Raw genomic sequence first — 72089 nt, forward strand, 5'->3', positions numbered from 1 at the left:
GCACTCCCTTTGTGAATTGGGGATACATTTGCACATCTCCAGTCCATGAGGACCTCCCCTTACTCTAAGGATGCTCTCATAATTATGGCTAAGGGTTTCCTTATTTCCCTTGCTACCTGCTTGAATATAACTGGATAGATTTCATCTGCCCAGATGCCTTTTTTATGTTTAAGTTTAACAATTTCTCCTCCAATTTGCTCTCAGTTATTACAAAAACACTTATCTCACGGTTAGAGTTTGATAAACTTCTGGCATTCCCCTCCTTGAATAACTCCTCATGTGTGAACGTAGATTCAAAATACTCATTGTTTATCAGCTACTTGAGCAGGATCATCAATAGTTGAACAATCTAAGTTAAGTGGACCAATTTGATTCATCCCCTTCCTTCTAGAGTTTACATAAGTATAGAATTCTTTGCATCCTTTGCCAAAGATTTCTCGTAATCTGCCTTTGCCTGCCTAACCTCCTTTGTGACTTGATTACAGACTAGCTTATATCTGCGTACACTTCTGTGTCGCTTGATAATTTATATGCATCCAATGCATTTTTCTTCTCTGCCGCAAGCCTCATTAATTCATCTGATATCCATTTATGCCCGACCCTTGAACAGTGTTTCTTAGTTGGTATGAAAAGTCTAGTAGCCTTAAAGATTAAGTCCCTGAAATCTTCCCATTTAGAATTCACGGTTGGTAACATCATCAGTTGATCCCACTGTATAGAATTTAAGAACTGTCTGAGACCACTGTAGTCACCTTAATGAAAACAAAAACCCTTCGCTTTACTCACGATGGTATTTACATATTTAACTAAATCCCATATCAGTACACCGTGATCACTGTCACCCAGTGGTTCCTTTATCTGCAAATTCTTAATGCATGAATAATCACTGCTGATAGAGATCAAGAGTATTACTCCCTCTGGTTGCCCCTCAAACATGTTCCTGTAGAAAACAATTCTCCAATCTACAAAAGTCTTGCTAGCATGCGAGTGACCAACCCACAAATTTCAGTCAATATCTGGAAAGTGAAAATCCCCCATTACAAGATATTTACTGGTGGATTTACTGGTCCACTCTACTTCTCTGCACAACTGTTTATTGTACAGAGAAATAGAGTGGACCAGTCACAACATTGTTTGGTGTGACTGGCCCGGTGTTTGTCACACCAGGCCTGACGTAGCCAAGTGGTCAGGAGCGCGAGTGCGGTAGCACATGCTCTTTGAGTGGACCGGCATTTGAGCCCGTGACTGCTAAGTATGATTAACAATTTGTATTGATTTATTGTAAACTCTACTGACCTGGTGGTCGTGCCGGAGTATAAACAAGAACGTTTTTTCTTTAACATTGCACTGTCCACCCATGTCAACTGGATGCACTTCCTTAGATTTTTGTGTTTCTTAACTAACAGCATAACCCATCCTCCCTTCCTACCCTTTCTGTACACATTGTACTTCCCAAATTCCAAATCTGCACTGCTTATATCTGTGTGACACCATGTCTCTGATATCCCAAAAATATCTGCCTTTGATGCCTTCATCAGCACTTCAAATTCATCAAATTTATTTACTGTTCTAGCATTGGTGTACATGCAAGTATATGTGCACTTGTTCTTACTCTTAGTTACCCTAACACAGCCCATGTATTTACTTGTTCAATGGTGCCTCTCAGCAGCTCTTGAAATCCCCAGCAACTTGCTCTCTAGGCTGCTGCTCATTACAATTGCAGTGCAAGGATCACTTTCGCCTTTGCATGTGGCTACCATTAATCTTTTAGTCTGTGAATCCCCCCAAACTAGCAGTTTTCTGACCCACCTAACACTGCCTCGAGAGCATCAGCAAATATCCTTGCACCCTTTCTATTTAAGTGTATCCCATCCCTGTAGAAGCAGTCCCTCCTGTTAGCAAGCACAGACATTGCTGAAAAAATTTTACCCCACGAGCCTTGCTCAATCTCTCCAGGGCCAAATTGATTGACAAGGCTCTCATCATATACTTCCTCTTATCATGTCTGAGCAGAATTGCAGACGCTTACAAATTTAACCCTAACTTGTGACATTTTTTTTTCAGTATTGACCTGTACTCGTTAATTAAATCTGCAGATTGGGTTACTGGTTATTGAATGCCATTAGTTCCAACCTGTAAAACAATATCACCTTTTGTGCCCTTAAAAGATATCTGCTCTACAATGTCATTGACTTTTGCCCCTGGCAGACATACCCTGGTCCCGTTTCACCTATCCTTTTTTGCATACTATATTTTCCGTCTCCCTGATAATAAAGTCATCAACAATAACTAATTCCTGTGGGACCAGTGCATTCTACCTTGGAGATTGCCATTGTGTTGCCTGATGCACAAGAAGTGAGCTCTGGTGTTGAGTTGGGCACCGGAGAGCTTGATGTGTCCCTCACATTAATTTCTTCAGTGGCATCTACCCTACACCTAAAACTCTTATTGACGCCCATCAGAATGCTCAGTTGGTGCCTAACGATAAGTTCCTGTCACACTAAAACCGGGTCATAATTTCTGATAATAAAATTAGAATTTAAACTGTATGTGTTTAGCGTCATACCTGATTTTTCAAATCAATTCTAAAATTTTCCACGTAGGTTTTTCCACATCAGGAGGCATGCCACCAACAGAAAAAGGTGTGTTTTTCTTTATTAACACTGAATAAAGCTATAGTCTTCACATATCTTCTGATATATTAAGTTACCCTTTTCTTAAAAGAAACTGTAGAAATAATATAAGTAGTAAAATGACCGTTTTTACAAAATATTAAATTGTAATACTATCTCCTTCATACGATAGAGATATCTCTTTTTCTCTCTCTTTCTCATACTATATTATCAGTCATATCAATCAAATCCACTTACAATGAATTGTTTTATATGTAAAAAAAAAAGTAAAAATTTTCCATTACAGTTGTTTTCAAAGAATATTCAGCTCGTCCGTGGTAATGATGAGATTTGTCTGGGCCCATCATAGTAATATTTGCCATCCACGTGGGGACATGTCCTGCACCCAAAAATTTACGATACTTAAAGCTGTTCATCAGTTTTAAAATTTGAATTCATTTCAAAATCAGTTTTAAATTAGTTTAAAAAATTCAAATATTTATAATTTTTTAAAATTCATATATATATATATATATATATATACACATTTCTAATTGTTCAAATGTTACCTATTATTGGTGGTTTTTACATATAGGCATTAGCGTTCGTACAATTCTGGTCATTAAGCTAGACTTATTTGACCTAAATAAGGCTAGCTTAATGACCAGAATTGTATGAACTGTAATGCCTATATGTAAAAACCACCAATAATAGGTAACATTCGAACAATTAGAAACGAATATGTACTGGCATGTATAATGTTCAATTGGCCAATATGGCAAAAACAATGGCATTAATGATGCACAAAAGGAGGATTAAAATACGAAAGAATACATACATCTAAACGTAATATTAATATATAAACCAGCATTATATATATATAATTGTACTTAAGCATCTATGGCAGCAACATCCTCCTCCTGCCTACTGTTTAGAAAGGTTGGAGTTTTGTTTCCATCACATAAAGAAAAAAAAAAAATAGCTTTTTAACCTTAACCTAACAGATAATTACTTTGTGTTAGGCTGAGGAGCAGGGTTTCACTGGTTATTTCTCCACTAGTGTAGACAGACAAGCCAGACTAGAATGAATACCACTTGTAGATATGAATAAACAGACTTGTAAGGTTATAAGGAAATAACAATAAGAGAATCTGTTTAAATCTGTATAAACCTAGGCAGTTTAATTGCACACTGGGCATTAGTTTATGAAAAGTTTCTTTTAATTTATAATTTTATCTAAACATTACTATTTCAAAGCAAATTCTCAGTGAAGGTCACAAAAAAAAGATACTATCCTACCAAAAGTCACAGATCATTCTTTTGACTGTAGAAAATCATGTGACTATGAAATATGCAATTATTTTGGCCTAAAAAGGTGATCAACAGTTAGTCAAGAATTCCTTTGAAACATACATGTTGAATGACAAGCACATGAAAAGTGTTATGAACATTTCAAAGTGGAATGGCAGTTGGATTTCACATGGGGAAAATGTCAATGCTCTTGCATTGACATTGCCAACTAACAGGAGCTGGTGTACATCATCTCACCATCAGATTCTCGTACAGAATCCTCAGCTGCAAGTAGCTGCATTCAAAGTGTAAGTGTTTCCACAACATAAAGAGAGCTGCATTTCCATTTCATAAAAGAGCTGCAGCCCACAACTCTGTGATAAAAAAAAAAAAAAAAAAAAAAATTTCCCCACTGACTGGAATGGTGAAAGGCACATCAAACCTGAACTGTGGAAATCAGTCCTGTAGAGTGAGGAGTCATACTGCACCATGGGTGCAACATTTAGAAGTGCTCATGGACTGCACAAGTAGTTCTCAGGGTGCTCAAACAGCTCTCTCTGGGAAGGGAGAGGAACTTCCAGGCTGCACCAGTGTGCACACAGCACACCAATAGCATTACTGAGAGAAATATATTAAATATTTTCATGTACTTTTCCTTACACAAAAATAAGCAATCTCATGACCATGAACATTTATGATGGTTCATATAAGTTATGAATTTTATTTAAATCATATATTAATATATCACCTTAAACCCAGCAGTGGTTATGTTCCTAATTCAATAAATATGATCGACAACTTTGTTGATCCCAACTACTTTGTTTTTTATTTATGTAAAAAGTTTTGATGTTTATGAATTCTGCTTAAAGTATACCAATGCTTGATCTTTTACTAATGGATAGCAATATGTATTTAAATGTGATTTTTTATTTTTTAATGAAAAATTTGAAAATTAAAAAAAAAAAAAAAAAAAATTTACATATTATTTTCAATGAAACAAAACTATAATATAATAATCAACACAAAACTGCATTTTGTACAAGAATTAAACATAAAAATGGGTATCTAATTTCTGTATCAAAAATGTCAGCCAAGCCAGCCAAATACTTGTTTCGGTTACAGAAATTTATTGTTTACATGACACTAAAAGCAAAAACAGCACGTTAAAGCAAAAACAGTAAATAATCACACAGGATCTAACAGATTCTTTGTATGTATAACTTCTAAAACTGCTCAAATAAAAGTTTAACTATATTTAGGAAGTTACTGAAAGTTTTAGCTATTATTATGGAAACAATGATAAACAGCAGTTATTTTTTTTAGAAGGACCTACCAGGTCTCTCATGAGCATTGCAGGATTAAATATCACCATTTATCATTGTTTTCATATAGGTTTAACCCTATTAACTTGTGAAAGTCAGCAACATGTGGGAGTCCACACAACATATGTCGGTGCCTCTGTAGCCAGGTGGGAAGGAGCAACAGTGCATAGCACACGCTTCTTGATTAGACCGGGGTTCGAGCCCGTTACCACCAAATACGGAAGATGCGGAAAGGTCAGGGAATGACCACCGCATATTCCCGGAACAATATGGCTTTAGTTGCTAATGCTCCTAAAAACCAAACAACAAACAAACAACATATGTCAGGGTACTGCCAATTTGACATGCTTGTACTACACACTCTGCAATATAATGGACATGTGGAGAATACTTACTACCCATGTAGTAAGTATCCTTTACATATGCCAAATGTAAAGCCGGGGGGAGGAGGTTTCATGGTCTGGGGGGGGGAATGTTTCTCATGGTATGGACCAGGATCACTGGTTGCAGTGCATGGAACCATGAATGCTGAATCATACACAAATGTTTTAGACAATTCTGTGTTCTACATTCTGGCAGTTTTCTGGAAGTGGCCCTTACACTTTCCAATGCAACAATGCTTCATGTCCCAAAGTATGTACTGTGAATGGGTGATTTGACTGGAACATTGCGGTGTGACCCCAGCCCAAGTGAATGCCTCTGGGTTGAAATGAAATGCAGAATTGGGCAGGGTCAAGACAGCCCACTTCATCAGTGGAGCTCACAAATGCTTTAAAGGAAGAAAGGAGCATAATAAAACATCTTCCATGATCCAGTGAAGCAGTCATTTTGGCCAAAGTTGGGCCAATATGCTATTAATTTTTTGGAATAAATACAAGTTTTGTTCACAACTGTGTGTCCTATGACTTTTGGTAGGATAGTGTATAAAATAAAGATACTACCACCATATTTTTAGATATGGAACTGAGCTGAACTGAACAGTAACCATCCAAACAGCCTATATGGCTGTTTGGATGGTTAATGATATATTTCTTCATTTATTATGAAAAGCGGAGAATGAAAAAAAAAAAAAAAAAACCCTCAGTCAAGTTTGGGGTTTAATATAGTTAAAGCAATTAAATGATCAAAAGATTTTAAAATCAAGGCTTGTTTTTTTACACAATTTATTATAAAGAATCATATATTTATATACGCATATTTTACACATTTTATTTACATATATCAGAAACCGATAAATTATTATCTGTCTTTTAACTGCATGACAAACATTTTGTTCCCACTTTTGCAGTTAATTTTTGTAACTGCAACAGTTCGACACTCAGGATGCCCTTCTGTACAACTGTGGAAGGCAATCTAAAAAAGAAATCAGAATTTCACTGGTTTAAGCAACTTCATAAAATAACTCTGCAAAGAAATGAATTTCCTCTGCTTTAGCTAAAATTATTTTAAATTCAGCTGAAGCAAGGATCACTTTTATTATAAAATACTACAGAACTAACTTGAAGTGTTGCTGCGAATTTATCAAGAAATTGCCACAACTTTTATTTATCTTTTTTAGGGGTTTTGCAAAAGAAATAAGTTTGTAATCTGTTAGCAAGCATACACAACTGTATTACACTATTAGACATGTAGAGGTCAGAGGAATCAGAGCTCCAAAATTTTAAGCATGGGCATTTATGAATCTGTGAATAACAGATTTTTCCCCCCTCTTCTGATCAATGATACTAAACAACTAAAACATGTAATAAAAGAAGGTTTGAATTCAGGTTTCCTGACTTGAATCATCCATCCTGCATGGCTGAAATTAGCCAGTGCACCTACTGGCTAAAGCAAGAAAATTTTTTACATTACTGAGAGCATTTTGGTCTCCAAGCACTTGGCTTGAGGATCAGTTAATATTAAGCCATAATTATACACTAATAACTGAAGTTACCAAAATAAAATTACCTAAAAAGAAAAAAAAAAAAGATATTTATGCTTATGCAGTCCATTTTCGGTAATTTTTTAAGCTCCTTCTGTAGAAAGTAGTTGTTCTGCATTACAATGAGCACTGTGGGCAAAGAACATGAAAAGCCAGCACTAAGGTCTGAATTTCGTATATATATGAAATACAAAGTTGTTGTTTCTAAGAAAACTTGGTCAATTAAATCATCTATATTTGATTTGAAATAAAAACGTTATAATAAAAAGGTCCTGATTGGTGATAGAGATAAATCCTATCCTTCTTCTTCAAACAGTAAAAGTTTAATTAGAAATTATATATTAAAATTGTAATTTTTAATTAATTATTTATGTTTTAAATAAGAGAACAGTACCATAAAACTTTTAAATGTTATTAAATTAAGTTATATGCATTTTTAAAAATGCAGGAAGGTACAACATAATATTTGTGATAGCTATGCAGTTTCTGAATGGGAAATACTTGGCAGTGGATACACTATGCTAATGCAGTGATACAGTTGTCAAATAACTTCTAGAAAGTCTGAAGTTAGATGAGATACAATTTAGGTTTGAAACATTGTATTAAGCCATTTAAATTACAGGAATTTATTGTTTAACATAATAGATGTATTCCTAAAAAGTGCTGAGTGAAGTGAAATTGTGTTAGACCATAATTTTCATATAAGATATTATGTAAAAAGTGGGGGTTGGCACCCAAACTAGAATAATAAATTTCAGGGTGCGCCACAGGATAGTCTTCAGCTTGTTGCACCATTAATCCTCTAGTAGGTGCACCAAAAAAAGTAATGCAGGCTATCACATTATGTGAAATATTAAACTTTTTATTCAAAGGAAAAAAAAAAAAATAAAAAAAAATTAAGAAATAGTGCACTTTATAATTCTGTAAAATAAACAAATAATATTTAGTAACAGCAGATCTTTTTATTCAAAGAAAAATAAAACCTTCCCAGCTATCTCATTTTCAATGTGGAGCATGAGCAATCAAAATCAAAATGAAACTTTAAAGGAAAATTATAAACAGGCATAAGTGTATCATATTTTTTCTACAAACAGGGATTCTCTTTAGATATTATTTAATATATCCCTACATAAAAACAATCAATTCCACAGTTTTAAATGGAAGACTATATTGAGCACCTATGCTGAGTGTGGATAGAGTAAGAAAAATATATCCTTGATTAGGCATATGGTTAATCTTGTCCATAAACAGCTTATCAGCTGCATGACAGTTATAATGGCTGCAAAAATGAAACTCTGCAATAATTCTTATTATGTGTGAGAAATGAAAACCAGAATGTCATGCAAATTGATAAAGATTATACATACTTCTTTATAATTATTCTTTAAGAAGAATATTTTATTTTTTTTAGTAGTGGCAAATTATGCAAGAAACCAAGCTTATAGAGAATCAGCCTCAGCCAAAAAAACAAAACAAAAACCCAACACTTTCCCATTTCACCTGTCCATTCCCTCTAACAATTTATCAAGCTCCTCCCTCAGGCTGAAGGCAAATTTCTGCACATCCAACCTTCAACCCTCCTCCAATTTGAATTTATGCCTCCTCATGTGTGTAGTATAAGCCAATAGAAGGATTCCATTAGCATGGAGTTCATTCAATCTGGTTCACATAAAAAAAAAAAAAAAAAAAAAATCAAGGTCTTAAACATCTCAATTAGATCTCCTCATAGGTGCCTAGTCCCCAAATGGTGAAATTTGCAAAACTGAAGCCTTTCCTAGTAAGAACACCCTTTTGCTACCCCTCACTGATCTTGTTGCTCTTCTCTGCACCTGTTCCAGCAGATCCATATCCTTCCTAAAATGAGGCTTCCAGACCTGTAGGCAGTACTAACTAGAATAATAAATTTCCTTATTAAATTTCCATTGCCTTATACAATGAAATAATCACTTCATTATTGCTGCTGGAAAAATTCCTGTATATCAATGACCAAACCACATGGACTGTCTTAGCAGCCTCATTACTGCTCAGAGAACTTCATATCTGACTGCACAATTACCCCCAGGTCTTTTTCATTCCATGCAGCTAGAATATTAATCTGGAATTACTGCTCCCCATATTTGTACCTTGCAATTGTCAACATTAAACTTCAACAGCCACTTCTCAGCCCATCTGCCTAATTTGTCTAGATCTTCTTTCAATGACATAACCTGATTACTGTAATTAACTACTCTGCTATCTTTCATATCATCAGTAAACTTAGACATTGTCTTCTCCCACTCAACCATCCCTTTATCCAAACCAGTAATTTGCCCTTAATGCTACACCCGTCCAATTTTTATAACAGTATCAAAAGCTTTCCTAAAATCCAAGTATACTTGTTTTTTTGGATCCTAAAAATTATTTTTTGCATCCAGTTCCTTTGTTACTGCATCACAGTATCCAATCAAATTGATCAGACAAGTTTGCCTCTTTACAAATTCGTGCTGTGACTGCAGCATAACTGCATTCCTGTCTAGATGGTACTGCATTACTTCTTTAACCAGTGACTCCATTATTTTCCCTGTAACAGAAGCTAAGCTGACAGGTCTGTAATTATTTATGTCACCTTTTGATTCCTCTTTGTGAATTATAGATACATTTGCAGAGGAACCTCTCCTGAATCTAAAGATCTCATATGTTCTATTTTTTGCTGTTTTGTGTTTTTGTTCTGCATTTTGCGTTTTATTTACATCAGTTACCAATTTATGAGTAATCTAAATATAATTTTTAGAAGCCTATGCAGCACAGATGCAATGTGAATAAGAAATTGACAAGTAATAGGAATTAAAGATTTGAAACTATTAAACAGAAACTGGTTTTTTGGGGGGGAGGGCAGGGGGTTTGGAAAAGAAAGGTTCGGTCAATTCATTCATTTTACACCAATGTTATTAAGGCCATGAGGAATCAATTTGTGTCTGGAAGGAAGAAACCCTGCAACTCTCTATTGCTGAGACTGACCGACTTGGCCACGATATGAAAAAAGTCCATAAAACTTAGTCCTGTCTATTCAGGAATCGAACCCAGACCTTTTCCATATTGTGTGAAAAAGTGTCCACAAAATTTTCAGGTCCTAGAAGAAAAAAAAAAAAAAAAAAGATGACACCACTGAAAACAAACACTGATTACTGCATCCTCCCTCATTTGGAGCAACCGTGCGTAGCACACGCTTCTTGATTAGACTCGGGGTTCGAGCCCATCACCACCAAATACGGAGGATGCGGAAAGGTCAGGGAATGACCACCGCATATCCTGGAGCAATATGGCCTTAGTTGCTAATGCTCCTAAAAAGAAAAAAAAAAAAAAAAAACTAAATAACAAATCCTCCCTCATTTACTACTGAAAAAAAATTGTGCATTTTGCAGGATGAATTCAATTTCATAAGAATTTTTGATGTCAAGATTCTAGCATTTTCTTTGTTTGCAATTATATTAAGTGGTAATGAGCCTCATCTCTGAACCACATTCACCTAGTAACAGCAGAATTCTGCTACACAAAGTATAAAAACTCAGTAGAGAAGTTAATTCTTCCTCATTTACTGCTGTTATCAAGTTTTTCTTGGTTTTTATAGTGAATCACGCTACACTATACCACTATATATTATATCTGTACGTAGCATGTATCCACCAGCTGATTTGAATGTTGTATGTACCAGAGAAACCTGGAATAACTCACGAGAGAAACACCCCACTTCCTCCACTGAGAATGGCTAATTCCTCCGGCTTGTGGCAAAACAACTACTGTCACAGAGGATGTCATCATCGAGGTTTATAACTGAATCTTGTAGAGATATAAATGCATATCTTCTCAGATTATATTAAAATTCAAGATTTGTTTAAGCCGGGAGAGAAATTTGTAAAATAGAAGAACTTAGACTTCTAAGAAGCATATTAGATAAGTTCAACATTATTTTCATTACTCATCAACCTTTTCCAACTGACTATCTCCTCCTGTTGCCTTCACATTTTTGATTAATTCAAAATTTTTTACTAACTTGTTTTTCACCGACCTATCATGTTTTACAGTGTTAAAATGCATAATAACTACACTTATACAACAGTGACTGTCTGATAAAACGTTTTAACGATGCATGTGTTCCCATAATTTATTAGGACCATTTTAATTATTACTATGGCCAAGGTTATTTAATTGCCCCCCCCCCCCCACACACACACACAACACTGACATATAAAGTCAGTGTTGACATTATAACAATAAAGGAGTAATTTACTTTAAAACCATTGTATTTTCTGTGAGGACCATATTAAAAAGCAAACACTGCCAAATTTTTAGCAAATTTTGCAAATTAAGTAAAAATAAATCAATATATTGAACTCATTTGATAAAATAACATACAAACAAACTTTTCAAATGTAATCAAAAATTAACCTGGAGATCTGGCATGATTTTTATTATTTCTTCTGAACAGTCTCCAATGGTAGAGGCTATGCTTAAGTGAAATGAAGGATTCTGAAACAGTGAATCAAAATAAAAGTACATTTAAACACAAGAAAATGTTATATGAGTTATTTTAATCTTCATCAAACAATTTAACTAAATTTTATCCTTTACATTAATATTATATACTGATGACACACCTCCTACAGTGGTTTTAGGGTGTGGCTAACCATATGTGTGCTTTAGTAATTCATGTATGCTGAACTTAAAACTGATAACCATTTTTCTCTAACACATACACATTTTGAAAAATATCACACTCCTTTTTTTTTCTTCAGAAATGATACTGGATTTTTTATTAATAAAATTAGCAATCACTGGCTACTGACTTTTCTAGTATGATAATGAAAAGAACCTTCCAGAAGTTAAGAATGCACACTGCCAAGACAGCATTATAAATAAGTGGCCAGCAGATTGCTAAAATTAATCTTTCTTTGTATTGTTTTAGCCCATACAGAATAATCCAAGTAAAATTGACTTTATATGTTTTGTAGTGCCGTGTGGTATCAAGAGGAATTGACATACAGGAATTTTGCTAGCAGGGATAAAGATGTGATTATCCCCTTGTATAAAACAAAGGTAAGGCCATTACATTGTGTACTGCATATAGGTCTGGAGGCCTCATTTTAGGAACGATGTAGAGCTGTTGGAATGAGTACTGAGAATGGCAACGAGATTGGTGAGTGAAACAAAGGGTTGCTTTTATCAAGAAAGGCTTAAGTTTTGCAAATTGCAGTGTTTGGAGACTAGGCACCTGCAAGGTAATCCGATTGAGGTGTATAAGGCCTTCAATGGTTTAAGCAAGCTCAATGCTGAGAGGATTCTTCTCTCTTGCTCAGATTACGCACCTGAGAGGGAAAAATTCAAATCAAGGAAGGATAGTTGTAGAATAGATGTGCAGAAATCTGCCTTTAGCCAGCAAATGGTTGATTACTGGAACAAACTCCCATCCGTTGTGGAAGTAGACAACTTAAATAAATTCAAGGCAGAAGCAGATAAACTTTTGGAGTGAATGGATGGGTGAAATGGGAAGTTTTTTTTTTTTTTTTTTTTGGCTGATGCTGTATAAGCTTGCTTTCTTGCATCATATTCCTCCGCTAATGCTGATGCTAAGTGGCTACATAAACCTGAAATATTTTGCTTCATCTATGGTAGCTTGTCATAAAAAAAAGAAGGAAAAACATTATAAAATTTATTAAAAAAGTTGTACAATAGATGTGCTTTCTTTTTTTTTTTTTTTATGTGAACCCCAAACATGAGAGGTATTAGAACCTATAGTACTTAGTACCGTGCTTGGGTTGGAGATTGAGAAGACGAAAGAAGATATTTGTTGACATTGGACTTGAACTTCTGTAGATTGTAATTTTCAGGAAATACGTATGAAGGAAGGTTGTTCCAGAAAACGGCAGTTGAATGAATAAATGAGGAAGATGAAAAGTTGTTTCTGTGGGTTTGAAGTTGGACAGTAAATGGATGTTGGCTGGTGGCGGCACGTGTTCGGACTGTTTTGAAAGAGAGCGCGGGAATTATACAAGCCAATTCAGAAGAACAGTGCCCATGGAAGTATCTGTAGAAGAGGCATGCAGCAGAAACAGTGCGTCTATGAGAAAGCGAGTGGAGAGACTCTGTTAGAGATGAATCATTAATTAACCTAACTGCCCTCTTCTGAATGGAATCAAGAAGCCTGAGAAAGGTTTTGGGGGCACCACCCCAGATGTGGGAACAATATTCCATGGCAGGGTGAATTTGTGATTTATACAGAGTGAGCAGCTGTTTGGAAGAAAAGTAACACCGAGAGCGAAAGAGAAAACCAAGTTTTTAGATGCAGAGGAAGCAATATTTGTAATGTGCTTGTGCCAAGAAGATTAGAAGTCAGGGTAATTCCCAAAAGAGATATATCATTTTGCCTAGAAATCGGAGTGTCACTAAAGATAAGCATAGGAGCAGAAGAATCCTTTTTGCAAGATATAAGACAAGACTGAGTTTTAGAAGGGTTGAAATCAACTAAGTTGTCTTTGCCCCACTGGAGAATTACCTGAAGATCGGCATTTAAGGAATTGGTAGCAGATTTTCGAGAAGTTGAAGCTGATTGAGCAGGACAAGGTTTCTCAAAATGGAAAGTTGAATGCAATGTGCTATCATTGTCAAAACTATGGACAGGATTTCCAGTCAATGGAAGAAGGTCATTGATATTCAAGAGGAAAAGAGTGGGGGAAAGAACTGAACCTTGGGGGGGACACCGGCATTAGTGGAGAAGTTAGAAGACAGAGAGCCATCTACCATCAACCTCAGTGAGCGATCAGAGAGAAAACTGGATAACCAATTACTAAAAACAGTTGGCAAACCATAAGATGGAAGCTTGTTTGGAAGACTTTTATGTCAAACACGATCAAAAGCCTTTGAGATGTCAAGAGCAACTACTTGTGTTTCACCGAACCTTTCCATTGAATTAGTCCATAAATGGGTAACATAAGCCAGAATATCACCAGTGGATCGACACTGACGGAATCCATACTGGCGATCGTTGATCAGACGGAAGGTTTCTAAGTAGTTTAAGAGTTGGTGGTTAATTGATTTCTCCATTACTTTAGAAAGAGTAGAAGTAATTGCAATGGGACGATAATTGGATGGGAGGGATTTGTCACTCTTTTTTAGGAACTGGCTGGATATGAGCAAATTTCCAAGCAGAAGGAAAAACACCTTTGGAATAAGAAAGTGAAAAAAGGCGGCAAAGAATAGGAGTAAGTTCAGGAGCACAGGTTTTGAGAACAAGTGGAGAAATACCATCAGGACCTGGAGCTTTCTTAGCCTCAAGATTCATCAAAATCTTTCTGATATCCTTTTGACAGAAGACCACAGGAGGCACTGAATGGAGTGTGTTGGGAATGGTGGCAGGTGTTTTACCAAGATCATTAACACATGAGTTGGAAGAAAAATGGGATGCTAGCAAGTCAGTTTTATCCTTGGCTGAAGTGACAACAGAACCATCTGGTTTGGACAGAGGTGGGAGCAGAGATGGGCAAAAGTTGTGGCCAATAGCTTTGGCAAGAGACTAGAATGCTCGGCTACCATTAGGGCAAGAAGCAAGTTTTCTACTCTTAGCCTGTTCAAACTCTAGTTTGGACTGATTAATAACTGCTTTATATTTGTTGCGAGCTTTGGTGTAGGCAGAAAATGAAACTGAAGAATTAGAAACAAGCCAATTACGATATGCAACATTCTTCTCTCGGACAGCCTTAGCACATTTATTGGAAAACCAAGGTTTAGATAAAGGACAAGATTTTAAAGTGGAGTGTGGGATAAAGGATTCCATTCCTGCAAGAATAATTTCACTGACACGATCTGAGCAAACGTTGACATCAGAAGTTTTGAAACAGTAATCCGTCCAAGGAAAAGAAGTCTCGCAGGTCATCCCATTTTGCATTCTTGTAATGCCAAACAACACGAGGTTGGGAATAGCCATGAGATAAAGGCTCCATTGGAGAAGAGACAACACCAAGTTGTGATCTGAGGTGCCTAAAGGGCCACTCACTTCGACCGTGTACTTAGAAGGGTTGTTTGTGAGAAAAAGATCAAGCGTATTGGCTGTATGATTAGGATTGTCCGGTATTCTTGTAGGTAAATGAACATTAGTAATTGCAAAAGCCTCAGCATCTCGACCTGCTGGGTCGGTGGGACTAGAAAACGGAAGCCGGCTGGAGTTGTGAACATTAAAATCACCAAGAAAAATTACCTCACCGTTAGGAAAGTTGGACTGGAGAAAGTCAAGTTGCAAAGAGAGGAAGTCAAAGAGCTTCGAGTGATTAGTGGAGTTGGGAGAACGGTAGATATAACAGATGAATTTGACATAATGAGGTAGAGAGATTTTAAGCCAGAGAAGATCAAAGAGAGGAGATTCCAAATTGCCAAGCCTCTGACAGGGAATATCAGAACAGACATATGCACAAGTACCAGCTTTGAGGCGAAAGGAAATCGTACAGCGAATAATTTGGGCATCTGAGATGAGCAGTAGTTGAATCAACCGATAACTGAGATTCTGTCAGAAAAAGTACATGAGGTTTGGCAGACTGCAAGTGGAAATGGACATCGTTGAGATTAGAATTGAGACCACGTATATTTGTGAAATGTATTAGGAAGTCCTTGGGAGGTTTAGATCTTTTCGCAGATAAGCTTGCTCTATTAGTTTGACAATTCATGGTGTATTCAATAGTAAGATAAAGTGGGTGGGACATGCTGTATGAAGTAATGAAATTTTTGGATATGGCGTACATGTAGTAAGAATATACCCAGATCCTTTACATAATGTGGCCTTGACAATGCTCCCTGCATACACACTACTCGGACTCCCTCCAGTCACTATCTGGCAGAGTAGAGGGAGCAAGATTATACACTAGCTGATCCGGAAGCCTCCTAGAGAGTTACCAATAGGTTCGTTCCGGTGTACTAACTGGTGGCTGGCCTGCGAACACTGTTTTAGAGCTGTACCCTCGAAATGTAAGGAATATTGGATCTCACCACGACGTTCATCATAACCTCAAAAGTCATCAATCATACTGCATGATGGAAGAGATAGGGAAGGGTTGACCGGAACTTAGCTCTAGAGACTAAACATGGGTTCCACCACTTCAAGCTTCCAATAAGCAAAGTGGTGGTATTTCACCGGTTGATGAGAGTCATCTACCACCTAGTACTGCCTGGTAACATAGAGGGGCGACGTTTCTCCATGTGGTGTGGGCGCCCCACCTCAACCCCTGCTTATGTTGGTTCACACCTGGGTGGTCACCCACCATGTACTTGTGCATGGAGGTTATACCCAGGATTACTAATATGAGATCTAGCAATGATCCATGGCTATGAGAAGCAGTTTTTGAATAGCAAAAGTCCATTCTTTAAAACAATAGTACCAATTTTTGCCTGCCCCCCAATGCAGAAAAATAAGGTCCCTTGCTATGAACATCAAATGACTGGGATAGATGAATCATAACGAGAGGCATGGCATGAATCTGTTTGCAGTTTGTATAATACACTATCTGAATATATTACCATATGTATTTTCACATGGAGCATAACTCTAGGTACTATTTCATCTTAAGAAAATCTGTAAAGAAAATAAAAAGATCATTTAAATGTGACAGATGTTCTCGTGTCCCCCCCCACCATCCAAGAATGATAAACTTTTCTCATCACTCCACATTCCTCAAAATTCCTTGATAGCATTAGTAGTGGCATATGATGCAAGAAAGCAAGCTTATACAGCATCAGGCAAAAAGAACACAATTCCCATATCACCTATCCATTCCTCCAAAAGTTTGTCCAGTTCTTCCTTGAATTTATCCAAGCGATCAACCAGCACAACGACAGATGGAAGTTTGTTCCAGCAATCAACCACTAGCCAGCCAAAGGCAAACTTCCACACATCCACTCCGCAAGCACTACTACTTATATTGTTTTTTAAGGTCCCAAGACGGAATAAACCCAGATATAACCTTCCCTCTGCTTGATTTTTAGCTTTGGGAAAGGAATGATACAGGCTAAATTTTAGAAAACACGAATTGTGCAGTTTTTTTTTCACTTCGCAGAAATCATTCCTAGTGCAGGTGACATTTATTTCATATTTAATTCAAACCTTTGGGGGGGGGTAACAGGCTGCTCTATTTACAACTCATATCTAGCTATTTATCTTTGCCTTTGGACACACTCTTCAACCTTTTCTTTTTTAAATTCAACATTATTTGTTTACTTTCCTTGCTGGTGCAGTAATTAGTGTCTTTTGTGTGTATGCATATTCATTATGATATCAATAAATTTTATTAATGACATAATTATAAATATTTATCATGTTTGTACAGTAATCCTTAAGATATTTTTAGTTTAATTCAATAAAATCTTTTTAAATTTTTAATTTTTTTAAGCAAACAAAAAAGTTGAAGGTGCCAAAAATAAAGAAAGGAAAGTGTAGTATAGTAAGTGTGTAGGTTTTCAATTTAATACAAACCACTGCTTCATAAAACCAGTTAGTTTAACTTCGGTTCCAAGGAAAATAATGGAGTCACACATTAAAGAAGTAATGCAGGATCATCTAGACAAGACTTCATTTATAAAGGGGGAAATCTTGTCTGGCCAATTTGAGTGGATACCCTTATGTGGTCACAAAGGAACTAGATGCAAAAAATAATTTTGATAACATATACTTGATTTCAGGAAAGATTTTGATACTGTTGCACATAAAACTGCTGTACAAATTGGAGCAGCATGGCACTGGGGCAAGTTGCTGCTATGGATAAAGGGATGGTTGAGTGGGAGAAGACAAGAGTGCTAATCGATAGACACTGCTCTTTGTGGGCTAATATCATTAGTGGAGTCTCCCGGGGTTCGGTGTTGGGCCCATTGTTGTTTTCTATATTTATCAATGATACTGATGAAGGTATATCAGGCTTAATGTCCAAGTTTGCAGATGATACAAAGGTTGGCAGGGTTGTTAATGATGGTATGCTACTGCAACAGGACCTAGAAAAGTTAGGCAGATGGATTGAGAAGTGGCAACTGAAATTTAACATCGACAAATGTGAAGTACTGCATATGGGTAGCAGTAATCCCAGAGTAACGTACCAACTGCATGGTACAACACTTAGGATAGTAGAGAATGAAAAAATCTGGGGATAACTGTGCAGTCAGAGATGAAGTTTTCTGAGCAGTGCAGACAGGACAGGTCAGGGATAGGGTTTTGTCAACGATATACAGGAAATTTGCTACGAGGGATAAGGAGGTAATTATCCCTTTGTATAAGGCAATGGTCAGACCACAGCTTGAGTACTGCATACAGGTCTGGAGGATTATTTTAAGAAGGGTGTAGAACTGCTGGAACATGTACAAAAAAGGGCAATGAGATTGGTAAGGGGAATGAAGGGGTGCTCTTACCAAGAAAGACCAATTCTGCAAACTGCATTTGGAGACTAGACACCTGCATGGTGATCTGACTGAGACATTTAAAGCTTTGAATGGTTTGAGCAAGTTTAATGCTGATGGGAATCTTCCTCTTGCTTAGATTACACACTTGAGGGGGCATAAACTCAAACAGAGTAAAGAAGGTTGCAGAATAGATGTGTGGAAATTTGCTTTTAGCCAGCAAGTCGTTGATTGCTGAAACGAACTTCTATCCATCATTGTGGAAGTTGATAGGTTAGCATTAGTAGAGTCATATGATGCAAGAAAGCAAGCTTATGAAGCATAACCCAAAAAAAAAATAAATTCATTTCACACATCCATTCCCTCTAAAGGTTAAATAAATTCAAGTAAGAACTAAACAAACTTTTGGAGAGAATGGATAGATGAAATGGGAAGCATTTTTCATTTGTTTTTGGCTAATGCTGTATAAGCTTGCTTTCTTGCATCATATTCCACTACTAATGCTAATGACCACTGTGAAAAAAATCAATGTTACATACTAAAATATTCATGGAAAAATAGCCTCCAAAAATGGAGTCCTACTGTTCTCTTTGGGGCCAGTCCCTTTGAAAGTATTATAATAGTAATTTACTGTATATGTGACTTTAACTTTGTTGTATAATAAATGTTTTGTTTTATTCAATTCTGTGTCTGCCTCATTTGCTCATGAGATATTCACAATTTATGCCAAATATACACATGTATCTGGAAAATTTCCCTTGGCCCTCGAACTTTCTGATCACAGTGAAAATTATAACAAGCAGTCAAGCTGCACTGTGGACTTAGTGCTTTGAGTGAAATCATTGTCACAAAAGTTGATGGCGCCTCCGTAGCCAGGTGGGAAGGAGCAACGGTGCGTTAGCACACGCTTCTTGATTAGACCGGGGTTCAAGCCCGTCACCACCAAATATGGAGGATGCGGAAAGGTCAGGGAATGACCACCGCATATCCCGGAGCAATATGGCCTTAGTTGCTAATGCTCCTAAAAAAAACCAAATAACAATAATAATAACAACAACAAAAGTTGATCACAGTGAAAATTATAACAAGCAGTCAAGCTGCACTGCGGACTTAGTGCTTTGAGTGAAATGATTGTCACAAAAGTTGACAACAACTGCTGAAAGAACAATACTAAGGTATTGTGCACCTAACATTGTGCGCAGAATTTTGAACAATATTTGGGGTTCTAATGAAACAATTTTGGAGCTAATGTGTCAGGCAGGATGTAGATTTTGACATTCCTAGAGTTAGTAGTCATCAGCACATGGCATTCATAGTTCCTTTCCTCTGAAATAATTTATTTTTCAAATATTCTTTATTCTACATTTACAGGTTTCAAAATGACTTCAAAACTGAAGTAAAACAGGATTAGTATTGTGCATGTGCATTTTTTTATTATTATTATAATATATATTTAATATACAGGTGTCTCAAAAATATTGGTACAAACATTTAGGGGAGGTAGGTAACATCTAAAGGAATGTGAATCGCATAGGAACCCATAACCGGAAACGTCATGGGAAAGTAGAATCAGAGGCACAAGACAGTAATTAGTGGCAAACATTTATTTGATATAATATTAACAATGGAGTACGAGATGGATGCATTTCATGATGTTACAACAGATGCTCGAAGGTCCCACCATGAGACGCGATGCATGCGTGACACAGAGGCAGCATGAATCGGCAGACACGGTCAAACACACCTGGAGTTTCTTTGACAGTAGCGGCAGCGCAGACGAGTCTTGCCTAGAGATCCATTTCCGTCTCCACAGGTGGGTCATACACGATAGATTTGAGGGCCCCCCCCACAGAAAGAAATCAAGGCTTCATAAATCAGGTGAGCGTGGGGGCCACGCAACGGGTCTATCATGGCCAATCCATCGACGCCCAAAATGCCTGTTCAAATGGTCATGAACACACCTTCCATAATGGGCAGCGCCCCGTCATGTTGAAACCAAACGTTGCGTCTCACATTTGCTGGAACATCGTCAAGTAACCCTGGTAGAACTTGTTCAAGAACCGATATTTAGCGGAGTTCGTGCAGGATGGTAACAGGTATGGGCCAACTAAGCAGTCACCGACCATACCTGCCCACACATTTATTACGAAGCGATGTTGTGCCGCATGGGGGTGCACACCGTGTCGGTTGTCGTGAGCCCACATGAGCATTGCGCTGATTGAATAAACCTTCCCGAGTGAAATAATAGTCTCATCTATATCTCATCCTGAGTGAAATAATAGTCTCATCTGTGAAAAAAAAACATAGGCTGGAAAATTCAAGTCTTGAACACTTTCTTGGAGAAACCACTGCGCAAAAGCCACATGTGCACGATGATCTTGGGGGAGCAGTAACTGAACCCTTTGGAGATGAAAGGGGTGTAAGGAATCGTGGTGCCAGACACGCTGTACGCTGCAACGAGACACTCCTAAGGCAGAGGCAACGGCACGTGTGCTGGTAGTAGGATTATTCTGGATGGCATTCAACACACTTTCTCCCATGGCGGGAGTTTGTGTCGAACTTGGTCTGCCCGCACTACTCCTGTTACCTCTAAATGACCCATAATCGCACAAATTTTGATGCACACGTGCAAGCAAATGGTGGTCTGGTACATGTCTGTCTGGGAAGCGTTCTCCATAAATTCGTTGAGTGGCTCGTCCATTGCCCTCTGCTAATCCACACACTAGGTGCATGTCTGCCAGCTCACAGTTCGTATATCAATGCATGCTCTTCATGCAGCGACTACTGCTTGAATGAGGAAACCAGAAATTTTCCCCCCTTGCGAAGTGATGAACAGTGCCGTGTACCAACTTACGGTGACGTTTCCGGTTATGGGTTCCTATGCGATTCACATTCCTTTAGATCAGGGGTGGGCAACAGCCGGCCCGCGACGATGTTGAATCCGGCCCTCTCGGTAAATGCATAAATATAGAAAATCCATACCTGACTACACTCGCCGTAAACGTTCGGCTTAATTCGGTTCAATCGGGAATCGCGGCCAGTACAACAGTAACCAAGTGATTCTACGCAGCGTCAAAGAGTTATTTCCTAATTATTATTGTAGCATCGATCGAACAAAGTTCCTTTGGGTTTGACTTCTTATTGAAGAAAATAATATTGGTGCGAGATATTTTATGTTTTATGCCTTTTCTAATTATTACAATTTTTAATTTAATATAATTTATAGCCCATAAAATGAGCCAATTAAAAAAAAAGAAAAATTGATGCCGAATGCAACATTTTCAATGATAATTGGACATTCAGATATTTTTTTTTTAAAAATACATTAATAATTTGGTAATTCAAGTAATATAATGTTTTTTAGGTTCTGATTTTTTTTATTAAATCGTTCAATCTATTCCGGCCTGCATCATGATGCGAAAATTTCATTCGGCCCGCATCATGATACGAAAATTTCATTCGGCCCGCTGACAAAAAAAGTTGCCCACCCCTGCTTTAGATGTTACCTACCTCCCCTAAATGTTTGTACCAATATTTTTGAGAGACTCTGTATTTTTAACAAGTCTGTAAATGAAAGATGTTAGTGCTCTGGTAAAAATTGTGACATAGGCAACCATACTGATACAAGAGTTGTAAAAAACTAAAGGTCTGTGCATATAATGCCCATTTCAAAATAGTTGTGTGGATGCAGAAACAACCAGTAATAGAGAAGCTTTAATGATATTAAGAGTAGGAGACCGGCAGAATTACTTAACAAGTACAGGTCACTGTTGAACAAAAGCCGAGAATTAGGGTTGAATTTGAAAGTGTCTGCAATTCTGCCCAGACACGATAGGAGGGAGTATATGATGAGAGCCTTGTCGATCAATTCGGCCCTGGAAAGATTGTGCAGGCTCAAGGGGTAGAATTTTTTTCAGCCTGGACTGTACTTGTTAACAGGAGAGATTGCTTCTACAGGGATGGGATACACTTAAATAGAAAGGGTGCAAGAATATTTGCTGATGGTTGAGCAGATGGGCTGAGAGGTGGCAAATGAAGTTTAACATTGACAAATGTAAAGTACTACACATGGGAAACAGCAACCCCAGAGCAACGTATCAACTCTGTGGTACTACGCTGACAGTGGTAGAGAATGAAAGGGACTTGGGGGTGGTTGTGCAGGCAGATATGAAGTTCTCTGAGCAGTGCAGACGGGCTGCAAGAGTAGCTCATGGAGTATTGTCAATGATATACAGGAATTTTTCCAGCAGGGATAAGGAGGTGATTATTCCATTGTATAAGGCAATGGTCAGGCCACACCTAGAGTACTGTATACAGGTCTGGAGGCCTCATTTCAAGAAGGATGTAGAGCTGCTGGAACGAGTACAGAGAAGGGCAACAAGATTAGTGAATGGAACAAAGGGGTGCTCTTACGAAGAAAGGCTTAAGTTTTGCAAATTACAGTGTCTGGAGACTAGGCACCAGCGAGGTGATCTGATAGAGGTGTATAAAGCCTTGAATGGTTTGAGCATGCTCAATGCTGATGGGATTCTTCCTCTAGCTCAGAATAATCACCTGAGAGGGAATAAATTCAAATTGAGGAAAGACAGATGTAGGATAGACGTGCGGAAATTTGCCTTTAGCCAGCGGGTGGTTGGTTGGTGGAACAGACTTCCATCCCTTGTAGTGGAGGTTGATAGCCTAAATAAGTTTAAGGCTCAGCTGGACAGGTATTTTGAACGAACAGAGGGGTGAAGTGGAAGTGGGTTTTTTTTTTTTTTTTGGCTGATGCTGCATAAGCTTGCTTTCTTGCATCAAATGCCTCTACTAATGCTAATGCTAAAGCAGACAGAAAGTTCGAAGTTGATGAAACTGTAAACAAACTTGTTTTTGAAAGATAAACTCCAGTAGTAATTTCCACATGCAAGGCTTTCAGAGGATCTAAACATAGCAAGCATCCAGAAGTTCATGAATGTGTATTTTCTCTTTTGCAAGAAAAAAGAAATGGTGTTAAGCCTATTAGTTAAGAAATTATTCGGTTAGTAGCATTAAAAACTGCCAACCATTTGGGTTTACCTCATAATGAGTTCATTGTAAATTGGCTGATGTGGAAGATTTATGCAGTGCAGTGGTCTTGAACTTTGATAAAAATATTAGCAGAAAGGTCAACAGCAGATTCCTTCAAAAAGTTCATTCCCTAACAAACAGCACCACGTTAACACATTCTGTAAGAAGCATAACAAGGTAAGTGATTAAATTTTTTTTTTCATTTCCTGACCATATAATTTGGGGGATGTGTCTTATGTTGAGCAAATATGGTATGTACAGTTCTGTTCACAAAATATAAAGATTTTAAATTCTCTTTGCATGGATGTTAATGGCATATCTCAAACAAATTGTATTCAACACATTAAATTATGCTCAGTTTTAAGACATAATTTACCTTGTGGAAGGTAGGCAGCTTGAATTCATTTAGGCATTCATCAACTTGCGATATAATTTTCAAAAGATTTTCAATTCCTACATGGACTTTTAAACCTAAAAATGTTCTGGGGATAAAAATAATAATTTACTCTGTAAGTGTTAAATTTGAAGTTTCTTAAGAAATCATTACAAAATTAAGAATACAATTTTTGTGTATTTTTGAAATTTATTGAATTATTTTAAATATTTATAAATTTTAGTTTATGAAACTAAAAGCATGACTAATAAAACTGACCATCTGACACAAGATTCACACAGACAAAGTCCAACATACCGTACAAGTGTTTGATCCTCAATATTCACTTATTCTATTAAACATTAATCTAAAATTTGGTTTCAAGTACTACTATTATATTATAATATGAAAATAAAGCTAAGACAAAAATATAAAAAAATGTAAATTCAATTTAGTGTTGGTATTAGAATCACTAAATGATGCAAGGAAGCAAACTCTCAGCATCTTCCAAAAAATAAAAATAAAGATCGTTTTATGTGATTTTCAGAACATACAATGAGCAAACATTGGTTTTTAAGCTTATGAATGTAAATGGGGCACCATAATTTCTTTATTCATGAGCATAAATGGTGTGTCATGATATATATTATTTCATTCAAGGTCCCTTAATCTCACAATTAAACCAACACTTGATTTTTGGAACAAATTAAAGCTATATATTTTAATGTTAAAATTAAAGCATCCACTTGTAAAAATAAAATGGAGACAAGTGAAAAATTAAGCACTCCAGCATAAATAGAATAAAATCTGTTTTAATTTCTTAAAGGAATCACACATAATTCTCAGACATTTCATAGTACTTCCTGTACCACGAAATGTCTGAGACTCTTCAATAGCTATAAAGACAGTAAAACAGGGAATGGTTAATAATAGTATTAGTATCAATAACAGCTATATAGCAAGGAAGCCACAAGCTTTTGCTGCAACAAACAAAAAAAAAAAAAAAAAAAAAAAGAATGAAAGAATAAATAAAAGAACAAAAATAATAATGAATTAAATCAAAATAATAATAAAAATATAAAGATAAAAAAAAATATATAAAAAGTAGAGAAGAAAAGAGACTAATTACGCACTTCTCTCCTCACATAGGTAACTATCCAGTTGTCCTTTGAATTTCTTCAAGCTGTCAGCCTCAACTACCTACAGAAATAACTTGTTTCAGTAATCAGCAACTTGGTGGGTAAAAGAAAAATTCTGCAATCATGTCTCTTCTCTTCCCCGTAATTTGAATTTATGGCTCCTCAATTCAGAATCCTTTATAATAGTGAAAATTTGGCCTTCATTCATTTTACAACTCCATATCTGCCTAGGTCATAACTTCCAGATCCCCTTTCTTTCTCTACTGTTTTTTATTCCACCCTACCATATGTATTGTTATTTTGGAGTTGCTATTTGCATTTTGCTACACAGCTACCACTTTTCTGATCACCCTCCTTGACACATGTTCCTCTGTAATTAATTTATACACTACATTCTAACTTTAATCATTTAACCATTTTTAACTAACAAATTAAGATATTTGTTAATATCTTAATTTGTTAGTTAAAAACAAACAAATTAAGATATTTTAATTAATACTTGGGGGATTCTACCCCCTTCTCCCCAACCCCCGTGCACACTCTTCTATGCAACCTTTTCTTTTACCTGCATTTGCATCGGTCACTTAGGAAAAGGCCTGGTAAAATTTCAGATCTTGGATACCACTCCATACTTCAACTAAAAGTCAGGAAGAAGGCAGTGATTGGCAGGTGCCACTCACTGTTTAGCCCACCCCCTTTCCTCCTAGGTTGACATGCCTAGGGAATTTATCCTTCCACTTGCAGCTGTTTTAAAATCGGAAACTCATTTTCCGATTTTAAAACAGTGGGATGGGGGGATAAACACCCTACCTAAGCTAAGCATCCCCCTCCTCGATGACACAAAACAATCAGAAACAAAATGCATTCACAATAATCATCCAATCATAGAACTCGACCGCACAATCACTCTATTCTATGACCACGCCCACTGCACGGAGACAAGTGGTACCCAAATAATAGATTTTAGCCAATGGCCTTTTGCTTCGGGATCCATAATGCATGAGGCATATTGTTGCATCCAAAAGAGCAGGACTAAAATATTTACAAACTATACAAATATTTAATAATTTACAAAATACTAAAGTACAGGAGACTCTCAATTTTCTGGGATAGATAGTAAAAAAAAATTCCCAGATAATCGATTTCCCAGTTAATCCGAAAATACAGTAATTCCCCGACATATGTAAGAGATACGTTCCAGGACTTCTTACGTAAGTCGAATTTTAAGTAACTCGGGAATGACTAATAAAATATTGCTACTATATCCCTGATATGCCAAAATTACAAAAACCACATAATATCCTCAGAAGAATGAAGAAAAATAGTTATATATTTTTAATTAGTTCAAATAAAAACTTTATGTGGGGATGGCGGTGAAATAGCTGGAGTGGCACATAAGAAAAGAAAATGTAAAAGGAACAAAAAAATGCTTGTTATTGTACTGTAAAAACTGATTTGTATTTCGTAGCTTTGGTTATTATAGTTGACTTCATTGGTGCCGACTGCTTCTTGTATTCTGTCTTTCTCCTTTATTGTATTCACCGTTGCCACTAACAAATCTGAATTCCGTGTGATACTTGTTGATGTTCGGCCATTTTCGTACATCCTTTTTATTTACTTTTTTTCTGATCCAACTCGATCGCTTTCCTTTTCTTGATGGATTTACTTGTACCACTGTCACTTATTCTCTTATTCAGCACCACGATAACAGTCAAAATTAAATTTTCTGAAAAGAACTTCACAGGGTTAAGGCAAAAACTCACTATTATCATGCCACGCGAGCTCACATTTTACTAAGGCACATTTCCGGAGGTCACTGCCATAAAACAATTTGCACTTTCTTGGTTACTGGGCTTTTCTGTTAGTGCATCTAATTATAAACAGGTAGTAAGCTCAATCTTATTGCATTTGTGATAATACCAATAGCTGGAATTCTGTGGGTTTTTACGTTATTATGGTGAAATGTGTTTCCCCTTCACTGCAATCTTCAGTCATATAAAAAATATATAAATAACGTAATGTAAGTCCGAAGCTACATAAGTCGGGGACTTACTGTATCAAAAAATGTTTAGCAACCTACATAAAAAAAGTATGCCGATAGAATATAAATGAAAAACTACTTGCGTGTCCAATACGCGAGTAGTGTGTATTGGACATGCATTTAATTTTTTACGATGTTGATTTTAAATCTAATAGCTTCCCTTTATGGTTTGTCACCAATGTTATAATGGTTCTTTAGACATTTAATTAACAGATGCACCATTTTCAAACTTTTGAATAATTTGAAGTTTTTGTTTAATTGAAAGCACAACTCTTGCCTTTAAAAAAAAAATAGTTACTATAAAAAAAAAATTCCGACATTCCTGACATAAATAACAAAACAAAATTTGTCCCTTTGCAGTGTGACAGAACACAACAATTGATGCGCTAAAAAACTAAACATTTGGTCTCTCCTTTCTTTTTTCTATTTGAGCAGTGGGTTATTTAGACAGCGAGGGTTGCAAGATAATAGGTACACTAATCTCCCAATGGCGACTTATAACGCTGCCTCTTGTCACTTATTTACGACTTGCAAAACATCTGTTTATACCTATTACTTGAATTTTATGATTTCTGGTTGAATTTTTTTTTAAATTTGGAGTCTTGAAGTGTCCTGGTTAATCCAATCCGGGTAAATCGAGAGTCTGCTGTATTTATAAATATACAATATTCATTAATATACAAAAAAACGTTACAATGTTAGACAGTGAAGCACATGCACGAGGTTGGTGAAAGCTATGGAGGAAGTTGTCAATAATTAATTGCATTTGTAGTGATGTAATTGCCTCGGCCTCTTCTCCCATTGGCTAGAATAAATATCACTAGGAGGAAAAATTTTTTAATGTATAGAGAGATTAATAGAACTGTTAATTACTGGGTAAATAATAAAAGAATTAGCAAATACTTCTATAAATATTACAAGAAACCTTCTTTTTAACCACAAGGTTTGATGCAGGGGTGGGCAACCTTTATAAATGGCAGCCAAATAAAATGTCTGTGAGGTACACGTGGGCTAAATTTTTTTTTAGCTTTCCAAGAATTTTAGAATGAAAATGGTGTATAATGAAAAAAATCATCATAAACAAGTTTGCTATTTACTGTAATATTTATCCATACACATAGATATAATTAATTTTATTAATAAGAAAAACGAAATACAAATTCAAGATAAAATTATAAAAATACAATTATAGTAACAAAACACAAACCCAGCAGCAAAAATTGCAATATGTTGTTTATATATATTTTGAAAACTATCGCGGGTTGGAGGTTGCCCACCCCTAGTTTAATGCATTTGGAAGGATGAAATTAAAAGTAAAGTAAGTATTAAAAGCAAAGATAAAATTAAAGGCAATCAAAAGAAACTTTGAACCTTTGAAAAGGATGCTCACTTTTTTTTTGAAGGTCTATGACTGTTAAAAATTAAAAATAAAGAGATGAAGGGGAATCAAGAGTACAAACAATGGACTTTCATGGACTAACCTTAGGATTAATCCTTTCAACCAACCAAATACAACTCAATTTTCACTTCCTGCTTTTTTTTGGTCTAACTGAGGATGATTAGCTCTCAGTTGCTCAAAAAATCAGGAAATAAGAAAACTGAGTTGTATTTATAGAGAAGTTTATGTCTCATGACTCCCCTATTCTCTGCACAATGGAAACTTTTATGTGATTTAGTTTCTTGATTTTCACAAATTTCAATATCTGCTGATTGCAGTTGGAGCAAATTTAATTGTGGTATTGCCAATATAATGTGCACTGCCGCTTTGTTGGTGGTGAATTAAGAATATTGCATTATTGCCATCACCTTGGATGTCATAATTAAAAGAATCTTTATAATTACTGAACAAGGAACCTAGTTTATTATAAGGGGGGAAAAAGTGCTCAGTCCCCAAAAAGATTTAGTATTAGTAGTGGTAAGTGATGCAAGGAAGCAAGCTTATTCAGCATCAGCCAAAACATCTATCCACCTCATCTGTCCAATTATTTTAACATGTTTGCAGCCTCTGATGCATATTTGTCAAACAGCACCAGAGTGCTATGCTGTTATGCATAAAAGCATTCAAAAAGGCACAAGTGGTGGTGTAATGCATATAGGCAGTCATTCTTAAGCAGTCAATAAATGAGTGCTGCAAAAGTAAAGGCACACGAAATTAACTACTCGATTCTTTTGACACACTGATTGAATTCTGGGCTATTTGCAGCAATACTTGATTTTTGTTTATAGATGTGGTACACAGTTTTACTTGTTCTTTGCTTGTGTTGAAGTTAATTTATATACATGAAATAAACTTTTTACAAAAAAAATTTACAAATTTTTAAAATGCTGAAGAGCAACACTAAAGTTGCTTAAATGTGTACATAAGAAAGTGGCATCACTGAACATAAACTTCTATTAATACAAGTCAATTCTCATTTCCTGACTTCTGTCCCACTGGAGGATGATTCACAAAAGTCTATCATTATGACTCTTGGTTCCACCACTTTAACTATAATAAAGTCATTAAAGTAGAGTCATTAAATGGGAGAATAAATTAAAACATAATGTCAAATGACTTTATTATGATCAACTTATTTATGTTAATTCTATTTATTATGATTTAGTTTTCAATCATAATAAACAACAATTGCGATATTAATCATTTCAATCATAATAAATATAAAAATTATGATTTAGTTTTCAAACATAATCAATCAAACAAATCTGCACATTCATGTTTGGTTTAGACCTGTTGACTGGCTAGGTCAACATTCAAATTTGAATTTCACTTGTTACATTTGTTATTTAAGCTACAGAGGGCAGCGACAATACCATATTATAATGTTAAATTTAGTTTGTTCGTGACTTTATTTCTATATTCAGATTATATAAGGACATCCAACGATGACTGAAATATGATCCCCTTTTTACAATTCAAAAGTGCAGATGTTCCCCTGAAGAAGTGGAGCTTGTAAATTCAGGATAGTGACTTTACCAAAGGAATTATTTCCACACTCATTCTACCTACTGCCACCAGAGCGTGATACTGATGTTCCTAATAAGTTATCCATTTTCCCTTATTTCTTACTTTTCTTAACTGGACTTGACTTAATTAAACTGTTACATTTGATTAATTTAGAAAAAGGGAGAAAAATTAATAAAACTTATTTCTAATTTGTAGTTTAAAGAAGAAGACACAATGAGCTCACTCAGCATCATTGGGGTACGAGGTTACTACCAAGTTGGTCAAGATTTCTGCAGCTCTGGCGAACGCTAAGTTTTCATTTACTTAATTGTTATGCTAAATTATTTTCTATAAGTAGCTTTATAGTTCTAGCCAAACTCTGTGGTTTATTTTGAATTTAGATAGCGATATTGAAAGTTAGTGTCTGTAGATTTTACATTCAAACTTGCTGCCACTGTGATACAATATGGAATACCATAAGGTTTAATGTGAAACTAGTTAGCAAAATACGTAGCAGTGTATTAGAAATCTGTTAGATTAGTATAGCATTATCAATAAAATTTATTAAACTTATTAAATTTCATTGTTAATTAAATTATACTTAAACAGAATCATGATCTAGACTAGAGCAGCAAAGCAGTGTTCACAGAATAGCCAGAGTGCTGTGGCTTGCAGGAGAACCGAAGAGGGTGATTCTCCCACGCATCAGTGTCTAAAACAATGTACGAAATATTTGCAGACCTATCTAGAACAGGACATGATCTAACCAGGGAAGATGTCTTTGTGTGCGCTAGGTGCAGAGACTATGAAGAAATTAGGCACCAACACAGCATTCTGATGGGCATCTATGAGAATTTGAGGTGTAGGGTAAATCCCCTCGAAGAAATTAATATGAGGGGCCCATCAAGCTTTCAGCTGCCCAACCCAACTCAATACCAGAGCTCACTCCTGTGCATCAGGCAACACAGCGGCAATCTCCAAGGCAGAATGAGCTGGTCCCACAAGAACTAGTTATTGTCGGTGACTACTGTCAGGGAGACGAGGAATATAGTATGCAAAAAGGATAGAAGGAACAGGACCAGAGTATGTCTGCCAGGGGCAAACGTTGATGACGTTGTACAGCAGATATCATCTTTTAAGGGCACAAAAGGTGATATTGTTGTACACGTTGGCACTAATGACCATAAGAGTAAGAGATCTGCAGATTTACTTAACAAGTACAGGTGAATGCTGAAAAAAAGTTGTGAGTTAGAGTTAAATTTTAAAGTGTCTGCAATTATGTCCAGAAACGACAGGAGGGAGTATATGATGAGAGCCTTGTCAATCAATTTCGCCCTGGAGAGATTGTGCAAGGCTCAGAGTAGAATTTTTTTTCAGCGTGGTCTGTGCTTGCTAACAGGAGAGACTGCTTCTACAGGGATGGGATACACTTAAATAGAAAGGGTGCAAGAATATTTGCCGATGCTATCGAGGTAGCATTAGGTGGGTCGGAAAACTGCTAGTTTGGGAGGATTCACAGACAAAAGATTAACGGAAGCCGAAGGCAGAAGCAAAAGTGACTCTTGCACTGCTTCTATTGTAATGAGCAGCAGCCTAGAGAGCAAGCTGCTGAGGATTTCAAGAGCTGCTGGGAGTCATCATGAAACAAGTAAATACATGGGCTGTGTTAGGGTAACTAAGAGTAAGAACAAGTGCATGCTTTTTTTTTTATGAAAACCTATAGTACTTAGTACTGTGATTGGGTTGGAGGTTGAGAAGACAAAAGATATTTGTTCACATTAGACTTGCACTTCTGTAGACTATAATTTTCAGGAAATATGTATGAAGGAAGGTTGTTCCAGAAAACAGCAGTTGAATGAATAAATAAGGAAGATGAAAAATTGGTTCTGTGAGTTTGAAGTTGGACAGTAAATGGATGTTGGCTGGCGGCGGCACGTGTTTGGACTGTTTTGAAAGAGAGAGCGGGAATTATAAAAGCCAATTCAGAAGAACAGTGCCCATGGAAGTATCTTTAGAAAAGACATGCAGCAGAAACAGTACGTCTATGAGACAGTGAGTGGAGAGACTCACTGTTAGAGATGAGTCATTAATTAACCTAAGTACCCTCTTCTGAATGGCATCTAGAAGCCTGAGAGAGGTTTTGGGGGCACCGTTCCAGATGTGGGAACATTATTCCATGGTAGGGCGAATTTGCAATTTGTACAGAGTGAACAGCTGTTTGGAAGAAAAGTAATGTCAAGTGCGAAAGAGAAAACCAAGTTTTTTATATTCAGAGGAAGCAATATTTGTAATGTGCTTGTACCAAGAGAGATTAGAAGTCAGGGTAATTCCCAAAAGAGATATATCACCTTGCCTAGAAATCGGACTGTCACCAAAGATAAGAATAGGAGCAGAAGAATCCTTTTGGCGAGATATATAAGACAACACTGAGTTTTAGAAGGATTGAAGTCAACTAAGTTGTCTTTGCTCCACTGGAGAATTACCTGGAGATCGGCATTTAAGGAGAATTACCTGGAGATCGGCATTTATCCGCTGAAGTAGCGGATATTCGAGAAGTTGAAGCTGATTGAGCAGGGCAAGGTTTCTCAAAATGAAGAGTGGAATGCAATGTGCTATCATCAGCAAAACTATGGATAGGATTTCCAGTCAATGGAAGGTCATTAATATACAAGAGAAAAAGAGTGGGGGCAAGAACTGAACCTTGGGGGACACCAGCATTAGTGGAGAAGTTAGAAGACAGAGAGCCATCTACCATCACCCTCAGTGAGCGATCAGAGAAAACTGGATAACCAATTAAAAAAAACAGTTGGCAAACCATAAGATGGAAGCTTGTTTAGAAGACATATATGCAAAACACGATCAAAAGCTTTTGAGATGTCAAGAGCAACTGCTTGTGTTTCACCGAACTTTTCCATTGAATTTGTCCATAAATGGGTTACATAGGAATACATAGAATATCACTAGTGGATCGACCCTGACGGAATCGATACTGGCAATCGTTGATCAGACGGAAGGTTTCTAAGTAGTTTAAGAGTTGGCGATTAATTGATTTCTCCATTACTTTAGAAAGAGTAGAAGTAATTGAAATGGGACGATAACTGGATGTGAGGGATTTGTCACCCTTTTTAGGAACTGGCTGGATATGAGCAAATTTCCAAGCAGAAGGAAAAACAACTTTGGAATAAGAAAGTGAAAAAAGGCGGCAAAGAACAGGAGTAAGTTCAGGAGCACATGTTTTAAGAACAAGGGGAGAAATACCATCAGGAGTTGGAGCTTTCTTAGCATCAAGATTCGTCAAAATCATTCTAACATCCTTTTGATGGAAGATCACAGGAGGCATTGAATGGAGTGTGTTGAGAATCGTGGGAGGTGTTTTACCATGATCATTAATACATGAGTTGGAAGAAAAATGGGATTCTAGCAGGTCAGCTTTATCCTTGGCTGAAGTGAAAACAGAACCATTAGGTTTTGACAGAGGTGGGAGCAGAGATAGGCAAAAGTAGCGGCCAATAGCTCTGGGAAGAGACTAGAATGCTCGGCTACCATTAAGGCAAGAAACAAGTTTTCTACCCTTAGCCTGTTTAAAATCTTGTTTGGACTGATTAATAACTGCTTTACAATTGTTGGGAGCTTTGGTGTAAGCAGAAAATGAAACTGAAGAATTGGAAACAAGCCAATTACGATATGCAACATTTTTCTCTTGAACAGCCCTTGCTTGCATGTATTTGCATATATATACACTATACTTGCTGTTGTTGTTGTTGTTTGGTTTTTAGGAGCATTAGCAACTAAGGCCATATTGCTCCGGGGATATGCGGTGGACATTTCCTAACATTTCTGCATCCTCCGTATTTGGTGGTCACGGGCTTGAACCCCGATATAATCAAGGCGCATGTGCTACGCACTGCTGCTCCTGCCCACAGAGGGGCCACTATACTAGCATGTACACTAATGCTAGAAGTATAGTAAATAAAATTGATGAATTTGAAGTTCTGATCAAGACATCAAAGGCAGATACTGTTGGGATATCAGAGACATGGTGTCACACAGATATAAGCAGTACAGAATTGGAATTTGGGGAGTACTATGTGTACAGACAAGATAGACAGGGTAGAAAGAAAGGAAGGATGGGTTATGCTGTTAGTTAAGAAACACATAAAATCTGAGGAAGTGCATACAGTTGACATGGGTGGACAGTGCAATGTTGAGTCTGTTTGGTGTTACATAAATACTGGGAAAGGGAAAATGAGAGTAGGAGTATGTTATAGGCCTAATGACACTGATGAGTACAATGAACAGTTGGGTAGAGAAACAGAATGGGCCAGTAAATCAAAATGTCTTGTAATGGGGGATTTTAACTTTCTATATACTGACTGTAACTTGTGGATTGGTCACTCGCACGCTAGAAACACTTTTGTGGATTTATTGGAGGATTGTCTTCTACAGCAACATGTTCAAGGGGCAACAGGAGGGATTAATACCCTTGATCTGATTATCAGGAGTGATGACACATGCATTAGGAATTTGCAGATAAAGGAACCATTAGCATTAGTAGAGGCATACGATGCAAGACAGCAAGCTTATTCAGCAAAAAAAAAAAAAAAACACTCCCATTTCACCCCTCCATTCGTTCCAAATGCCTGTCCAGCTCAGCCTTAAAATTATTTAGGCTATTAGCTTCCACAACAAAAGATGGAAGCTTATTCCACCAATCAACTACTCGCTGGCTAAAGGCAATTTTTTGCACATCTATTCTACAACTGTCTTTCCTCAATTTGAAACTGTGCCCCCTCGGGTTCTTAGTCTGAGCAAGAGGAAGAATCCCGTCAGCATTCAGCTTGCTCAACCCATTCAAGGCCTTATACACCTCAACTACTCTCCAGGTGCTGCAATTTGTAGAACTTATGCCTTTCTTGGTATAAGTCTATTTGGTTCTACATAAGTATATGTAAAACCAAAACAGGAATTTAAAAGTTCACTGCATTTTTTTACATTTGGGTACTTCTCTTGACACTCCAGACATAATCTAGCCAAGTGTGTGTATGCACACACTTGGCTAGATTATGCCCTGTTTTAGAAAGGTCAGCAAACATTTCACATTTCGCACATTTTTTGAGACTGTGGCATTGGAGAATCGCCCCTTCATTTCTCTCCCGAGTCACAGTACTCTTGCTAGTCTGTGATCTTTGCTTCTCAGCTCTAGTCTGGGTCATGATTTCCATTTAAATAACAGAATAATAAAATTCAGAATAATTTGGCATGAAGAAAATACTACTATCGTTGTGAATCCTATTCAATTTAACATACGTCATCAGTTACTTTACAGAATTAGAATATCCCTCTATCAATTTTAGTGTATTGATTGAATTAGAAATATTTTAAAGATTACCTGGTTTTTTCTTCATTGGTGTACACCTCCACAGACTGCATAGCAATCTTGAATCTAGAACAAATAAAACATGCATTTGCTATATAAAATATAGTATATAGCATGTTTTATACATAAAATGCATTAAAAATTTTACATTTACCTTGCATACATAAGGTACATTCAAAATGTTTATGGAATTTAATCATAATAAAGCTCCTAGAAACAGAAGAGTGCAAAAGGCATCATTCATTCATCATCAGCTGCCATTACAAAAAGTACATTTTAATTTTGGAGTATCATTCAACCAAACAAGGGGGGTGCGGTTGGGGGGAAATTGTTATTGTTGTTTGTTATTTGGTTTTTAGGAGCATTAGCAATTAAGGCCATATTGCTCCGGGGATATGCGATGGTCATTCTCTGACCTTTCCGCATCCTCCGTATTTGATGGCGACAGGCTCGAACCCCGGTCTAATCAAGAAGCGTGTGCTACGCACTGCTGCTCCGGCCCACCTGGCTATGGAGGTGCCCTGGGGTGGGAAAGAAGTTATTAGTGGCTGCTTTATAATTGAGCTATGAAAATTAGATGCCACAATCACATAAAAAAGTAATTTTTGAAAAATAACTACTACCTTTATGGAAAATAATATTTTACATATAAAATTCTAGCAGTTGTTGACCAGAAAATAAAATATTAATAATAAATAATAATAAAAATAAAATAAATTCACGAAATTTACTCTTAATATGGCTGAGGCAGCATGTGCAGGCCTCAGCCATATTGAGAGTAAATGAGCTTCAGCCTACATCCTCCTTACTTGTGGCTGCACATGCAGCCACAAGTAAGGAGGCTGTAGGCTGAAGCTCTTATGCTACCATGAAAAATGCACAGCCTGCTGTGAACTGTGGCATCAAAAATCTGACTGCCTACAGCCTCCTTACTTGTGGCTGCACATGCTAACCACAGGACCATGGCAGACCCATGATCCTATTTTTAAATAAAAATTATTCAAAACGAGTTGCAATGTAAGTGTTCTAATTTGGGATAAAATTATTCCATGACATAGCCATGTTATGAAACAGATTCTGCAGTCAATGAGTTAAATTCTATTAAAAAAATATTTCACAGTATCTGTCAATATTGCAATGGGAGTCAAAACAATAGTAACTAAGGTTGGATTGAGTTCGGCTACTTAAAATTTGTGCCACGGCATCCTAAGGTATAAAATAAGTATCATCAGTAAATTCAGTCAATTGCACACATTCTCTGATCAGTTTGCCCTTTTGAGGAATGCAACCTTCTACCCCCCAAAATTTCAGCAGAAAAAGCCAAACAGCCCTCAACTGAAAACAAATGATTTGGCTACAGTGTGATAAAAGTTTCTTCCAACCCAAGAGGAACATTTCTCAACTTGAATTGGCAATAGGTACAAACTTATGGCTTTTCCACTTATTGTGAGAGAGCACTATCATCATCCATTTTATTTTAACCACAAGTGCATAATAGTCAGGGCTGAAATCACAGTGACAAGAAGATTTAAGGCAAGATGTGGTTCTGTGTTAGCATGCACAGTCACAAGTAAGGAGACTGGACCTGTACTTGTAGAGTGCCATAAAAAATGCACAACCAATTGTGAACTGTAGTGGTGAAGATCTGGCTGCCCTTAATTCAATATATATACAGTTACAATGAATATGTAAGCTCTTCTGGCCTCAGCCATCTTGAGAATAAATGGAAATTTATTTATTTATTAAAATAAGCAAATCAAAGATTTGTTGTTTTATAAACAAAGGTTTGTTGTAATAATCTTCATCTCAGCCAATAATCTAGATCAGGAATCATTCCTTGACATTGTGTAGCCTGTAGCCAAGTAAGCAGCCCTAAATTATGTGTCACTTGTGATATAAAACTTAAAGCTAGTGTGCCACAAAATTTAGTCACTGACCTTTGAAAACATTCATTTTTAGTAATATTTGATTTTTAAATATTTCTGTCTTATGATGTTTTATGCATTATTATTATAACCATTAATAATAATTATTCAATATAATCCAAGCACAATAAGAATGTTATTAGTGTTACACAATAATTATTGGATTTTTATATTTAATTATTAAATATAAAAATTAAACTGTAAATATAAACTGTGATAAAGTAAAGTAAAAAGTAAAGTGCAGCCATCATCAACCCACTGCAAGATGGAAGCCTCCTCAACAATTCATGCTGAGGGAAATGGACCATAACCTGCCACGCTGGTCCAGTGTGGGTTGGCAGATCGACTGTATTCAGCAGTCAGGGGCTTGAACCCCGGTCTACTCAAAGAGCGTGTGCTTCTGCACTCCCGCTCCTGCCCACTCGGCCACGGATAGCAAATATTAAATTCTGTTTTAAAAAAAATGCATCAATTGGTGGTAAGGAACTGTTCTTGAAGCCTGCCTTCCATGAGAACCAATGTTATTTTATCTGTTTTGGCCTCTAGCCAAAAAACGAGTGGCTACTGCTGATCTAGTTATTAGTAACTTACAATTTATAAGCTTGAATATTACTTTAAGAAAATTATAATTTAACTTCTAGAAGGTGCATGAAAACTATGACAACAGCAGGCACATTGGTGTACAGATTTTACCAATCAAGATTTTTGAGAAAATGAAAGAAATATTTGAAAATAGAAATTAAAAATTTTTTTTCTTTAAAATTCTGACACTACATTAAATAAGATTCAAAAATTATTTTTAGAAACAACTGTCTTCTTACACAAAAAATATATATATTTCCCTGGATGCCATAAAAGCCAAATTTCGGCCAAGAAGCATGTGAAAGTAAAAGCAAAATAAAACTCTATGGCAGGGGCGGCCAACTTAATTTGTGATGCGATCTACTTTTTTCTTCAAAATGTGCCGCGATCTACCATCTTAAGAATTTCATTGCACACGGATAAAAAAGTTAATCAACACATATTGAAAAATATTGTTTATAAATTTTAAAATTAAATACAAGTCAGAATTCTTATTTTAAATTCATACGTATTTAAAATTTTAATTTATGTGAAGTTTGTGTATTCGTGTCATCTGCCAAGCTTTCAAAATAGGGGATATGCCGTGATAAGGCCAACTGAAAAGAATCTTCCATATGCAAGTCTGTAAGATTAGAGTGCTTGTTGTTTGTTTGTTATTTGGTTTTTAGAAGCATTAGCAACTAAGGCCATATTGTTCCGGGAATATGGGGTGATCCCCTAACCTTTCTGCATCCTCTGTATTTGGTGGTGACGGGCTCGAACCCCGGTCTAATCAAGAAGCATGTGCTATGCACTGCAGCTCTTTCCCACCTGGCTATGGAGGCACCTAGATTAGAGTGCTTCTTTGTCTTTGTTTGTTTCAAATACAAAAAGGCAGATTCACAGATATGTAGAACCAAAACAGGAATTTAAAAGTTCACTGCATTTTTTTACATTTGGGTACTTCTCTCGGCAAACATATTTCCAAATGTCGTCTTCTGATGATCTGGCTTTTAGGAACATATTGTTTCGCAATGTAATAATTTCATTTTCAAGTAATATTTTCTTCATGAGAAAAATCTCAGTGATTTTTTTCTGAAATTTGTTTAGTATCTAAGTCTACATTAAATGGATAAGAAATATATTGAACCATGTCTTCAATTGTTTTAAAATTACTGAATCTGGTTTCAAAATCATCCACAACTTTCTCAATTTCAGAAACATATTTCTCGCTATTAAATTCAAAAACAGGATATTTTTGCAAATGATCTTACATATTTGCAAAATGATTGGAATTTTTTTTTTTTTCTTTGAGCCCCTTAGCCATTGCCAAAAATTGATATTTATATGCAAAAATACTACTAATCAGTGTGTTGAAGTGCCTTTCTAAACTTCCTTTTTTGGGTATAGCCACGGAAGCATTGCAAATCAAACATTTTTCTTTTATCATTACAAAAAGGTATTCTGGTTCCCACTATTGATGAAAATGATACATTTTGCTATTTTTCGTAGTATTAATTTTAAATCAAAGGCTATTAAAATAACGTATAAGTAGTGTCCAGTTATTAATATTAAGTAAGCTAAATAACAATTCGACGCATACACTACGTTCTCCACAAAATAACTTGCATGCATTTTCACTAGACAAGCCTAGGGCTGCGCAGCAACAAGAGTAGTCACGTAGTTCAGCGGATTTGTAATAAGCGTATACAGGGTGTTTCAGTTAAACGTTTCAGAACTTCTAAGAGGGGTAGGGTACATCCTGACAACTCGAAATCATATAGCAATGTGGGGTCGGAAATGCTTTCCTGAAGCGGTGTTGTACACAGAAGCACCATAAAGAAAAGAGACCGTAAGTGAGAAATCGTTTTAATAATACATGAAAAGAAGCAAAAGGTACATGGATTAAAGTAAGTGTTCGAAGTTTCTTCCATGGGCTACAATGCACGCCTCACATCTCTGACGCATGGACATCCGAACATTCTGGAATACTCCAGGCGAATTTCGAATTTCTTCGGCAGCTACTGCGATTCTTGCAACCAGCTCCTCAGCATTGTCAACAGGGGTGTCATAAACTAGCGATTTCATATGACTCCAGAAATAAAAATCAGCACATGATAGGTCGGGTGACCGAGCAGGCCAACGCACGGGACCACCACGTCCGATCCACTGTTGACCAAATGTGACATCCAGGTAGTTACGAACATCTCCGCTTTAATGGGCAGGGGCTCCATCGTGTTGGAACCACATTGTCTGTTGCGTCGATGCAGAAATCTGTTCATCTCTCAAAAGTTGTGGCAATACTTGCTGCAGAAAGATCAAGTAGATAGGTCCGGTTAGACGACACGGTAACAGGTAAGGTCCGATGAGGTGATCTCCCATAATACCGGCCCATACATTGACCGAAAATCGAATCTGTGCTGCACGACGTCGTATTGCATGCGGGTTCTCGACCGTCCAGATATGGTTGTTATGCGTGTTGAAAATTCCTTCCCTTGTGAAGGATACCTCATCGGAAAACAACACTTCAGCAGGAAAAAGGGGATTTGTAGCACATTTTCCAAGGTACCACTGTGCGAAAGCAATACGAGGTGCATAATCCTCCAGTTGCTGTGTCTGGACACGCTGCACGTGAAACGGATGCATGTCTTGTTCTCGGAGAATCCTCCAGACGCTGCAATGGGAAACCCCGACTGCGTTTGCTAGACTTCGTGTACTCGTTCTTGGATTCCCCTGTACATGCTGCAGCACATTCTGTTCGACGGCTGGAGTCCGTGCTGTTCTTACCCTGTCCCTGTCAGCTCTTTCAAATGAACCTCTCTCAGCTAACCTCTGGTGCAGTCTTGAAAAGAAATTATGACTGGGAATACGCCTAGTCGGATATCGTTCCGCGTACAAACGCTGTGCGGCTGGCCCACTACAATTTGCAGCCCCGTACGCGAAATGCATATCGGCTAACTCTGCGTTCGTGTAATCATCCATCCTACTAACTTGGCGTTCTTGTGCGAAATTAAGATTCCCTGCACTAAAGCTCGGAATTTTCGATTCTGCCCATTGGTATATGATTTCGAGTTGTCAGGATGTACCCTACCCCTCTTAGAAGTTCTGAAACGTTTAACTGAAACACCCTGTATAGTGAGGCACATAATAATAATATTTAGATTCTGACTAATCTGTTTTTATATATATTTAAAATTTGTTGTGATCGACCAAAATTAAAGCTACGATCGACTTGTTGGCCACCCCTGCTCTATGGGAAAATTAAAGTGGTAGGTGCATTTTTTTAAACAGAACTTTAACACTTCCTAGTTCATTTCACAAATATACGTGGTCTCAATTCTAATCTCAACAATGTCCATTTCCAATTGCAGTCTGCCAAACCTCATGTACTTTTTCTGACAGAATCTCAGTTATCAGTTGATTCAACTACTGCTCCTCTCAATTTCCCAAATTATTCACTGTATGATTCCTTTCGCCTCAAAGGTGGTACTTGTGAATATGTCCATTCCGATATTTCCTGTCAGAGAATTGGTAATTTGAATCTCCTCTCTTCGATCTTCTCTGGCTTAAAATCTCTCTACCTCACTGTGTCAAATTCATATGTTGTCTCTACCGTTCTCCCAACTCCACTAATCACTTGGAGCTCTTTGACTTCCTCTCTTTGCACTTGACTTTCTCCAGTCCAACTTTCCTAACAGAGAGGTAATTTTCCTTGGTGACTTTAATGTTCACAACTCCAGCTGGCTTCCGTTTTCTAGTCACACTGACCCAGCTGGTCGAGATGCTGAGGCTTTTGCAATTACCAATGACCTTGAACAGATTGTTCTTTACGTACAAGAATACCAGACAATCCTAACCATACAGCCAACAAGCTTGATCTTTTTCTTACCAACCCTTCTAAGTACACGGTCAAAGTGAGTGGTCCTTTAGGCACCTCAGATCACAACTTGGTGATTGTCTCTTCTCCAATGGAACCTTTATTTCATGGCTATTCCCAACCTCATGTTGTTTGGCATTACAAGAATGCAAAATGGGATGACCTGCGAGATTTCTTTTCTTCTTTTCCTTGGTTGGATTACTGTTTCAAAACTTGTGATGTCAACGTCTGCTCAGATCGCATCAGTGAAATTATTCTTGTAGGAATGGAATCCTTTATTCCACACTCTACTTTAAAATCTCATCCTTTATCTAACCTTGGTTTTCCAATAAATGTGCTAAAGCTGTTCAAGAGAAGAATGCATATCGTAATTGGCTTGTTTCCAATTCTTCAATTTCATTTTCTGACTACACCAAAACTCGCAACAAACTTGTAAAGCATTTATTAATCAGTCCAAACTAGATTTTGAACTCGCTAAGAGTAGAAAACTTGCTTCTTGCCCTAATGGTAGAGGAGCATTATAGTCTCCTCATGGAGCTATTGGCCGCTACTTTTGCCCATCTCTGCTCCCACCCCTGTCAAAACCTAATGGATCTGTTTTCACTTCAGCCAAGGATAAAGCTGACCTTCTAGAATCCCATTTTTCTTACAAATCATGTATTAATGATCTTGGTAAAACACCTCCCACGATACGATTCTCAACACACTCCATTCAATGCCTCCTGTGGTCTTCCGTCAAAAGAATGTCAGAAGGATTTTGACGAATCTTGATACTAAGAAAGCTCCAGGTCCTGATGGTATTCCATCCACTTATTTCAAACCTGTGCTCCTGAATTACTCCTGTTCTTTGCCGCCTTTTTTCACTTTCTTATTTCAAAGGTGTTTTTCCTTCTGCTTGGAAATTTGCTCATATTCAGCCAGTTCCTAAAAAGGGTGACAAATCCCTCCCATCCAATTATCGTCCCATTGCAATTATTTCTATTCTTTCTAAAGTAATGGAGAAATCAATTAACTGCCAACTCTTAAATTACCTAGAAACCTTTAATCTGATCAACGATCGCCAGTATGGATTCCATCAGTGTCGATCCACTGGTGATATTCTGGCTTATGTTACCCATTTATGGACAAATTCAATGGAAAAGTTTGGTGAAACACAAGCAGTTGCTCTTGACATCTCAAAGGCTTTTGATCATGTTTGGCATAAAAGTCTTCTGAACAAGCTTCCATCTTATGGTTTGCCAACTGCTTTTTGTAATTGGTTATCCAATTTTCTCTCTGATTGCTCACTGAGGGTGATGGCAGATGGCTCTCTGTCTTCTAACTTCTCCACTAATGCTGGTGTCCTCCAAGGTTCAGTTCTTGCCCCCACTCTTTTCCTCTTGTATATTAATGACCTGCTTCCATTGACTGGAAATCCTATCCATAGTTTTGACAATGATAGCACATTGCATTCCACTTTCCATTTTGAAAAATCTTGCCCTGGTCAATCAGCTTTAACTTCTCGAATATCTGCTACCAATTCCTTAAATGCCGATCTCCAGTGGGGCAAAGACAACTTAGTTGATTTCAGTACTTCTAAAACTCAGTCTTGTCTTATATCTCGCAAAAAGGATTCTTCTGCTCCTATGCTTACCTTTGGTGATACTCCGATTTCTAGGCAAGTTGATATATCTCTTTTGGGGATTACCCTGACTTCTAATCTCTCTCTTGACACAAACACATTACAAATATTGCTTCCTCTGCATCTAAAAAATTTGGTTTTCTCTTATGCTCTCAGCATTACTTTTCTTCCAAACAGCTCTTCACTCTGTACAAATCGCAAATCCACCCTACCATGGAATATTGTTCCCACATCTGGGGCAGTGACCCCAAAACCTCTCTCAGGCTTCTAGATTCCATTCAGAAGAGGGCAGTTAGTTTAATTAATGAATCATCTCTAACAGAGTCTCTTCACTTGCTGTCTCATAGACGTACTGTTTCTGCTGCATGCCTTTTCTACAGATACTTCCACGGGCACTGTTCTTCAGAATTGGCTTCTATTATTCCCGCTCTTTCTTTCAAAACAGTCCGCACACGTGCTGCCACCAGCCAACATCCACTTACTGTCCAACTTCAAACTCACAGAACCAACTTTTCATCTTCCTCGTTTATTCATTCAACTGTTGTTTTCTGGAACAATCTTCCTTCGTACGTATTTCCTGAAAATTACAGTCTACTGAAGTTCAAGTCTGGTGTCAACAAATATTTTCTTTCGTCTTCTCAACCTCCAACCCAAGCACGGTAACAAGTACTATAGGTTCTAATACCTCTTGTGTTTGGAGTTTTCATAAAAAAAAATTTTTTTATGGCTGTATTGATATGCTGGGTATGATATGGTTTTTGCCATACTTAATGAATATTAACATTTTCAAAAGTCACACAAAATTCACAAATACTTTTTATTATTGGTTGATGATATCTACCAAAGCGTTTACTCAAAGGTTAATGAAAAAAATGCTCATACCTATAAAATTTATGTAGAGCGGTTTTTAAACTCTCTACCAAAGACTGTATCCAGTGCCATCTTAACTTCACAGTTCTTGAGAGACTTATATGGTAATTATCAACTTTATTGAAAGAAATATTAGATTGGGCTACTGTTGATATAAGGGTATCTACCATATTTTCAAACTGGACAGGAGCAATATCTAGAAAAATTGAAATAAAAATAAATAAATAAACAGTTCAAGAACCCAATATCTTAATCAGTGATAAAGCAAGAAAACGGACCATTTAATTATTTTGTATTTACTAAATTAAAAATGCTTCCTTCCTCCTGTCAAATATTGGTTCTGATATGCTTAGCTTTATTCTTAATCTTATTTTAAAAACAATTATAGAAAAAAGTAAAGAGAATTAATCCTCTGATTGCAATATATCCCCAAAATAAAAATTTAAAAAATATATATATAATAAAATATGTTAGAATTGTACTAGCAAAAATTTTATTCTTCCAATTCTTCCATCGTGGACTGATGTTATTAGTGGAGTCCCTCAGGGCTCAGTGTTGGGTCCATTATTGTTTTCTGTATTTATAAATGATATTGATGATGGTATATCGGGATTAATGTCCAAGTTTGCAGACGATACAAAGGTTGGCAGGGTTGTCAAGGACACTACTGACACTATGCTGCTGCAACAGGATCTGGAAAGGTTGAGCAGATGGGCTGAGAGGTGGCAAATGAAGTTTAACATTGACAAATGTAAAGTACTACACATGGGAAACAGCAACCCCAGAGCAACGTATCAACTCTGTGGTACAACACTGACAGTGGTAGAGAATGAAAGGGACTTGGGGGTGGTTGTGCAGGCAGATATGAAGTTCTCTGAGCAGTGCAGACGGGCTGCAAGAGTAGCTCATGGAGTATTGTCAATGATATACAGGAATTTTTCCAGCAGGGATAAGGAGGTGATTATTCCATTGTATAAGGCGATGGTCAGGCCACACCTAGAGTACTGTATACAGGTCTGGAGGCCTCATTTCAGGAAGGATGTAGAGCTGCTGGAACGAGTACAGAGAAGGGCAACAAGATTAGTGAATGGAACAAAGGGGTGCTCTTACGAAGAACGGCTTAAGTTTTGCAAATTACAGTGTCTGGAGACTAGGCACCAGCGAGGTGATCTGATAGAGGTGTATAAAGCCTTGAATGGTTTAAGCATGCTCAATGCTGATGGGATTCTTCCTCTAGCTCAGAATAATCACCTGAGAGGGCATAAATTCAAATTGAGGAAAGACAGATGTAGGATAGACGTGCGGAAATTTGCCTTTAGCCAGCGGGTGGTTGGTTGGTGGAACAGACTTCCATCCCTTGTGGTGGAGGTTGATAGCCTAAATAAGTTTAAGGCTCAGCTGGACAGGTATTTTGAACGAACGGAGGGGTGAAGTGGAAGTGGTTTTTTTTTTTTTGGCTGATGCTGCATAAGCTTGCTTTCTTGCATCAAATGCCTCTACTAATGCTAATGCTAAAAAAATGCTAATTATGATTTGTGTCACTGATTATTTTTTAATTTGAGATGATTAGCTATAAAAATAATTCTTTATAGTTTGTATGCAATATGTGCTATGCACCAGTTCCTACAATGATTCTCTACAGACCACTGATTTCAGCTTTAATTTCGCTAACTGCATCACTGTGAGTTGGAAATGAAGTAGTCAGGCAATAAATTTTTTTGGATAGCAAATCTGTGTTAAGAAAGATATTTGTTCTTATTACTCAATATATCTGAACAAAAAAATAAAATTATAAACTGCATCATTTTAAGCTATTCCTTGCCTTTTATCCCCAAAATACCAAATAGTACCCAACACACAAATGTTTCCACTGAGCTATTTTTTTTCTTTCTTTTTTGATATGCTAGCTAGAGGAGTTAAGAAACTAGATTAAAAAGAACAAAAAAAAAAAAAAAAAAAAAAACATTAAACTAATGCTATTAAGAATTATATATATTTAAGTTCGGACTAACTTTATTGAATAATATATACCATATTATGTACCGTTATATTATGATATTGTTATGTTATTAAAAAAATGGTACTGTTGAATTCAGTGTTAATACAATATCATTATTTCAATTTATATTTAGTGGATACAAAAACAAGCTGTTAAATATGAATTACAGGAGGGGATTTTTTATTAATAATTAATAAAAAACTTATTAATTTTTATTAACAAATTAATAATTTTACTTATTATTTTTTAAAATTAATTTTTATTAATTTTTTTATCAATTTCAATGTGGGTTATTAATATTTATTTATTAATAACCTGCATTGAAACAGTACCCAGCTTCTTAATTATATCAAAGACTATATCATACTACCAAAAGCTTCTGCACAGATATATTAATTTATGTTACACCTCTGCAAATACTCCATTTAGTAACTGATATACAATACAGTGGATCCCAACTTTACGATTGGTTCACTATATGATCAAATCACTTTACGAGGGACTCTCCATAATAAAATACCATTCACTATACGATATGTCGTAAGCACTGGTCATTGTGATCAAATTTGAGAACTGATTTAAATTTTATTAAATGGAGTTTCTAATAAGTGAAAATAGGAGGAATATTATTCACAAGCTATAAAAGTAAAGATATAAGTCAAAAATTTACACTTTATTACCTTACCAAATAACAAAATTAAATGATACGTGAAAATCAGAAGAATATTTTCCACAGGTTAGCAAAATAAAAATAAATTTACGCTTATTTAATACTTACTTAATAGCTTAATTAATAATGTAATATGTACATACTAATTGATATTTTTGTTCACCGGCATTTTTTGGGTTGTAAAATTTAAAACAGTAAAAAAAGATAATCAATCAATAATAAAGAACACACAAATCGCAACTAACACGATACGTGCAAGTGAGATACAGAGTAACAAGTTTATGAAGCTTAAAAAATAGAAATGAAGAGAAGATTCTGAAAATTGATTTGTTTTTTATATGGTCAAAGATTTCGGTGGAGGGGAAACACATTTCACCATAAAAACCAACTGAATTCCAGCTATCAGTATTATTGCAAATGTAATATGATAGTTTATTACAATTTATAATAGATTGCACTAACAGAAAAGCCCAATAAACTGTAAACTGCAACTTGTTTTTATTGTTTTATGGTAGTGACCTCCAGAAATGTGCTTTATAAAAATATTACAAAGGTGTTGAAAATTGATTCTTATAACTGAACATATGATAATGATGAAAGTTTAGTGCATTTTAATGATTTGAATTGGTTTTTTGAAATTAAAGTGGCTGATTCCATTGACCAGTGATCATGTTAACTGGCATCTACTTATTCCACTTTAAGATGGGATGGGCTTATGATTGTCTCCAATTGGACTACGTTGTCCTTCCTCTTAGCCGCATGTTTTGTTTTTGCATCCTTTAGTTGAAGTGATTTTTTGTGTTGTGCTTTAATCAATATATTAGTTTTAATTTTTTTTAATCAATATGTAAATTTCCATTATAAAAATTACCTTTTAGAGAGATAAATAGCTTAGTTATATAATGAAAATTTCAACTTCCAAGGTCTTGGAAAGAATTACCAAAAAACAATGTGTTACTGAGTTCACATTACGATATTTTCAAGATACGATGGTGTCTCTGAAACGGATTAATATTGTAAAGCAGGGTCCACTGTATATAAGATACTGACTTCCATTTTAATTCTACCTACCCCCCAATTAAAGCAAGTTAAAAGGATACCACACTTTGTGTCTGCTAGTTAAACTAATACAGCATTGCAAGTTGTATCTGCTGCTCTTCTATCACTTCGTTTTGCAGGTCATCCAAAAGGTTTTCTGTGAAATTTGCCTAAAGTCAAATGACTCCATACCAGATGGTAATAGTCCTTTAATAAAATTCAAACTTGATCTTCTCATACAGCAGATGTACTATACCAACTATGACAGATAATCAAAATTCTGAAATATAATTAATTAGAAAATATACCAAAAAAAGTCATAACAAGGAGGAAGGAAGAAAAAGCAATCAAAGCTAAATCAATGAAATACAGTTCATGCTAGGAAAATTAATTACTTACAGTTAATATATACATATGTTGCCCAAACTCCTCTTTCATGAGGAAAGGAACGAACTCTTCCATGATGTCTGCTAATGTCATCCTCATGTTCATCTTCAGAGGCACTTTTAAACATTTCTATTACTTGAGAAGGAAGAGGTAATGGGAGTCTATAAAACAGCAATAAATAATTATTTAAAAATATTTATCATCAAATTAACTAATCCTATTTTATAAAACATATTATATCGCTATTTTCAAAACTCTGATAATTCACTAATTATAAAGAAATCTAAAACTGAAAAACTAGAATACCTATGAATTAAAGACTAGTGATATTTGAATGCCAGATGTGCATATAATTCAGAATATTAATTTTTGTTTCACGCGATCATATTACAATAATCTTTGGATTAGTTACTTCAGTGAAAACAGATGTTTCCAGAAAACCATAACTGAGTGGCCAGTATGAAGGCATAGTTATAAATGCCAAATGTTCGAAACCATGTAACACCAGAAAATAAAAATAAATTTCCATTTACATTCCATATAGCTGGGACCAGAGGAGCTTGCAATTTCATTTTTACTGTTTATTGTGGCTGTTTTTCTGGTAGTGTGCTGGCTTGATTTTGTAATATGTATATTTGTATCCATTTAGGTCAATCCAACCCAATGATATGATAATATTAATATTTTTGTAGTCTCTAGCTTCTAAACTCCACTGATCTTATGTGGCCATTATAGAGTAAAAACTGAAAATTTATCAATAAAGGACAGTACTGAAAGTGTGGTATTTCTCCATTATAGTAAGGAGATGCTCTCTTTTTTCTTTTTTTATATGGGATATTGTTCATTGTATCACATGAAAAGAACAGTTATATATGTTTAACAGATATTTATTTAAAGTATACCCAGTAAAATAAAATAAAATAAAATATTTTATTTTATTTTATATTTTATTTTATTTTATTTTATTTTATTTTATTTTACTGGGTATACTTTAAATAAATATCTGTTAAACTATGGACCCCAGTACTCCAGGCCCATTTGTCACTAGTTATATATGTTGATATATGTAAATTGATGGTATCAATGTGATAACCGTTGATAAAATGCTATTTTCTAAAATAGTGCAGTATCTTGCCTTCGTTCATTATATATCAACTAGAATACCAATTCCAAATATTTTGCCAGAACTATTTCTGAGAAGTAACCTCTCCCTAGGCTCTATTTGCTGCTAACTAAGATGTCAGTGGGATGGGCCTGGGTAATAAAATGACTAAAAATGCAATTTGATAATTTTTTACATGTATAACTATCATCGTTTAAAATATTACAATTATTACACAAAAATTATCAGGACCTAGAAACTGCTATGTAAAGTTGTCAGTGAGTAAACACAGCAATTTTGTTGAAAGTCTAACCCTGAGATTTGTTGATTGTGATGAAAAAAGCTAAATCTTCAAAGTAAATGGCAAGTTAGTTTTATTGGAAGAACCAAATCAATTCTCAGGATTTGAAAATCAGTTATAAAATTTTTTGGAATTTTTTTTAATTTCAGTTTCAATTTTTCTCCTAAATAAAACCTATTGCAAAAGGAATCAGGTCAAAGCTTGTTTGACCTGATTGTCTTTTGAGTTGTCAAGTTCAAAGAGCATCTCTGACAAAGGGACACAAGAAAATTATTCTGTATATATTATAATATATACAGAAGGCAAATATACTAATAAATACACATTGCACACTATTCATTGCAATCACAGCTAATATTATCACTTCTATGAAGCCCCAATCAGATGCATAGAAAAAAAAAAGGACATTTATCATAATGGGCATTTTGGTTATGTTATCACTTTTTTAACTTATCGTGTTTACGTATGCACAGTGGAAGCGATTACACATGTAATTGCTTCCACTGTGCATGCATAAACACATTGGAGTTTATGCATGTACAGATTGCATGCAAGAACAAATTGGGAGTGAAAGAGATTATACATGTAATCGCTTCCACTCCCAATTTGTTCTTGAACTCCAACATGTTGTGTGGCTAGTTATTGCTTTGTACAGTTCATATGGTTGTTGGTGTTGCTACTCCATGAAAGAAAGTATTGCATTGTACTCCTACTAATCTGAATATTTTACAGTAGAACATTAACCCTTTTCTAATTCTTGATCTTAAAGTTTTCTTTATTTGTATTTAATGGTTTGTATAGACTTCCAGAAACATTATGCCAGTTTCATTTTTATTGATGACTTTCTCAAAGAAATAATGAACAGTCAAATTAAATTATTTTATATTTCTTGATTTTCATGTTTTCTTTCTGTCCACTTACACCATTTTTATGTATACATTTCTGCTCTATATCAGTAAAACAATGCTGAACAGCAGCATTCTTTTTTTCCTTTAGTTATTGTTGTCAATTAGCATTAGTAAAGACACAAGATAAAAGAAATCAAACTTATATAGCATCAACCAAAAAAAAAAAAAAAAAAACCCCTTCTCATTTTATCCATCCACTCACTCCAAATGTTTGTCTAGTTCTGCCTTGAATCCACTTAAGCTATCAACTTCTACAATGACAGATGAAGTTTGTTCCAGCAACCAACCACCCGCTGGCTAAAGGCAAACTTCCGCACATTTATCCTACAACTGTCTTTCCTCAATTTGAATTTATGCACTCCCAGGCGATTATTCTGAGCAACAGCATTAAGCATGCTCAAACTAATCAAGGATTTATACACCTCAATCAGATCACCTCGCATATGCCTAGTCTCCAGACTCTAATTTGCAAAAAATAAGCCTTTCTAAATAAGAACAACCCTTTGTTCCATTCACTAATTTTTAGCCAGCAGGTGGTTGGTTCGTGGAACAGACTTCCATCCTTAGTTGTGGAAGTTGATAGCCTAAATAAATTTAAGGCTGAGCTGGACAGGTACTTGGAATGAACGGAGGGGTGAAATGGGAGCATGTTTTTTTTTTTTTTTTTGGCTAATGCTGCATAAGCTTGCTTTCTTGCTAATCTTGTCGCCCTTCTCTGTACTCATTCGAGCAGCTCTACATTCTTCTTAAAATGAGGCCTCCAGACCTGTATACAGTACTCAAGGTGTGGCCTGACCACCTCCTTATCCCTACTAGAAAAATTTCTGTACATCACTGACAAGACACCATGAGATACTCTTGCAAACTGTCTGCACTGCTCAGAAAACTTCATTCTGCCTGCACAATTAACCCCCAGGTCCTTTTCATTCTCTACCACTGTTAGTGTAGTATCACACAGTTGATACGTTACTCTGGGGTTACTGTTTCCCATATGCAGTACTTTACATTTGTCAATGTTAAACTTCAGTTGTCACTTCTCAGCCCATCAGCTCAACTTTTCTAGATCCTGTTGCAGCAGCATAGTGTCATTAACAATCCTGCCAACCTTCGTATCATCTGCAAACTTGGACATTAAGCCTGATTATAATCACCAACTACTGGACTCAAATGTAGCCAATTGTTTTGATGAATTGTCAACAAACACACATTCCATTTCCATTTATTTGTATACACAATTATTATATATATATACACAATACTTATATAGAAGAAAAATGTAGTTCCAATTAGAGGGTACTGTTTCCTATGCCCTCAATGGTATGATCGCCATCCTCCCCACACCAGGTGGAAAAGACCCGAGTTTGAATCCCATGGATGACGGGAGGAATTTTTATGGGTCTTTTTCATAATGTGGCTGAATTAGTTGGTCTCAAGCGAGGGTAGCATGGTTTTTTTTTTTCTGGAGACTCAGATTGTTCATTCAGCAAACAAAAAAATTGCCCTCAGAACACACAATTTACAGACAATATACACCACACAACATGGCCTTAGTTGCCAATGCACCTAAAAACCCAAAAACGACAACTGTTTCCAACAATTATTAACCATCATAATTCATTTTGATCTTGTTAATTTAGGATTTCTTTTCAAGGGTTATGTCAAACACCATATTTCTGAATGAGTATGAATCAGACTGACCGTAAATGCTTCACTTCAGTGAATAACACCATCAATAGTGGCATCTATCACAAATGAACTAATGAATTGTTTGTAACATTGCACATTCATGGAGACTATTTTTATACATCTTCTAGTTCTGAAATAAAAATTTTAGGAAAGTTGCTTTGTTTCATGACAACTGACTATTATATTGTATTTTTATAGTTTGACACATAATGAATAGGAATTGTATTACATTCTTTTGTGGCAAGTTTTGTAACAAATAGTTTGGTTTTGCTTGCTTGCTTTTTTTTTTTTTTTTTTTTATAATGATTAATACAGATATTTTGACTGTATTTGAAGCCTTTAGGTACAACTGACTTATTCGTTCACCTCATCAAGAAACAGAGATCCCATTATATCATTACGATATAAACAGAATCTGTAAACTGACAGCAAATGCTGGGTACATATCATTAGTAATGTATCAAGGTAATATCTGAATAAAAGTGACAACAGAAAATTGGCCTGATTTAGTATTGTATATACAGTGAGCTCTCCCTCCGTAGCCGAGTGGTCAGGAGCGGGAGTGCAGTAGCACACGCTCTTTGAGTAGACCGGGGTTCAAGCCCCTGACTGCTGAATACGGTCAATCTGCCAACCCACAGTGGACCAGCGTGGCAGATTATGGTCCATTTCCCTCAGCATGAATTGTTGAGGAGGCTTCCATCCTGCAGTGGGTTGATAATGGCTGCACTTTACCTTTTTTTATACAGTGAATGTTACTGCTTATTGTGATCACTTGGGGACTCAGCTTATGGATGTTATCGAGGCAGTGTTAGGTGGGTCGGAAAGCTGCTAGCTTGGGGGAATACACGGACTAATAGATTAACAGTAGCCGCTGGCAGAGGTGAAAGTGATTCTTGCACTGCTTCTATTGGAATGAGCAGCAACTTGAAAAACAAGGTGCAGGAGATTTCAGAGACTGCTGGGAGTCATTGCGGAACAAGTAAATACATGGGCTGTGTTAGGATAGCTAAGAATAGGAACAGGTGCATGTATATTTGCGTGTACACCAATACTAGGAGTTTCATAAATAAATTTGATGAATTTGAGGTGCTGGTCAAAACATCAAAGGCAGATATTGTTAGGATATCGGAGACGTGGTGTCACACGTCTCCGATATCCTAACAGATATAAGGAATGCAGAAATGGAATTTGGGGAGTACAGTGTGTACAGGATAGGAAGGCAGGAGGGGTTATGCTATTAGTTAGGAAACATAAAATCTAAGCAAGAACAGCCAGTCAAAATGGCTTGACAGTGCAGTGTCGAGTCAGTTTGGTGTGTCATAAGCACTGTTAAAGCAAAATTAAGAGTAGGAGTGTGTTATAGGCCTAAAGACTCGGATGAGTATAATTAACAACTGTGCAGAGAAATAGAGTGGGCCAGTAAATCAGTCTTATAATGGGGGATTTTAATTTCCCAGATATTGACTGGAATTTGGGGGCTGGTCACTCACACACTAGCAAGGCTTTTGTGGATTTCTTGGATGATTGTTTTCTACAGCAGCATGTTCGAGAGGCAACTAGAAGGAGTAATACTCTTGATCTGATTATCAGTAGTGATTCTTCATTCATTAAGAATATGCAGATAAAGAAACCACTAGGTGGCAGTGATCACAGTGTGCTGATGTGGGATTTACTTAAAGAGGTAACTACCATCAGGGGTAAAGGAAAGGGGTTTGCTTTCATAAAGGCGACTACAGAGGTCTGAGACAGAATTTAAAATCTATGTGGTGGAACCAGCTGATGATGTTACCAACAGTAAATTCAAAATGGGAAGCATTCAAAGAATTAATCTTGGAAGCTACTGGGCTTTTCATACCAACTAAGAAATACTGCTCAAGATTTAGGCCTAAATGGATGTCAGATGAACTAATGAGACATGTAGCAGAGAAGAAAAATGCATGGAATAATTAACATGAAAATGCATGAACAATTAACAGATGACACGGAAGCCTATGATAGATATAAGCTTGTCTGTAACCAATCACAAAGGAGGTTAGGCAGGCAAAGGCAGATTAAGAAGGGGATTACAATTTTTAAAATAGAAAAATAAGATGAATCCTTGTCTTTATATATTATAATTATCCAGTTATATTATAATGAAGGAATATAACAGAGAATAAAAGGCATAAAAGATAATGATACATGTGTTTAAAATATATTTTAAATCTTAAGTTTTGACTAATATAATCATCAAATATTTAGAAAATGTTGGCAAAATCCATATCAATCAGAATTAACTCTTATTTTCTTTTTTCTCCCTCTATCTATAACCCCAGGAGCTCACATCTGGTAATTTAGAAACTCTCACAGGGTAATTTGGAAACTTTTTTTTTTGGCTGGTGCAGCATAAGCCTCAGACTTCCATGCACCATATGGCTAATAATAATATCTCTATTTTTCTTTTTTCTTCCTATTTCTCTTCTTTCTACCCCCCCCCCCCCTTCTCTCTATATACATCATAAATTATTTCCAATTCTCTGTCACATGTATAGAAACATTGCAAATTCTTTGCTATCAAAGTTGGCAAACTTAAAGTGTATATATATTTTCTAATGAATTTATATAACTTATAAATATTTTGTCTCATTAATTTTTATTCATTTTATTATGTCTCCTGTATTTCATTTTTAAATTGGAAATAATGATGTTTCATACATAGAAATAAACAATTTTATTCATAGATGCAGTAATGAAATTATGATTATATGTATATATTTTCCTTAGTTTTAAGTCGATTGCTATTCTTTCAAAATATTCTTTTCTCTTTGACGTTACTAAACCCAGTGTTATGGAAAAAGGATATTCAGGTATGCTTTTTCTTTGTTTGTAAAAACACATTTCTATAACTTTTTAAAATTTCACTTTCGTTAAAAATCTGCCAATGAAACGACAACAAAGGACCATAAAACTGTCACACACACTAACTGAATTCAACACTACTGCATATGAAGCAAAATCACAAATATCACATGATACCTAGGTGTTTTTGTACAGTGGGTTGGAAATACATCGGAATGGCATTTCATCTGATTAATAGCATCCTCGCGTTTCGATTCTGATGCTTCGTTAATAGGAGGGTTTCTTCTCCCATGTTCAGGCGCAACACTTGATTCTTCCTCAATACTAAAAGTTGCTGAACGATTATGGTCTACAGATGTGCCTAGATTTGAAGGTGGAAGACTACGGTTTATTTCATCATCTGAATCATCTGTATCATAGCAGACTAGTCGCATACCAGGTGTATCTACCATGTTACCACGAAATCAAGCAACGGATACAAATCACGTGCTTTCAGACGAAATTAAGTGAGTTAGTAGCGCCACTAAGTCAGAAAGTTTATATCAATATATATATAGTAAGCAGTCTTTCTAGAAAACCAAAAACACGACTTTAAAATTTGCATTAAATAACGAAAACCCTTCTTGGCCACTTTAGAGTGTCTGTCCTGATTATTGGCTTATAGAATCATCCACACGAAGCTCAGTGTTGAAAATTTAAAAGTTGTTGTTGCAGTTGGTTTTAGGAGCACCTAAGGCCATTTGCCCCGTGTATACTGTCTGGAAATTGCGTAGGTGCTGAGGTCGATTTTCTTTTTGCTGAACGAAAAAGCCGAGTTTCCGGGAGAAAAAACCATATTACTCTCTCCCGAAACCAACTAACTTAGACACGTTGTGAAAAAGGCCCATAAAAATTTCCCACGTCATCGACGGGATTCGACTAGGGTTTTATCCACCAGGTGTGGGGATAAGGGTGATCCCACCAACAGTACTACCACGAGGGTGAAAACTTAAAAGTAAAAAATATGTCTTTATGCTTTACTGTAAACCCCTATAACTGCTGCATTAGTTGTCCTGGGACAAGCGCAGCATTGTCAGCATGTTTTCTGTACTGTATAGATGTACATACTTCTCTATACTGTATACACTTCTCTATACGGCCCATTAAGCCTGATATACGTTCATCAATATCATTGACAATTATACAAAACAACAGTGGACCCAACACCGAACCCTGTGGGACTCCACTAATAACGTTAGTCCACGAAGAGCAGTACCCATTGATTACCACCCTCCGCCTTCTCCCACTTAACCATCCTTTTATCCATTGCAGCAACTCAACCTTAATACCATTCTGCTCCAATTTGTACAACTGTGTGGTACTACACTTAAGGTGGTAGAAGATGAAAAAGACCTGGGAGTAATTGTGCATTCAGATATGAAGTTTTCTGTGCCATGCAGACAGGCTACCAGGGCAGGTCATGGGGTTTTGTCAATGATATATAAGAATTTTGCTAAGGGAAAAGGAGGTGATTGTCCCTCTGTATAAGGCAATGGTCAGGCCACGCCTTGAGTACTGCGTACAGGTCTGGAGGCCTCATTTTAGGAAGAATGTAGATTACTTGAGCGTGTACAGAGAAGGGCAAGAAGTTTGGTGAGGGGAATGAAGGGATCCTCTTACCAAGAGAGGCTTAAGTTCTGCAAAAATGCAGTGGCTGGAGACTAGCCACCTGCGCGGTGATCTGATTGAGGTGTATAAGGCATTGAAGTTGAGCACGCTGAATTCTGATGGGATCCTTCCACTTGTCCAGATTACGAACCTAAGGGGACATAAATTCAAATTAAGAAAGGACAGGTGTAGAATAGATGTGCGGAAATTTGCCTTTAGCCAGCGGGTGGTTAATTGCTGGAACAAACTTCCATCTGTCGTTGTGGAAGTCGATAGGTTGAATAAATTTAAGAAGGAACTGGACAGGCATTTGGAGGGAATGATGTGATTTTTTTTTTTTTTTGGCTGATGCTGCATAAGCTCATACACTTGCTTTCTTGCATCACATGCCACTACTACTATTACTTTGTCCAGAATGCCTTTTGGACAAACCTGCAACCACTGGCTTGTCTGGAGCTGTTGCCTCTCTGAATTGTAGGAACTCCTGACTGAGAGCTAATAAACGGAATTTATTATATTAATAAATATATAGAGTGCGGGCGGCCTTCAATCGACTAACATTATCAGGAGCTCACATCTGGTGAGTATGGGCTTAGCACACCTAGGGTCCTCAGCTGGATGTCATTCAGAAATTTTTTTTTGGCTGGTGCAGCATAAGCCTCAGGCTTCCTTGCACCATATGGCTAATAACAATAATAATAATAATTACACAACTCGGCAATACACGGAGAAGTCTCTTGGTCTTGACGTTGATGCTAAATTTGGTGCAATTTGGATGTAAACTGTCCTCATCTAGTCCTCTTCCGGAACGACTCTCAGCCCGACTCATTAACAAAGATCACCATCTCGAGAGGCCAAATGATTGCATCTATTAAATTCATATATCCACCTGCAATGGCAGCGGCTGTGAAAATTCCCCAGTTTATAATCAAATGCCTGGGTCCACAATTTGGACTTCCTTCTGGAACTCTTTAAATGCAATTCTACCCGCCCATTTCTTGTCCTCGCGGGTAGCACAGTCGAGAAAGTCTGAGGCTTTTCCATATCGGGTTGAAAATGCCTGGGTTCGAATTACGATAATGACGCCATGAATTTTTTTAGGCTCTTTTCAAAAACATGTCTGAATTAGTTGATCTCAGACGAGGATAGCATAGTGTTTTCTTCCAATATGATGAAAAATGGAAGTCAACTGTCCTGATCTTCTGATTCTCATCCTCTGCTTGCGTGGGTAGCACAGTGGTTATAATCACTGTCCTCCCCACACTAGGTGAAAAAGGCCCCGTTTCAAATCTTATCAACAACGCGAGGAACTTTTATGAGCCTTTTTCACTGCGTAGATGAGTTTGTCGGTCTCCGGCGTGGAGACATTTATCCAACGGGTACATCAGTTTATTGATACCATCTTGGAAGAACTGTCGGTCCTGTGCCTGTGTCTTCGTGGAAAGCATAGTGGTTATATCACCGTCCTGCCCACACCGGGTTGGGAAAGGGACAGTTTCGAATTGCGTCAATGACGGGAAGAATTTTCATGGAATTTTTAACTCTTTGGATAAGTTAGTTGATCTCTGGTCTCTACGAAAACCCAGAGATCCCCTAGATCTCTGGGTTTTCGTAGAGAAACAGAGGCAAACCAATCAGAGAACACACGCAATTTCAGAAATACATATGGGTTTGCCTTATTCAGCAACTTTTTTTTAACCTATGCCTGAAGCCATATCCTATTTACTTTCGTGTGTCTACTTTTTAGCATTAGCATTAGTAGAGGCATATGATGTACGAAAGCAAGCTAATGCAGCATCAGCCCAAAAAAAAAAAAAAAAACGCTCCCATTTCACCCTTCTTAGTTCCAAATACCTGTTCGGCTCAGCCTAATATTTATTTAGACTATCAACTTCCACAACAAAGGGTGAAAGTCTGTTCCACGAAACAACTACCCGCTGGCTAAAGGCAAACTTCCGCACATCTATCCTACATCTATCTTTCCTCAATTTGAATTTATGCCCTCTCAGGTGATTATTCTGAGCAAGAGGAGGAATCCCATCAGCATTGAGCATGCTCAAACCATTCAAGCCTTTATACACCTCAATCAGATCACCTTGCAGGTGCCTAGTCTCCAGACATTGTAATTTGCAAAACTCAAGCCTTTCTTCGTAAGAGCAACCCTTTGTTCCATTCACTAATCTTGTTGCCCTTCTCTGTACTCGTTCCAGCAGCTCTACATCATTCTTGAAATGAAGCCTCCAGACCTGTATACAGTACTCAAGGTGTGACCTGACCATTGTCTTATACAAGGGAATAATCACCTCCTTATCCCTGCTAGAAAAATTCCTGTATATCATTGACAAGACACCATGAGCTACTCTTTCAGAGCGTCTGCACTGCTCAGAAAACTTCTTATCAGCCTGCACAATTACCCACAGGTTCTTTTCGTTCTCTACCACTGTCAGTGTAGTACCACAGAGTTGATACGTTACTCTGGGGTTACTGCTTCCCATATGTAGTACCTTACATTTGTCAATGTTAAACTTCATTTGCCACCTTTCAGCCCATCTGCTCATCTTTTGTACATCCTGTTGCAGCAGTGTACTGTCATTAGCGTCACTAACAACCCTGCCAACCTTTGTATCGTCTGCAAACTTGGATATTAAGCTTGATATACCATCCTCAATATCATTTATAAATACAGTAAACAACAATGGACCCAACATTGAACCCTGAGGGACTCCACTAAAAACATTAGTCCACGATGAGCAGTGTCCATTGATTATCACTCTGTCTTCTCCTACTCAACCATCCCTTTATCCGTAGCAGCAATTTGCCTCCAATGCCACACTGCTTCAATTTGTTCAGCAGTCTTCCATGCGCAACAGTATCAAAATCCTTTCTAATGTCCAAATATATGATATCAAAGTTATTCCCTGCATCCAGTTTTTTGTGACCACATCATAGTATCAAATCAAATTGGTCAGGCAATACGTCCCCTTAACAAAACCATGCTGTGTCCGAGCTATAACTGAAATCTTATCTAGATGCTCCTGCAGTGCTTCTTTAACCAGTGTCTCCATTAATTTTCCCGGAACAGAAGTTAAACTAACAGGTCTATAATTACTTGTGTCGCTCTTTAACCCTCCTTTGTGAATTGGGGTCACAGTTGCACATCTCCAGTACATGGGTACCTCCCATGAATCCAAAGAAGCTCTCATAATTATGGCTAAGGGTTTGCTTACTTCCTTTGCTGCCTCCTTTAGTATAACTGGATAGATCCCATCCACCCCGGTTGCCTTTTTTATGTTTATCTTCAACAAAAATTCTCTCAGTTATTACAAAATCATCTAGCTCATTGCCAGAGTTTAACTCACCTCTGGCATTCCCCTCCTTGAATAACTCCTCATGTGTGAATGTAGATGCAAAATACTCATTTAATTTATTAGTCACCTGAGCAGGATCATCAACAGTTGGACCATCAATATTCAGGGACCAATCTGATTCATCCCTTTCCTTCTAGAGTTTACATAGGTAAAGAACTCCTTGTTGTTTTTCTTTGCATCCTTTTCCAAAGATTTCTCCTAATTTGCCTTTGCCTGCCTAATCTCCTTTGTGACTTAGGCTTCCAAGACACCCATTAATTTATATGTATCACATGCATTTTTCTTCTCTGCCATATGTCTCATTAGTTCATTTGATATCCATTTAGGCCTAAACCTTAAACAATATTTCTTAGTTGGTATGTAAAGTCTAGAAGCTTCCAAGATAAATTCTCTGAATGCTTCCCATTTTGAATTTGCTGTTAGTAACATCATCAGTTAGTCCCACTGTATAGAATTTAAATACTGTATCAGACAACCGTAGTCCCCTTTACGAAAGCAAAAACCCTTCCCTTTACTCCTGATGGTAGTTACTTCTTTGAGTAAATCCCACTTCAGCACACTGTGATCACTGACACCTAGTGGTTCCTTTATCTGCAGATTATTAATGCATGAAGAATCACTACTGATATTCAGATCAATAGTATTACTCCTCTAGTTGTCTCCCGAACATGCTGCTGTAGAAAACAATTATCCAATAAATCCACAAAAGCCTTGCTAGTGTGTGAGTGACCAACCCACAAATTTCAGTCAATATCTGGGAAATTAAAATCCGCATTATAAGACTGTGATTTACTGGCCCACTCTATTTCCCTGTACAGTTTCTTATTATACTCATCAGCGTCATTAGGTCTATACTCCTACTCTCAGTTTTGATCTCCCAATGCTTATTACTTCAAAATATGTTGTTCCTACCATGGCCGTCCACAGAAAACTTTCCAGAGGGGGAAGGAAAAGCTTGGAGACAAATAATTACATCAATAAATATTTATTTAATTATTTAATTAAACAAGAAGATTATAGAATACAGTATTTCCTCAATACAAAAACACATACATAATGTATATAAATTTACAATATAAAGGAAACAAGAATATATACAGGGTGTTTCAGTTAAACGTTTCAGAACTTCTAAGAGGGGTAGGGTACATCCTGACAACTCGAAATCATATAGCAATGTGGGGTCGGAAATGCTTTCCTGAAGCGGTGTTGTACACAGAAGCACCATAAAGAAAAGAGACCGTAAGTGAGAAATCGTTTTAATAATACATGAAAAGAAGCAAAAGGGACATGGATTAAAGTAAGTGTTCGAAGTTTCTTCCACGGGCTACAATGCACGCCTCACATCTCCGACGCATGGACATCCGAACATTCTGGAATACTCCAGGCGAATTTCGAATTTCTCGGCAGCTACTGCGATTCTTGCAACCAGCTCCTCAGCATTGTCAACAGGGGTGTCATAAACTAGCGATTTCATATGACCCCTGAAATAAAAATCAAGACATGATAGGTCGGGTGACCGAGCAGGCCAACGCACGGGACCACCACGTCCGATCCAGTGTTGACCAAATGTGACATCCAGGTAGTTACGAACATCTCCGCTTTAATGGGCAGGGGCTCCATCGTGTTGGAACCACATTGTCTGTTGCGTCGATGCAGAAATCTGTTCATCTCTCAAAAGTTGTGGCAATACTTGCTGCAGAAAGATCAAGTAGATAGGTCCGGTTAGACGACACGGTAACAGGTAAGGTCCGATGAGGTGATCTCACATAATACCGGCCCATACATTGACCGAAAATCGAATCTGTGCTGCACGACGTCGTATTGCATGCGGGTTCTCGACCGCCCAGATATGGTCGTTATGCGTGTTGAAAATTCCTTCCCTTGTGAAGGATGCCTCATCGGAAAACAACACTTCAGCAGGAAAAAGGGGATTTGTAGCATATTTTCCAAGGTACCACTGTGCGAAAGCAATACGAGGTGCATAATCCTCCGGTTGCTGTGTCTGGACACGCTGCACGTGAAACGGATGCATGTCTTGTTCTCGGAGAATCCTCCAGACGCTGCAATGGGAAACCCCGACTGCGTTTGCTAGACTTCGTGTACTCGTTCTTGGATTCCCCTGTACATGCTGCAGCACATTCTGTTCGATGGCTGGAGTCCGTGCTGTTCTTACCCTGTCCCTGTCAGCTCTTTCAAATGAACCTCTCTCAGCTAACCTCTGGTGCAGTCTTGCAAAGAAATTATGACTGGGATTACGCCTCATCGGATATCGTTCCGCGTACAAACGCTGTGCGGCTGGCCCACTACAATTTGCAGCCCCGTACGCCAAATGCATATCGGCTAACTCTGCGTTCGTGTAATCATCCATCCTACTAACTTGGCGTTCTTGTTCAAGAAATTCGAAATTCGCCTGGAGTATTCCAGAATGTTCGGATGTCCATGCGTCCGAGATGTGAGGCGTGCATTGTAGCCCGTGGAAGAAACTTCGAACACTTACTTTAATCCATGTCCCTTTTGCTTCTTTTCATGTATTATTAAAACGATTTCTCACTTACGGTCTCCTTTCTTTATGGTGCTTCTGTGTACAACACCGCTTCAGGAAAGCATTTCCGACCCCACATTGCTATATGATTTCGAGTTGTCAGGATGTACCCTACCCCTCTTAGAAGTTCTGAAACGTTTAACTGAAACACCCTGTATATAATAATTTCAATAATCATGTATCGTATAAGGATTTAATTCTCCGTCTATCGCTTGCAAACCCATTGATGACATTTTCAATAAATTTCTTCTTTACCGCTTCCTCCTGTGCACACTAATCATACATAAACTTGATAAGCGAGTTTCTGAGATAGTGGACACCTTAACCATGTTTTCCCACGTGTCAAGGTGCTGAAACTTGTTTCAATGGTACAGGTCGTAACAGGTAATGTCATACCAATAGTTATTGCCGAATTAATAGAAGGGAAATAGTCGCAATGTTCCAAAACGTCTGGTAAAGTTTGGGGAATATCAGTCGATGAACCGGAAACAGGAACACGTGTTCTATTGCTGCAATAGATGAAACACGTGTTCTATGGTTACCCCGCCGCGGGCCGAAACCGGCCAACCAGTAATAAAATTTTAAGGCAGACAAAGCGTCCCATGGTCGAGGGTGTAGGGTTACATATCTCAATCACTTTTATGATTATAATTTGTGGAATTTTTTTACTCGATCCCAGGGAGGGGAAGTTTCCAGTCCCCCCCCTGGCGGACGCCCATGTAGGAACTGCTAGAAAAACGCTTTATCAATAACCTAACCAAGTTATTGTCATTTGGAACCTGATGGGAATTCTATGACCAAAAACAAATCTCCTAAAGAAAGAAACATGTTCAGGCAGTTTTGGTGATTCCCTTCTACTCTCTCTCTCTCTCTCTCTCTCTCTCTCTCTCTCTCAGGGTAACTTGGAAATTTAAACTGGTGCAACATAAGCCTCAGGTTTCCTTGCACTATATGGCTAGTAATAAAAAATAATAATTATAAATTTCGTGTTTGTCACTAGCACCATAGTTTTAAAGAACAGGCATCAAGAATGGAAAGAAGTCATCCAACGAGTGTCTGTGAAAACGTCACAAAGAAACTTTTGGATGAATCTTCGAGGCGGAAAGCAAGAGGGGAAAGTGGAGGTACATCAAATGCAAGACGAAGTGATCAATCGGCTGAATGTGACTCGCAGCATTACAAGTGGACTGTGCAACCAGTTCCAAACTACTCAAGCTCTCTCGAAGACCTGTCTGAGTTCACCATATTCACCACCTTGCAAGATGCCCACGTAGCCTTAACTGCAAGGTGTGATGGAGATTTCTCAACGCGGCAACTTATTTTAGACCTTGCTGGATCTATAGGAGTGCTTGTACAAGGCATACCATCTCAAAAAAGCTTTGAGAATGGTCTTTATGAACGATGACAAGCTGTCAGTGTTCCTTTGCATAATATACAAAATGATTCATTTCGATTGGTGCTGGCATATTGACCGTTGGCAAAAATTCAGACAGGACGATTTGTGTAGGAGAAATGGATCATAGTGATCTCTACCGTTGGGTCAAGACAGTCTTCAATCAGTTCTCGATGTACTGGCTGTAAGATATCGACTGGCTGTCGACTGGTTTACTGGCTGTAAGATATCGAAAACAAACCGTTCCTTATGAGCAACTGATTCAAACTTTCTTTTTAATGGGCAATAATTCATCTAACTAAAGGAGAAAAGTACATTGTTATGATTGAATTATGACCACCACATCCGTAATGGCCTGTGCCACATAGCTTGCAGTACAAAAAGTCGAACAGCTTCGCACGCTAGAGCAGTGGTAATTTGCATCTGTTCGTGCAAGTCAAAGTGATAATGTAACAGTCATAGAACGTAGAAAAGAGATCATAAAGTTTCAAAAGGGCATGATTGTGGGAGCTCGTGCGTTGCGTCCTTCCATATGCGAAACGGCGTATCTTGTCGGTTGCTGGCAGTCCACTATGGTTAAAGTATATAAAGAATGGCATCAAACGGGTCAAAGCACCTCCCGCCAACAGAGCTGTAAAGGATTACTGAAGGTGGATGTTCGTGGGCGAAGGGTACAGTGCGTTGTACGGGATCAACAGCAGGTCACTGTGCGACATTTGACATTGCAATACATGAGGAATGCAAGAACAATAGCCCAAATGACAGTCTGCGCGGGTAGCACAGTGGTATCTCACCATCCTCCCCACACTGGTGAAAAAGGTCCGGGTTCGAATCCCATCGATGACCCGAGGAACTTTAGTAGGCTTTTTTCACTCCGTGGCGGAGTTAGTCGGTCTCAGGCGTAGGTAGCAAAGTATTTTTTCCCAGAAATTAGGGTTTTTATCGTCCAGCAAAGAGTCAAATCGACCAGAGAACACACGCAATTTACAGACAAAATAAATATATGGGTAGAGGTAATCATTTACAGGGGACCCTGATATCATATATATATATATATATATATATATATATATATCATATAAATTAGAATAAAGTTATATAATGAAATAAAATAATGCCAGCAGTACGGCAAGACAAGAGCGAAAAAACAAAATTAAACTTAAATTCAAATTAAACAGGAAGGGAAGAGAAATGTAACAAGAGTAAAAATATTGCAGCGAAAACTCTAAATTAATTTAGAAAATTTAAATATACAAATAATCATTCTTTGAAATTTAAAAGCCAATTAAATGAAATTTAGCGGTGCCCCCTCTGATGGGCACCAGGTCCAAATTTATGTGAAATATCACCAAACAGAGATTTAAACTGCTACAACAAAACCAAACAAAACAAAAATAGACTGACCATTATGCCCCATCTCAACAGAGGACCACAAGGCCAATAATGGTCAGGGAATCGCTGCATTTCGAACGCTAAACAAATCACCGCAAAGGAGAAACGATCGCAAGATCAGTCCGCCACACCGATCCCCAGATCGAATCGCCAATGCAGGGAATTGAACAGCGGTGGTCCTGATGCAGCGAAAATCAAAGATAGAACAGACATTAGCACTCCAGTGCAAAGCCACACTACTGACAAAAGCAAATTTAACCCATTTATATAAATGAATAATGAACTATAGATGGCTTATGTAATATTTTTATTTTTATTATGTAATATTCCTTTTCTAACATTATTTAAATCTAATTATATATATATATATATATATATATATATATATATATATATATATATATATACACACATATATATCCCAAATGACAATGCGCTGCATACTGAGACGTATGGAGTTTCACAGTAGACCACCGAAGAGACACACTCTCTTCACCGCTGATCATCGTCAACGACGAATGCTGTAGTATCAACAACACGCTAGTTGGGCAATGGAGGACAACGCGTGTACTGGTCGGATGAGTCCAAATACCTGATGCAACATGCCGACGGACGCCTTCGTGTGTAGCAGAAGCAACACGAGTCTTTGAACTCATTGTGCTTGGTGCCTACGATCGAGGCAGGTGGCAGTGGTGCTTAATATGGTTATGTTTTGTTGAAGAGAACTAGGACCCCTTTTAAGCGGATCCTAGTGCGTAGGCACTAACGTTTCACTGGCGAGGTCTAAATAAAAAACTATTATATTAGGGTCACCTAGAAAGTCACTTCAGCTAACCATGTGTATTGTGTCTGTAAATTGTTCTATGGTCGATTTGCCTGCCATGCTGGAAGAAAAACCTGTTTTTCTGGGAAAAAAACCTTGCTATCTACGCCTGAGATCGACTAGCTCAACCAAGGAGTGAAAAAAGCCCATAAAAGTTCCTCGAGTCACCGCCGGGATTCGAACCCGGGCATTTCCCACTAACCATGTGGGGAGGACAGTGACGATACTACTGTGTTACCCGCACAGACACTGGGGAGGTTTCAAACTGAAACTATTATATTAGGGCCACCCATTATTTCAAATATATACCCATATATGTATTTTGTCTGTAAATTGCATGTTTTCTCTAGCCGATTTTCCTGTCACTGGTAAGGTCTATTGTAACATTGGCAGCTCCTAGAAGGCCATGTGTACTCTTACATGGGTTTTTCCCCCCCTTTCCGGACAGAAATGGGATCTTCCAAGACGATAATGCGCCGTGTCATTGGGTCCTCACTGTATCCGATGGTTCGAGGAACATAGCGAAGATATCAATCATCTTGATTGGCCTCCAAATTCGCCTGACCTCAATCTAAATGAATATCTGTGGGATGTTTTGGAACTGGAAGTGTGGCATACGGATGCGGAACTATCATCTTTTACGACACTATGAAAAGTCTTGCAGGGAGCACAGCTGCAGATCCTAATGGACGTTTTTTGATATCTAGTGAGTTAATGCCTAGGCGAACAGCGGCGGTTATCCGTGCGAACGGTGGCCCAACACGGTATTATGTGTGTGGTCGTAATTATTCAGTGATCACTCAGTATAAATTCCAGCAGATCGGAAATGTGCAAATGTATCACCTGTTTACAAAGGTGATTTAACGGATGAAGTGGGTAATTACGAGCAATCTCGTACAACCTGTATGTTTAACTTGTCTCAGAGAAAATAATGGAATTAATAGTTGCAGTAATGCAGGATCATCTTGAGAGGACTGGAGTCACAAGTCGATCACAGTATGCATTTTTTAAAGTGAAATCATGCCTCCCAAATCTCATTAGCTAGGTTGTCACAAAGGAACTGGATGCAAAGAATAATTTTGTTATCGCATACATAAATTTCAGTAAAGTCTTTGATACTGTACATGCGATTATTGTAACTTGGAACAATATTGAATTAGGGACAAGTTACTACTATGGACAATGGGATGGTTAAGTAGTCGACAAAGAGTGGTTATGAATGGCCACTCTTTGGACTAATATGATGGGTGTGGTACCACAGGAGTCGGGTTGGGTACCTTGCTGTTTTTAATACTTATTAATGGTCATGTGGAGTAACTTAATGTGGCAAACTTCTGCAAATCTATCCTGCAAATATCCTTCCTCAATTTGAATTTATACCTCATTGCGTAGGTAGTTCAGGTAAGAGGAAGAATGCCAGTAGCATTAAGCTTGCTCTAACCAATCGAAGCCTTAAACACCTCAATCAGATAGCCTCGCAGGCGCCTAGTCTCCAGACACTGCACTTTGCAGAACTGAAGCCTTTCTTGGTAAGAGCGCCCCTTTGTTCCTCTCACCAGTCTCGCTGCCCTTCTTTGTACCAGTTCCAGCAGCTCTATGTCCTTCCTAAATTCCTGTATATCATTGATAAAACCCTATGAACTGTCAGCCTTCATATCTGACTGCACAATTATCCCCAGGTCCTTTTCATTTTTCACTACCCTGAGTACAGTACCAAAATTTATGATATTAGGGTCCCCTGTAAATGATTACATCTACCCATATATTTATTTTGTCTGTAAATTTCGTGTGTTCTCTGGTCGATTTGTCTGTTTGCTGGAGGAAAAAAATCCAGTTTCTGGGGGGGGAAAAACTTTGCTATCTACCCCTGAGACCGACTAATTCAGCCACGGAGTGAAAAAAAACCCACTAAAGTTCCTTGCGTCATCGACGGGATTCGAACCCAGGCCTTTTCCACCCCGTGGAAGGAGTACGGTATCACTGTGCTACTCGCGCAGACCCTGAGTACAGTACCACACAGTTTGTTCTTTGTACGTTACTCTGGGATTACTACTACCCATATGCAGTGCCTAGCATTTGTAAATGTTAAACTTCCATTGTCATATGCCTAATTTTTCTAGATCTTGATACTGATGCTATAAAGCAGGAGTGGCCAACTTAATGTGTGATGCGATCTACTTTTTTCCTTCAAAATGTGCCGTGATCTACCATCTCAAAAATTTCATTGCACAAGGTGCAGAAATCGAGGGATGACTGTATATTTAAAATTCGTCGTGATCGACCGAAATTAAATCCGCGATCGACTCGTTGGCCAACCCTGCTATAAAGAATTTCTTTTTTAAACATGGATTTGAATGTTTTTACAATCCATTCAGTTTTTCATAATTTAATGTTCCCCCCCCCCCCCCAACCACCACACACACCAGAAGGAACTGAACACCTTTATTTGCAATAGCCAAACCAGACATTTCACCTATATCACATTAAAATGTGATGTGCCCCTTGAATTTTAATTTAGATTGGCTGAAAATTACTTCTTTCTTGTTTGTGTCTCCTATAAGTTGGTTGACTAACTAACCACCCTCTTATGGTATGCCCAGGCCATTTCTTAACTATTTGCCAATTGTACTGGCACTTCCGTAGCCAGGTGGGTAGGAGTAGCAGTGCGTAGCACATGCTTCTTGATTAGACCGGGGTTGGAGCCCGTGACCACCAAATACGGAGGATGTGGAAAGGTCAGGGAATGACCACCGTATATCTCCGGAGCAATATGGCCTTAGTTGCTAATGCTCCTAAAAACCAAATAACAACATCAACCAATTGTACTTCTGCTAAAAGCGTTTCTCCTGACGTGTGGAGGAATCACTGCTTTTCTTAATCTGTTCAGCCTCAGTATGTGTATAATTAATGTTATCCACAAAAGCTTAGATAAAACATTAATTGCCTTGCGTGAAAACTGAAAAGGTTTCTTCAACTGGAAGAAGAGAAATCAACATTTCAGAGTTTAAATGTTATGGAAATTGAGAAATATTTGCCTGAAAACCAATAAATTTGTGGAAGTTTTTTTTTTTTTTGCCTTCAGCCAGCGGATGGTTGATTGTGGGAACAAACTTCTACCTGTTGTTGTGGAAGTGGGTGGTTTGAATAAATTCAGGGAAGAACTAGACAAATTCTTGGGGGGTATGGATGGGCGAAGTGTGTAAGTTTTTTTTTTTTTTTTTGGCTGATGATTTATAAGCTCTCTTGCATTATTTGCGACTACTAACACTAATACTAAAATTCTAGCAACAGTATTTCATTTCATGGCTGAGCAAACATAAAAGTTGCTTTTAAAGGGAAAAAGAGAAACTCTCAGGATTTAAACATAAAAACTTGAACAGCGAAAACCACAATTTTATTATTCGGCATGAAATTTCTAATTTCAAGCCGAAAAAGATAGTGCAAGCTGAAATTTCGAAAAATTCAAAGCCAGTTCGAAATTACAACGCTACATGGCGCCACCATCTCTATTAGGACAGCTCACGGACGTATAAATACCAATTGATCAACTACGAAAGATAAGGAGAAAAATACTGTACTCCAATATAAAATAAATTCGCATTCTTAATTATGTAATTAAGAGTAAGAATAATAACATGGTGTCACTGCTTCATCATGGTCATCGTATTGCCTTTGCGATTACTAAGGCAACTTACATTTATGGGTCGCCTCAGAAAGGAATACAGCCCAGAGCAAACGCCTTCATATGCAGCGTATTACAACAGAGAATGGTCAATGTCCTCTCCCGTAAGGCTAAGAAAACACAGAGTGAAATACTGGTAGAAGAACCTAAAAAAAATGAGATACTAGATTGCTAGAACCGCCTTTGAAAACCAATAAAATGTGATCTGACAAGTTAATGCGCTATATACAGTGACGGACAAAAAAACTGCATCAACTTAAAAAAAGTAACAATTGTAGTGAAACGTATAAGATATTGTTTGATTAGTTATTTCGTTTGTCGCAAAGCGTGAGATAACCATTGTATTGCGTCAGACTAACTGCATCAGCCGTTTATATAAATACGGGGTTGGAATACACGCTCACTAGTATCCTGTTTTGCGGAGGTGTAAGCATGGCTCCATATGTTCAGTTGACACCAAGAAAAAAAATGTGTACTGTTGCTCTGTCCCAGGAAGGGCTTTCTACGCCTGCTATCGCTGATGAAATAGGCTGCCATCAGTCAACAGTATCCCAGGTGCTTTAAAGCGTGAAACCGTGATGTGAAGGGAAAACCTGGATTAGGCCGTAAAAGATTGACTACGGCCGCCTTCCCAAGATCGATATTTGAAACGGCCATGCCTTTGTAATCGCCATGCTAGTGCTCCAGATCTAAAACTGGACTTTGAGATGACTTCTGCTGTTGAAACAAGTGCACGAACTATCCAAAGACTGCTTTCGGAATATGGTCTGCATGCCTATCAGCCCAAGAAGAAGCCTTTGTTGACCCAACAAATAATGAAGAAGCTACTTGCTTGGGTTAAAACGCATGTTTCATGGTCAAAAGAGCAATGGGACGCCGTCATCTTTTCTGACGAATCGAAATTCAACCTGCATGTAGACATGTATAGTATCTTATGTAGGACAGCACCTGAATGAAAGTTCAACTCCGCCTTTGTACACTGTGATGGTTTACAGAGAACTGTAACAGGCCAGAAATGTGAACAATATTATGTTTGTGCAGTGTGTGTGTTGTTCAGTTGTTTCTGGCAGTTTTGTCACAAGGCAGGCGATCACCTGGAAAGCCCGCCCAGTGTCCGTCTACACCACGGGGAGGTAGGCCAGAACTACGCATGCACCATGGCCAACCTCAACAGTCACGTACTGAATGTCCAAAGCGAGTCTGGAGCCATTCAAAAGAATCCCGTGCCAGCAAGCCAGCAACAGCGCACGCACGCGCACACACAGTCATTCATTCCCAAGAGACAGAACGACAGAAGACGAAGAAATAAAGAGAATAGCATAAAGTAAAAAATAAATAAAAATAATAAATAAATAAAACAAAACAAAAAAAATATATGAAAACAAAAAAGTAAATAAGGTCTTTATCTATGTCTTTGCCCACGTCTTTATGCAGTGCTGCCCAAAGTAGTCCAGAAAGAGAAAAGGTGTACTGTCAAACAGAAGAAGTAGTAATGTCATTCAAACAAGATCAGCAGGAACAAGTTCTATATATAATTTTGTTAATCTGGAGTGTATCAGAATTCAACTTGCATGGTTCGTATGGGAAACGATATGTCAGAAGACGAAAATCGGAGCCATACCATCCTGACTGCATAACACCGACTGTAAAGCTCCCCACCGGTCAGATAGTCTGGGGATGCATAACAAGCAGAGGGGGTGGGGCGAATTAAGTTTATTAAAGGAACAGTGAATGCAGAAACCTACACTGCTATCATCTTGGAGGAGTGCCTGAAACACGTTATTAGGAATCACTACACAGACGTGTAGTGATCATGCCCCCTGACTGTAACAAAATTTTCATGTAACTTGGAAATAAAATAGAACTGGTAAAAAAAAAGGAAAGAAACGAAACTATTTGGAATACCATTATATTTTCGTTCAGACGACGTACCCCTAACTTAAAAAAAATGGACATCTGGTCACCCTAGGGCCGAGCACCACTTTAGGTGT

General features: G+C 37.3%; 1 protein-coding gene across 1 annotated transcript; it reads right to left on the bottom strand.

The window, feature by feature from the left end:
- Positions 1–6463: 6463 nt before the first annotated feature.
- On the bottom strand, positions 6464–55703 carry LOC150078831 (U6 snRNA phosphodiesterase 1). The gene is made up of 7 exons (XM_090382400.1): positions 55429–55703; positions 48426–48574; positions 44332–44515; positions 35478–35531; positions 23968–24073; positions 11571–11651; positions 6464–6577 (listed from the first exon to the last, which is right to left on the bottom strand). The coding sequence occupies exons 1-7, from the start codon at positions 55701–55703 to the stop codon at positions 6464–6466; spliced, it is 963 nt and encodes a 320-aa protein (XP_090238526.1).
- Positions 55704–72089: the final 16386 nt, after the last annotated feature.

Source organism: Mastigoproctus giganteus, chromosome 10 (assembly GCF_048544385.1).
Source record: "Mastigoproctus giganteus isolate SK-2022 chromosome 10, ASM4854438v1, whole genome shotgun sequence".
NCBI lineage: Eukaryota > Metazoa > Arthropoda > Arachnida > Uropygi > Thelyphonidae > Mastigoproctus > Mastigoproctus giganteus.

Bases quoted from the DNA above. Each gene is read 5' to 3' on its own strand.
- LOC150078831 (XM_090382400.1), bottom strand. From the start codon at position 55,703: ATGGTAGATACACCTGGTATGCGACTAGTCTGCTATGATACAGATGAT. The intron at 44,516-48,425 runs GTAAGTAATTAA...CAATTTTTCTAG, and splicing joins AACATATGTATATATTAACT to ATATTGCTCCTGTCCAGTTT. The intron at 11,652-23,967 runs GTAAATTATGTC...TCACTGTTTCAG, and splicing joins AGCTGCCTACCTTCCACAAG to AATCCTTCATTTCACTTAAG.